Raw genomic sequence first — 72,089 nt, forward strand, 5'->3', positions numbered from 1 at the left:
GATGCATGGGTCAGTGGAAAACAGGATGTATTGACTTCAAAAACTGCCTTTCTAAGCTGTACCTGTATTATGCAACCCATTATTGTTGTCAGCATCTTTGTTTTAATCATTTAGCATTAAACTGGCCACATCCAACCCAGATGCTCTACCAGTTTTATGTTTATACTGGCCAGATCCAGCCCAGATGCTCTACCAGTTTTATGTTTAAACTGGCCAGATCCAGCCCAGATGTTCTACCAGTTTTATGTTTATACTGGCCAGATCCAGCCCAAATGTTCTACCAGTTTTATGTTTAAACTGGCCAGATCCAGCCCAGATGTTCTACCAGTTTTATGTTTAAACTGGCCAGATCTAGTCCAGATGTCCTACCAGTTTTATGCTTAAACTGGCCAGATCCAGCCCAGATGTTCTACCAGTTTTATGTTTAAACTGGCCAGATCCAGCCCAGATGTTTGTTCTACCAGTTTTATGTTTAATCTGGCCAGATCCAGCCCAGATGTTCTACCAGTTTTATGTTTAAACTGGCCAGATCTAGTCCAGATGTCCTACCAGTTTTATGCTTAAACTGGCCAGATCCAGCCCAGATGTTCTACCAGTTTTATGTTTAAACTGGCCAGATCCAGCCCAGATGTTCTACCAGTTTTATGTTTAAACTGGCCAGATCCAGCCCAGATGTTCTACCAGTTTTATGTTTAAACTGGCCAAATCCAGCCCAGATGTTCTACCAGTTTTATGTTTAAACTGGCCAGATCCAGCCCAGATGTTCTCTCAGTTTTATGTTTGAACTGGTGTGATCTGGCATCTCACACCTACCCAACATTGTTATAAAAATATACAATCACATCATCTAAATTTCAAAATTATGAGATAATGCATGATGAATTCAAAACAATGAATAAATACGCATTAAATTTGTGCTAGTAATCTGAAAGCTAAAAGATTGATGTTCATCTTTCAGTGCTGGCATGGGTTAGACAGAATTCATTGGCCATGCCTGTACTTACTCTTTTACTTGTTTCAGTCATTTGACTCTGGCCATGCTGGGGCACCACCTTTAGTCAAGCAAATCGACGCCAGGACTTATCCTTTGTAAGCCAAATACTCATTCTATTGGTCTCTTTTGCCGAACTGCTAAGTTATGGGGATGTAAACACACCAGCATTGTTTGTCAAGTGATGTTGGGGGTACAAACACAGACACATAAACACACACACACATATATACATATACATATATACGACAGGCTTCTTTCAGTTTCCGTCTGCCAAATCCACTCACAAGGCTTTTGGTCGGCCTGAGGCTATAGTAGAAGACACTTGCCCAAGGTGCCATGCAGTGGGGCTGAAACCAGAACCATGTGGTTGGTAAGGAAGCTACTTACTACACAGCCACTCCTGCGCCTATTACCTGTTATTGCTTGTACTTGTTATTATAGAAGAAAGAAAGAATGTAAGGGTCACAGTGAAACTTGGACTACATTAGATTAGAGGAGGTGGAGGTCACAGAGGGACTTCTGTCAGTGTCATCTGAAAGAAAGCAAGCCTAAAGTTGAGAAACATGAAGTGTGTAGGCAAGTAGCTTGGTTAGGAAAATTTCATTCAAATGCACAATTCAAATCTTCGCTGATGATAATAAGTGCAACGATTTTGTTTTTATCAAACTTCCACCAGATGATGGATACTGGGGGGATGATTTAGAACATGTTTCTATTTCGATATGGCTGTACAGAATCCACAATAGGCATAGGAGTGGCTGTGTGGTAAGTAGCTTGTTTACGAACCACATGGCTCCGGGTTCAGTCCCACTGTGTGACACCTTGAGCAATTGTCTTCTACTATAGCCTCGGGCCAACCAAAGCCTTGTGAGTGAATTTGGTAGACAGAAACTGAAAGAAGCCCGTTATATATATGTGTATATATATATATATATATATATATATATATCTGTGTGTGTGTGTGTGTATGTTTGTGTGTCTGTGTTTGTCCCCCCAACATCGCTTGACAACCAATGCTGATGTGTTTACGTCCTCGTAACTTAGCGGTTCAGCAAAAGAGACTGATAGAATAAGTACTAGGCTTACAAAGAATAAGTCCTGGGGGTCGATTTGCTCGACTCAAGGCGGTGCTCCAGCATGGCCACAATCAAATGACTGAAACAAGTAAAAGAGTAAAAGAGTACACCATTGAAATCTTGAAGCTACAAGATAATGTGCGATTAATTCAAAACAATGTGAATTATATAGGCAATGCATTTGACAGAGAAGTTGAAACGCTGAAGGGTTAAAACTGGTGGATCACCAAACATTTAGCTGAAGTACCATAGATTTTGAGAAGCGCGTAGGAGTATTGAGCTGCTTGCAGTTGATTAGGGAATACTGATGCAGTGTATGGATATGTGTGGTGGTGGGGGTTAGTGTGTAGTGGAGTGTGTGAGGGGGTGTTTGTTTAGGCCAGGCAATGCAATAAAAGCAGGGGTGATCATAGTTTGGTAAAAGCAAACGTTTAGACGTGCGGAAAAGATCAGGGATGTTTGGAGATTTCTGTATCGATCAGGGATATGAGCCATAAAAGCCAACTAGCAATAAAATAATAAAAGATCATTTTATTCCATGCTTATATCATGGATAAATAAATGTAAAAGAGATTTTATATGCTCTTTTCATATTTTATAGACTTACCAATATCCCTGTTGCCTTTAATCATTGAAAGGGACGACACTAAACATATTACGGTCTTCTATATGTTGTCTTTCAACTCTTTCATATTAGACTTTAGATCCAGCTTTCAAACTTCCGTAGCAATTTTTTTTTCCATATTTCTAATGGATTCTTTAATTCAAATTTTATCAATCACGTATCCAAAGTTTTCAGATGTATATTACTGTATTACATTGAATTCTGTCAATTCTAACATTAGCTACTTTGACACAAAGTTGGATGTTCAGAAGAGCTCCCTATGAATGGCCCTTTAAGTAAATTTATCAATGTCCATACTCTGTTTCAGAAACTATGTGGATTTTCACTCAATCATTTTATGTCAATTGTTCTCAACCACTTTAACTCAATCATTCTCATGCAATCATTTCACTCAATTATTATCACACAAGCATTATCTTTCAATCGTTTTCACTCAATCATTCTCATGCAATCATTTTCACTCAGTCATTTTACTAAATCATTTTCACTCAATCATTATCACTCAATCATTTTCACTCAATCATTCTCACTCAATTATTCTTATGCAATCATTTTTGCTCAATCACTGTCGCTCAATCATTCTCACTCAATCATTATCACTCAATCATTCTCACTCAATCATTCTCATGCAATCATTTTCACTCAGTCATTTTCACTCAATCATTTTCACTCAATCATTTTCACTCAATCTTTCTCACTCACTCACTCATTCTCATTCACTCATTCTCACTCAGTCTTTTTCACTCAATCATTCCCACTCAATTATTTTCACTCAGTCATTCTCACTCGATTATTTTCACTCAATCATTATTACTCAATCATTTTCAGTCAATCATTCTCATGCAATCATTTTCATTCAATCATTCTTATACAATCATTTTCACTCAGTCATTCTCACTCAATCATTTTCACTCCATCATTCTCACTCAATCATTCTTATACAATCATTTTCGCTCAATCATTCTCACTCAATCATTTTCACTCAATCATTTTCACTCAATCATTCTCACTCAATTATTCTTATGCAATCATTTTCGCTCAATCATTCTCACTCAATCATTTTCACTCAATCATTTTCACTCAATCATTTTCACTCAATCATTCTCACTCAATTATTCTTATGCAATCATTTTTGCTCAATCACTGTCGCTCAATCATTTTAACTCAATCATTCTCACTCGCCCAAACGTAAAGCACAATAAAACTTAAACAAATGCTCTCTGACGTTGACAAATGTAAAATATCTATATCTCTTTTTTTGTAGTTTTAATTCCAGTTATTTCTTTTGTCGGCTGTTCACTTGAAATACTAAACATCAGCAAGTCTGACATCTTTGTGCAGAATGAAACTCATATTGTTAGATTTAATGCTTGTTTTACACCTCTACTTTTGTTTTTGTTGTTCTTGCTGTTATTAACATCATCATCATGATCACCATCATCATTATTATTATTATTATTATTATTATTATTATTATTATTATTATTACCTGGTCCATTACGAATGTTGTAATTCACTTAGCTAACATTACAGTACACATACACACACATATATATATATTATATTCCGCATAACAGTGGAAGTTGAAGCAATGTGAAAAATGTGATAAATAGCTAATGCTATTAGAATTTGCCTTATCTTGTTTGTATTCTATTGTAAATTTTAGTATTAAAACTATTGAAATACCAGGCACTCGTCTGTAAGCAATATTCCAGTAAATGTAATTTTGTATTCTAATTTATGGTGTTATCCTTCTTCTTTCTTGCTTTACTGAAGGACTTCTAATGATGAAGAGTTAAAAATGGTGCCTGTATGTGGTTGTTTGACCTGCTGGAAATAACAACCAAGTCCCTTCAAATCACATCCAAGTGTCTTCTATTACAGCCTGCGGCTGACCAAAGCCTTGTGAGTGGATTTGGTAGACGGAAACTGAAAGAAGCCTTTCATATAAATGCATACATACATAATCATTGCCTGCTTCACAGTTGTTGCCTGTGAGTGTTGGGCCTCACGGAAGCAAAGTGGCTGAGGTCCTTTTGACCATTGGGCCTCACGGAGGCAAAGTGGCTGGGGTCCTTTTGAGCATTGGGCCGATAGAGGCAAAGGGGCTGAGTTCCTTTCGTGTGTTGGGCCTCATGGAGGCAAAGTGGCTGAGTTCCTTTCAAAACTATCCAATCCATGCCAGCATGGTCAATGGAAGTTAAATGATGATGATGATGATGAGGGTGGATGAGTGTATACATATAGACACATGTACGTAGGTGTGCAGGCACACGTGTAGGTATGGATATGCATGCTTACGTGAATACTATGAGCCTTTTTACCCCCTTACTTTTACTCCCTCCCCTCACTTAACGGTCGTTCAAATAGCTCTTTTGTCTTAATAATGGTCAATCACACAGTAATTTCCATTTGTATAACAGTATTTTTCATAGCATTTTTCCGATGGCCAGATAACTGAAGAGATGGCGGCGTGGATTTCCACCCCAACATCCGAAACTCTGAGTTTTATCATGGCTACTGAATAATTGTCACATATTACATTTACAGATAAATATATATATATATATATATATATATAATATATATATATAGGAGGCGCAATGGCCCAGTGGTTAGGGCAGCGGACTCGCGGCTGTAGGATCGTGGTTTTGATTCCCAGACCAGGTGTTGTGAGTGTTTATTGAGCGAAAACACCTAAATCCCCACGAGGCTCCGGCAGGGTGGTGGTGGCGATCCCTGCTGTACTCTTTCGCCACAACTTTCTCTCACTCTTTCTTCTGTTGGCTTGCTCGCTTAGCCAGCGTGGTGGCGTCGTTTGAAGGCTAAAACAATGCAAAGCGCATTGTGACCAGCGATGTGTAACAACATCTGATAGCCTGGTCGGTCACGGTGATCATGGTGATATATATATGTATATATTTATATATATATATATATAAGCTCAGTAAAATTTAGATTCAGGTGAATATGGTACTTAAGTTAAAGGCACCATAATTTAGTATGGTATTATCCATATAATTCAAAATGGGGTGATTATAATCAAAATAAGCAACAAAGATATCCAAAGGTAATGCAGTACGATCATTTCATGCGACTAAGTGGAGTTGCATGAAACGATCATACTGCATTACCTCTGGCTATCCTTGTTGCTTATTTTGATTATATATATATACACATATCTATATGTGTGTGTGTGTGTCTATATAAATATATGCATATATATATATGTGTGTGTCAGTTCTTCCCACCTTCCTGCCTCCACCATTCAACAACTGGTGGCGATGCATTTATTTCCCTGTAACTTAGCAGTTTGGCAAACAAAGACTGATAGAAGAAGTACCAGGCTGGAAAGAATTAGTACTGGGATTGATTCATTTGACTAAAAATCCTTTGAGGTAGTGCTCCAGCATGGCCACACCACAGTCTACTTATTTACTGAAACAAGTAAAAGATAAAGGACAGAAGATACAAAAGGATTGGATGGGTGGTCATAACTGGAGCTCCTTTGATTATAGGTCTGCTCAGCCTGAGCTGACTCGAGGCTAAATAACAGGTAATAATATTCATTTTGTATTGAAAATGGTCCAATTTTGTTTCTTTGTATGGAGGCTTTTGGCAAGTGTTGTCTTGCTCTGCTTACCTGTTCCATTGCTACACTGAAATAGTGTGGTCTGTTTTTTTGTTTTGTTTTTACATGGCTTTAATAGAGCTGTTTCTGTCTTTGTAAATCACCATTGAAACTCCTCAAACAAAAAAAAAAGGATATATCATTATTCAGAAATGTTTTTGCTGAGAACTTCTCTGGTAAAAAAATAAAAAAACAGAAATAAAAAATAAAAAATAAATAAAGAAAAAAAACACAACAGTAGTAGTAGTAGTAGTAGTAGTTGTAGTTGTAGTAGTAGTAGTACAAGAAGGAGAAGAGGAAGAAGAAGAAGAGAAAAAAGAAGAAGAAAAGAAAGAAGTAGAGGAGAAAAAGAAGAGAAAGAAGAGAAGTAGAAGAGAAAGAAGAAGAGGAGGAGGAGGAGGAGAAGAAGAAGAAGAGAAAGAAGAAGAAGAAGAAGAAGAAGAAGAAAAAACAGCAAAAGTATGAAAAATTTCTTGTATGGAACTCTAAGGCTGGAATTGTTTGAGGGAAATAAAATATAAAAAATAAATGGAAATAAAACAAAGGACAAAAAAAGAATAATAATTTGTTCTTTCCTAGTTTATTATTATTATTAAAATTTTTTTTTTTGTTAAAAATTCTAAGGAAAATAAAATATATTTTTAAAGAATATAAAATAAAGTAAATATTTCATCTTGGCACTGATAACATTTCGGCTTTGTGAGAGAAAAAAAAAAATTGAAAACTATTGAAGATTAAAGGCAGTGCTCCAGCATGGCCACAGTCACATGACTGAAACAAGTAAAAGAGTAAAAATTAATAAAATGGGTTTGTCTTTGTGTTTTGCAGCCTTTCTTTTTCTGGCAACAAGTATGTAGCTGTTGCAGACACTGTGTTAATCTTTTATTGTCTTAAGGATATATCATAATGGTTAGCAGAAAAATAGAGAACTTTCTATTAATGCATTATTTACAGAAATTGTATTATTTCAGTTGGATAAGATTTTATTTTGTGAAGAAAGTGAAGAATTATATTTGTCCTTTTTAAAATGTTTCTCTTGCAATGGGGCAGTTTATAGAATTGTTGGTTTGTTTGTTTGTTCCTTCTCGAGCCATGCCAAGCTCATAATCGCCGGTTCCCGGTTTCAATAGCATATAGGTTCCCCACATGGATGGGACCCCGGTCCGTCACAGGTGAGCTGCAAGATGCAGGAGGAAAGAGTGAGAGAAAGTTGTGGCGAAAGAGTCAGCAGAAGTTCGCTATTACCTTCTGCCGGAGCCACGTGGAGCTTAGGTATTTTCGCTCATAAACACACACATCGCCCGGTCTGAGATTCGAACCCGCAATCCCTCAACCGTGAGTCCGCTGCTCTAACCACTAAGCCATGTGCTTCCACAAGAATTGTTGGTTACACTCAGAAAAATTCTTATTGTAATTTGTCTGTCCTTATGTTCTGAGTTCAAATTCTGCTGAGGTCGACTTTCCTTTTCATCCAGGGTTCTCTTTGTGTTTCGGAGCCTTTCTACTGGCAACTCTAGTATGTGGCCATTGCAAGCACTGTGTTAATCTTTTATTGTTTCAAGAATATATAGTAGCAGTCAGCGCAAAAATATGGAGCTTTCTATTTGTTATATTCTTTTCTACTCTAGGAACAAGGCCTGAAATTTGGTGGAGTGGGGTATGGGCTAGTTAATTAGATTGACTCTAGTATGCTATATCTATGATCTAGCATAGTTTGTTTTCTTTCTCAATTAACACTATGTCCGTCTTCCTATTCTCTATCTCATGGTCACACTGAATCATAAGATCCCATAGGATCTTTGCATTTCTAATTTTGACAATGCCTTATTATTATTATTATTCAGTAGTTTTATTTTTATAGCGTGCTTTCACTTCACTACCGAGCACAGCTCTGTGTGCCTTGGGTATGTGCTGTGATTTGTTGTGATGCTCTGATGGTTATTGTATGGAAAGTGTTCTGCGTAGGATGTGTGCAGTGCCTAGTAGTGCAATTTTCTGTATGTTATATGTGTTTGTAAGTCCTGGTGTTTTTGTTATGTATTTGTCTGAATATTTTTTTATCATGCCTAATGCACCTACTATGATTATTATTATTATTATTATTATTATTATTGTTATTATTATTATTATTATTATTATTATTATTATTGTCCTGGTTCTTGTCGTTGTTATGTATCTATGATTTTCCTTTTGAAATACGATAAAGAATGACTATTATAGTGGTAACTAGTAAGTATTCTGCGATGTTTTTTTCTGTAAAGTTTTCTGTTGCTGCAGATTAAGATTTCAAAAACTGCTGGATTCAGTTTTAAAATTTCTTCTTGAATAATGACATTGAAGTTCTTCACTCTATCTGCATTTCTTTCCTGCAGATTAAACTATTATTCTCAAATACTCCCCCCCTCCTCCTCCTCCTTCTTCTTCTTCTCCTTCTCCTTCTTCTTCTTCTTCTTCTTTTTCTCCTCCTCCTCCTCTTTTTCTTCTTCTTCTTCTTCTTCTTCTTCTCCTTCTTCTTCTTCTTCTTTTTCTCCTCCACCTCCTCTTTCTCCTCTTCTTCTTTTTCTCCTCCTCCTCCTCCTCCTCTTCTTTTTCTCCTCTCTTCCCCCTCCTCCTCATCTACTACTACTACTACTATACTACTACTACTACTACTGTTCTTATTACCACCACCACTGCTGCTACTCCACCACCACTTTTACTACTACTACTACTACTACTACTACTGTTCCTATTACCACCACCACTGCTGCTACTCCACCACCACTTTTACTACTACTACTACTACTACTACTACTGTTGCTATTACCACCTCCACTGCTGCTACTCCACTTAATCACTGGTTTGTCTGCAGGTTTTCCACTGAACAGCTTTGATATTTTTCTTTTGCTTTTCTAGTGTAAAAGTTATTAGAATAATTTTCCCTGTAAACTCATGTTAAATAAAACTGGCTGAGTTACTTATTGGTTAATGTCTCGGAAAATAATCCATTAAAATTCTGTTGTCAGCATTGATTTCTCTTTTGTACTTTATTTAGACTGCACAATAGTTAAAGCTGTATCGCATTAGCAAGTATGGCTGCGTGGGTAAGAAGCTTTCTTCATAGTCACATAGTTCAGGGTTCAATCCCTCTGCCTGACATCTTGAGCAAAGGGTGTTTTTATTATAGATCCGGATCAACTTTAGGTCTCACCGAGGCAATGAATAGTGACCGAGACCTTTGGAAGTATGCTGTGCGTGAGAAGACCCTACAATGGAAATTGTAGTTGTGATACCAATGCCGGTGGCAGGTAAAAGAATCATCCGAACGTGGTTGTTGCCAGCGCCGCCTTGACTGGCCTCCATGATGGTGGCATGTAAAAAGTACCAACTGATCATGGCCATTGCCAGCCTCGCCTGGCACCTGTGCTGGTGGCACATAAAAAGCACCCACTACACTCTCGGAGTGGTTGGTGTTAGGAAGGGCATCCAGCTGTAGAAACACTGCCAGATCAGACTGGAGTCTGGTGCAGCCAGACTTCAGTCGAACCGTCCAACCCATGCTAGCATGGAAAGCGGATGTTAAACGATGATGATGATGATGATGATTATCAGTGTATTTTGGTGATTTAAATAAGAGTTTTGACCGTTATTTCCAGCAGGTAGACATCCTTAATATGCCCTTTGATTAATTTTAATCCTTCAGCTATTTAATGCTTTCTTTGAGGGACCTGCAATAGCCTATATTATTCTGTTATTATCATTTTAAAATTGTTACACTTGATAATAATAGAGACAATAATATCTTCATAAATATTTTCTCCTGAATTATTTGCTATGTGTTGAAATTATATGTATATGTATGTATGGGTGAATGAGTGTGTGTGTGTGTGTGTGTGTGCCATCACCATTGTCATCTTTTAACATCTGTTTTCCATGCAGGCATCTGTTGTGTGTAATTAAAAAAAATTAATCTTTGCCTGTGCATGGTTAGTGTGCGTGCATGTGTGTGTGTGTGTGTGTGTATATATATGCATATATATGCATACACTTATATCATACATATATGTGTGTGTGTGTGTGTATCTTCATCATCATCATCATCATCATCATCATTGTTTAATAACTGCCTTCCTTGATGGCATGTGTTGGACTATATATATATATATTATATATATACATAAATGTATATATATATATATATATATACATAAATGTATAATATATATATATACATAAATGTATATATATATATATATATACATAAATGTATATATATATATATATATATATATACATACATATATACATACATATATATGCATATATATATATATATATATACATATATATATATATATATGTAAAAAAAAATATACATATACATATATATATATATATATGTAAAAAAAAATATACATATACATATATATATATATAATGTGTCAAGAACTAAGTATATATGTGTGTGTGTGTGTGTATTTATTCAGTAAGACGTGTAATTAAGTTCCTCTCTCCAATATCAGTTGGTGATGTTTAATCTATCAATACTCTAGATTTAAATAATTGTCAAATATCATTTTTGCATTTCTCACATTCTTTCAATTATTTCATAGATTCTTTCACATGATGAATATTTTACTTCCAATTCTATCGATATCATAGTCACCTTTTTGCAAGTTGAACTTGCAAAATTGTTTTTTGGGTTTTCTTTTTTCCTTCTATTTTTTTCAAATTCTCAATACTCTCTTTTACTCTTTTACTTGTTTCAGTCATTTGACTTCAGCCATGCTGGAGCACTACCTTTAATCGAGCAACTTGACCCCGGGACTTATTCTTTGTAAGCCCAGTACTTATTCTATCGGTCTCTTTTGCCGAACCGCTAAGTGATGGGGACATAAACACACCAGCATCAGTTATACAAACTCTCTCACACACACACACATATATATATATATATATATACATATATACAACGGGCTTCTTTCAGTTTCCATCTACCAAATCCACTCACAAGGCTTTAGTCGGCCCGAGGCTACAGTAGAAGACACTTGCCCAAGGTGCCACGCAGTGGGACTGAACCCGGAACCATGTGGTTGGTAAACAAGCTACTTACCACACAGCCACTCCTGCGCCTATCAATGTTTCAATTACTTTGAAAAGTTATTTACAAATCAGAGCAACAGTACTTAATGTATGTGGTTTCTTGGCTTCTAACCGGAATCTGATCAGTGTTTCGTTATTGACCAGTATGAGGTTTATGCAGTTTGATAACATTTGTGATGCAACCCAAAGCAAAAGCTCGACAAGGTTTATCTCACTGCTCATCATCTGAAACACAATTCCTACATGTCTTTGTAACCTAAAGAATAATGACCCTTACATGCTGAGGATCTTTCACATGCATACATATATATCATCATCATCATCATTTAACATCCGCCTTCCATGCTAGCATGGGTTGGACGATTTGACTGAGGTCTGGCGAACCAGATGGCTGCACCAGACTCCAATCTGATCTGGCAGAGTTTCTACAGCTGGATGCCCTTCCTAACACCAACCACTCCGAGAGGGTAGTGGGTGCTTTTACGTGCCACTGGCACGAGGGCCAGTCAGGCAATGTATTATTTATATTATATGTGTGTATATATATATATATATATATATATAATATAAATAGTACATTTCTAAATCTCTTAGACCAATTTATGCAGTAGAAGCACGATAAAGTGATAGTATGTTGTTAACTTAATGTGAGAGTCCCATGAAAGGGAAGACTGCTACTGTTATTTAGCCCTAGGAAACACTGTTTCCTGTTGGACTTGACACATTTCATATAATATATATATATAACCATGTTTTTCCTTTGCTGCAGTGCACCTGTTTCTGTCTTCATTCCTGATCTCTCTCTCTCTATCTGGCTGGATAACCTTGTACCTCCTCTACAGCAAGACACCTGTTTTTGTCTCTCTGTCTCACTATAACCTTTCATCATCTGACACAAAAATCACCTCCTGCAAGGCTCTCTCCCCTCTCGAAAGGGTTTTTATTTTTGTCTCTTGCAAGTGCTTGGAGACCCTGTCAGTGCAGGTACCGCTTAAAAGCACCCAGTCCACACTGTAAAAGTGGTTGGTGTTCGGAAGGGCATCCAGCTGTAAAAAACTTGCCAAAACAGTCACACAGAAGTCTAGTGCAGGGTCTGGCCGGCGCTTGTCAAACCATCCTACACATGCCAGTATGGAAGGTGGACATTAAACGATGATGATGATATATATATAAATTTCCTCTATTTACATAATATTGAGGTCTCTTTCTTTCTTTTGTTATCTTACCGTTTTATCAATATATATATATATATATATATATATATATATATATATATATATATACATATATATACGATGGGTTTCTTTCAGTTTCTGTTTACCAAATCCACTCACTAGGCTTAGTTGGCCCAAGGCTATAGTAGAAGACACTTGCCCAAGGTGCCAGACAGTGGGACTGAACCCAGAACCATCTGGTTAGGAAGCAAGCTTCTTACCACACAGCCACACACACACACACACACACATTTACAATAAGTATGTTAACTTTTTAAAAAATATTGTGTTTATAAGAAAAAAATACCCTTCTTTGCCTGTATTAAATATTATGTACCTTTCAGGTTCAGAAAACTAGATACGAAGTGACGGGGTGGAGGAAGAGGGGGAGGGGAGGGGGGAAGAAATGGAAGTAAGAAGAACTATATGAACAAACAAGCAAAGAAATGGTGACCTATATCTTCAAAGAATCTATAACCAATTTTGCAGTCAAATCATGCATGCTTACTTTGGTTAACACAGTTCTTTATTTTTCTTGAAGTTATTAGCACATTCCTCAGTTAACACGTTTGAGCTCTTCAAAGTTCTTTTGTTTGTTTGCTTCTTTTTCTTTCTTTTTTTTTTTGTTGTTGTTCCTGTGCTGCTTGTTCCTTGGCTGTAGTGTAATGATTTTTCCATTGGTTACAGCCACCCATTGCTGTAGTATTAAATCTATAACATTAAAAACTTCACTTTTTTCATCTCATTTCACAACTGATAACCCTTCGGGGGGATTAATGCTTTAACAAACGTGTATTCATTTAAAATGTGCATGAATGCATTTTTGTGTGTGCAAGTGTACGTTCGCTGACAGATAGAGAAAATGCATGCAGAAATTGTAGATAAGATGCCTTCTTTGATAAGCTATTTTTTCTAACAAGTCGTAGGTGGATGGCTCAGTGGCTAGAGCGTCGAGATTATGATCGCATGGTTGTGAGTTCGAAACCCGGACCGGGCTGCGTGCTTTGTTCTTGAGCAAAGCACTTCATTTTATTTCACGTTGCTCCAGTTTACTCAGCTGTAGAAATGAGTTGCGGCGTCACAGGTGACAAGCTGTATCGACCTTTGCCTTTCCCTTGGATAACATCGGTGGCATGAAGAGGGGAGGCCGGTATGCGTGGGCGACTGCTGGTCTTCTATAAACAACCTTGCCCAGACTTGTGCCTGCGAGGGTAACTTTCTAGGTGCAATCCCTTGGTCAGTCATGACCGAAGGGGGTCTCAGTAGCAAAGATTGGGAGTTAAATTCTGTTCACAATACCTTGTGGAATTTTGGAGAAAAAAAAGAAACAAAAAAAATCTTAAAAACGGTTGTCTAGTAAGAAGTATGCTTCCCACAACTATGTGGTTTGGGGTTCAAACCCACAATGTGGCACCTTGGGTAAGTTTCTTTTACTATAGACCCAGGTTGACCAAAACATTGTGAGTAGATTTGATTGCCAGAAACTGAAAGAACCCATAATGCATATATATGTGTGTGTGTGTATGTGTGTGTTTGTATATATATATATGCGTGTGTGTGTTTGTATATATATATATATATGCGTGTGTGTGTTTGTATATATATATATATATGCGTGTGTGTGTTTGTATATATATATATATATATATATATATGTGTGTGTGTGTGTGTGTACATATGCTTGTTTATATAAGCATATGTCTGTATATATATATATGTGTGTGTATATGTGCATATCTCAGTCTATCTGTCTTTTTTTCTTATTTTCCCCCTTTTTCTCATTTGCAAAAAGAAAAGCTCTACATTTGTACTTGTCCCCTCTGTGGCCAATAAAGAAAGTTATCTATCTGTCTGTCTGTCTCTATCTATCTATCTATCTATCTATCTATCTGTCTGTCTGTCTGTCTGTCTGTCTGTCTGTCTAGCCATCCATTCATTCATTCATCCAGCCATCCACCCATACACACACACACACACACGCACACACACATTCTACCAGCTTGCTGCCTTGTACAGTGGTTGTTACTTGGAAATAGAATTACTTAGAAATTACTCATTTCAAAGATGCTATCTGCATGGAAATCAATAGATTAAATATAATTAATGTAACGAGCATTAAAAAAATAAAATCTAATTAGAAATAGTTATTTGGTGAGAAAAAAAAAATAAAGCTATTTTAATCAATGACTAAGTCGGGAAGCTGGCAGAACTGTAAGCACATTGGACAAAATGCATAGCGGCATTACTTCTGGTTCTTTACATCCTGAGTTCAAATCCGACTGAGGTCAACTTTACTTTTTATTCCTTCTGGGCTGATGAAATAAAAAGTACAAGTCAAGTAATGAGGGGTCAATGTAATCACCTTGTCTTTTCTCTTCAAAATTGCTGGTCTTGAATCCTGCACCAGACTCTCATCTTCAGGTCAGTCATAATACCAATAATAAATGCACATACTGGTTTCATTTCACTTCTTTTATTATTATTAGTCAACTAGTTAACCTTTTCACTAATTGATTGGTGCCATACTAAAGTCAGCTTTGCCTTTCATCTCTTTGGAGTCGGTAAAATAACGTACAAGTCAAGTAGTGGTGGGGGTCGATGTAATCACCTTGTCCTTTATTTTCGAAATTGCTGGCCTTGACCCCTGCACCGGACTGTCATCTCCTTCAGGTGGCAGGTTGGGATGCTGGTCACCTGAACAACATGAAAACCATGTAACTGGTCTTTGTGAGTCCTGGGGCTAAAAAAAGATCAAAAACAGGAAAAAAAAAATACATGACTTGAACAGAACACAAAAAAGTGTCCTCTGTAAATAATCTGTCTCATTGGTCACCAGACTTCAGAATAGACAGGATACCTTGTTGTCAGAAATATTCTACAGGTAAATTATTACAAAGTAGACTCATATATTATCAAGCATCTCTCTTACCGTTTCTTAGTAGGAAACATTTTAGTGCTTACAAAACTCGGAATAAATTCTGAATTCTGCCTGTCATTTTCCTGATTACCAATAATTGAATATATTCTGATTTTGGGTGTTGACAAATCAGACTGGAAAATTGTCTGTTTAGTGAGATGTGTAATACTTGATATATATAAAGCTGAAGTTGTCTGTGTATGTCAGGTTTGGTAGCCTTCAACTAGCACTATCTCCTCCAAGACCCTGTAGCGCAAGTTGACCAAAATTGAGAGTATGATAGAAGAAGGCTTGCTCTTCCTTCCATAGAAGAAAAAAATTCAAATTGGACCATGTTAACACCAAAAATTATTTACATCAAAAGGTGCTGTTTTTTTCTATGAAAATCCTTATTTTTTATGACTTTTTGACCGCTGTGTTGCCATTTTTCGGTGTATTTCAACCAGAAAAATATTCACTTATACAGAATAACAAGCTACATAATGCAAAATTTTTACTTTTCAAAAATTCCAATTCTAAAGGGTCGAAACAAACCCGAACACACAATGTGTGTGTGTGTGTGTATATATATCACAGCTGTGTCCTCGTTACACGAGAAAAGCCATTGCCAAGAAGACTTACTGAAATTATTCATGATTGTTGCCATGTGATGCCCTTATATGACTTCTAAGCCCAGCCAAGCTTTTACACATTTTATTACATACTAGACAACTGTGCTGGCTGGCAGGAGAAACAGGTGCCACCATATGCACTCTCTTAACATGTCTTTTTAGACCTCCAACTGAGAGGCACACCCTTCCACATTTTACACATGTTCTGTTATGAATTTTAATCGCCACATTATTGTTTATCATGGGTCGATTTCTGTGGGCCTGCATGACTCAAACACCTCCACCCACAAACCACACACATAAAAAGCAACACTCTCTCACTTTCCACAGGTTACCTCCCCCCCTTCTAATCCCCCTCCTAATTCTCTAATACTTCACTCTCTCCCTCTCAAACCTTGAACAACCATCATGCACTCTATATATATATATATATATATATATATATATATATACCTGTTAAAGGTAGTTTTCTCTTGTGTTTAAATGTACACTATTTCATATATATATATACTAGCAGTATCGCCCGGCGTTGCTCAGGTTTGTAAGGGAAATAACTATAAAGCATTTTTAGAGAGTTATAGCCAAAAAATAGCAAAAAAATGGGAAAAAAATGATGGTAAATTTTTTTGAGAGTTAAAAAAGGTGGAGTTGCGTCCCCTAGACGGTCTGTGGTTTGGGTTTCTGATTCTCGACCCCATGTCGAATTTATCGATTTTTTCAGAACTGGGGGAACTTTTCAAAATTTTCGCTGCTTTAGTTTTGAATTATGACATTGGGCTATGTGTGTGTCAAGTTTCATCAGAATCGGTTGAAAGCCGTGGTCAGAGTGAGGGTACGAGAAAACAGACACACAGAAAACGCACAGACAAACTGCCGTTTATATAGAGAGAGATATATATATGTATATATACATATATATATACTAATAAAAAGGGTTCGGCAAAAGAATTGCTTCACCGCATACCGAAGTATATAAAAAAATATAAAAAAAGTATATTTTTTTATATTCTTTACGTAATACCTAATTCAGAAACGCGCATCTATGGATGATCAGATATCGATTGATTTTCGTTTGCTTTACCCTCTGCTTGTGTGTTTAAACTTCAAGTATTTTAGGTTTTCTGGAAGACCCTTTTAAAGTAGAAGAAATGGCTAAGATTTTGGATGCTATTTCTGAACTTCGGTATGCAGTGAAGCAATTCTTTTGCCAAACCCTTTTTATTAGTATTACTAAAATTTACTGTGTTAGCGGTCCTGTTTTCATACCGAAATCCTACTTGGTGAAATTTATTGATTACTTCGTAATTAATTAATTTTACCCTTTGTTATTATACATATATATATATATCTATATATATAAGAGAGAGAGAGAGAGAGAGAGAGAGAGAGAGAGAGAAAGAAAGAGTGAGTTGTTATTCAAGAATTAACATTAAGCATAACCTAGTTTATGATTTGGTTTCAAATCTTAGCTGGAACCATCTTGTTTACATTTTATGCAAATCTGTTAAGGACCGACGACTATTTTCTCCAGCTTGATAATTTTGTTAGTGAATGCAGCCATTAACGAAATTAGGTTATGCGAAGCCATTTGGATTAAATTTGTGCTTCATAATTTGATCTCTGTTTGCTTCTTAAAGCCTTGAAACCGAATATCCATAAGTGTCACTAATTGCAATGCTGTACCTGAATAGAAAACCTACATTGGGAAATAGGCAAAAAATTGAAAAGAGCAAAATTAAAGTCCCCTTGTAATTACATCTAATTGTTAACGGTACACAATGTGAGGATGGACTGCTGAAGGAATTTAAAGGCTGGTGGTTGACCTGTTAGAAGTAACAGCAATATATCTTGCATATCACACTCTATGTTCTTAAAAAACAGAAAGTATAGGGTTGTCCGGAAAGTTTGTGCCGATTTATAGTAGCTTACCTTTCCACTTATTTTAGAACATGGTTGCGTCCATAAAATTGGATTTGACTACACCTCCATTTAGAGCACAGATTATAGGAACATAAACCTTCTTCGTGGAAGAAGGTTTATGTTCCTATAACCTGTGTTAATTCTGTAACCCTTTAAAATGGAAGATAAGAAAGTTCATTTTTGGTACTTGATGCTTTGGGAGCCAGACAACAAAATTGCTGCAGCTTGGCTTGGATGTGTTACCCCACCCTCCATATTCCCCAGATATTGCTCCTTCGGATTTACACTTATTCAGGTATCGTGCAGAATAGTCTTAATGGTAAAAATTACAATTCCTTGGATGACGTAAAAAGATACCTTGATTAATTCTTTGCCATGAAATCACCCTAATTCTGAAAGAGGGTATTTTCAAGTTAAAGGAAAGATGGAGATGCATTGTGCAACAAAATGGTTCATATTTGGTTGATTAAAAATGAAATGGCAAGTATTTAGTGACCTCTTTCTTTCCTTTAAAAATCAGCATGAACTTTCCGGACAACCCAATATTTCATAGGTGCAGGTGTGCCTATAGATTGAAGCATGGGTGTGTGGTTAAGAAGGTTACATTGTAGCCACATAGTTTGGGGTTCAGTCGCACTGCATGGTACCTTGAGCAAGTGTCTTTTACTGTAGCAGTGGGCTGACCAAAGCATTTTGCATGGATTGTGTAGAGCAGAAACTGAAAAAAGCCTTTTGTGTATGTGATTGTGTGTGTGTGTGTGTGTGTGTGTGGTGTGTGTGTGTGTGTGTGTGTACACATGCAGACACACATACTCAATCACACACCCTGAGATTCTTTCAGTTGGTGTGTGTGTGTGTGTGTGTTTGTCATGACATTGTGTAATAGCTGTAAATGAGTGTCACTGTCATACAAGCAGTGTCATTCATTTCTAATCATCTGAATAAACATGTCTGGTCATGGGGAAATATTGATTGCCTTGCTTGGAAATAGATAAGGGTTGGTGGCAGGAAGGGTATCCAACCATGGAAACTTTGCCTCAACAAATTCCATCTGACCCATACTAGCACAGAAAAGTGGATCTTAATGGATGATGGTTATGACGTGAATAGTTTCAAATTGTGGCACAAGGCCAGCAATTCTTGTGGGCAGAGCAATTCAATACCATCAGTCTCAATACACATATACACATATATAATATATATGTGTAGGTATATGTATATATAAATGTATGAATATGATATACGTAAATATATATATATATATATTATATATATCTATATATATATATATGGATATGTGTGTATATATATATATATGGATTATCTTCATCATCATTGTTTAACATCCACTTTTCATGCTAGCATGCGTTGGATGATGTAACTGAGGTCTGGCGTACCAGATGGCTGCACCAAACTCCAATCTGATCTGGCAGAGTTTCTACAGCTAGATGCCCTTCCTAACACCAACCACTCCGAGAGTGTAGTGGGTGCTTTTATGTGCCACCGACACGAGGGCCAGTCAGGTGGTACTGGCAACGGCCATACTCAAATGGTGCTTTTTATGTGCCACTTGCACGGGAGCCAGTCCAGCGGCACTGGCAACGACCTCGCTCGAATGCTTTTGTCACATACCACCAGCACAAGTGCTAGTAAGGTGATGCAGGTAACAATCATGCTCGAATGGTGTTTTCAACGTGCCATCAGCACAAAGGCCAGCTTCTTGCTCTGGCAACGATCATGCTTGTATGGTACACTTAGTGCGCCACTCGCATGGATGCCAGTCATTGAATTTGATTTGGATTTTGATTTCACTTGCCTGAACAGGTCTTTGCAAGCAGAGTTTAGTGTCCAATGAAGGAAAGGCATGCATTAGTGGGCTGGTTACACCCCTGGCATAGGCCATAAGGTTATGGTCTCACTTGTGCTTGCCGACACTATTTATATATAATGGGTAAATTCATTTTATTGATTTTGGAGGGAAGAAGGGCAAAGTTGGCCCTGCTGAAATTTGGACTCAGAGTCTAAAGAGCTAGAAATATTACCTTAAAAAATATATTATTTAACACTCTAACGATTCTACCAACTAACCACCATGGAAAACTATTCCCATCAAAACAAATATATTCCTCAGAATACAGCCATTTTATACTCTAACTCCTGTGTCAGAGTAATCTCTGTATTATCTGATAGTACAAAATGTTCTGTTATTGTGATATTGTTAGTATAACTGTTAAAAACATCAACTGAATTCTTTAACATTTGTTGTCATTGTAAATTTCTTCCAAGTAATTTCTTTTGTCAAGAGTAGACAGTAAGCCTCCGATGCTTTTTGCATCCTGATCCAGTGTAAGTTAATTTTGCGATTCAATTTTTCTCTGACTGGTGAAATTATAGTAGTAACATATATTTATTCAACTCATTTAGATGTAAAAAAAAATAAGGAATTCTATACCTTATTGTGTATGTGTGTGTATATATATATATATATACTCATCTCTCTCTCTCTCTCTCTCTCTATATATATAATATATATATATTATATATATATAATATATACTCATCTCTCTCCTCCATCTCTCTCTCTTCTCTCTTCCTCTCTCTATATATATATATATTATATATATATATATACATATATATATATATGTTATATATATCTATATATGTACGTACATACATACATACATATACATACATACACATACATACATACATACATACATACATACATACATACATACATACATACATATGGGTAATAACAATTGGCTGAAAAAATGTAAGAACTATGATTTAAAAATGATTATTCTGCCTATATTCTGTTTTCTTTAAGCTATGTGTATATATATATATATATATATATATATGTGTATACATAAAACATACATGCATACATACATAGAGCTGTTTTAGAAACAGCTGTAAGGAGCTTTATGCATTCTTAATCCCTTATTTACTCTAACTGCTCAGCAATTGTGTTTGAATTGTAAATTTCATGCTCTAAACTGATGTCACATCTTTTTCTTGTTCAGCCTTTATTCCTACACACACACACACACACACACACATATATATATTGTGTTGCTTGTCCTGTTTTCCATCTGTGTTTTTTGCTGTTTGAAAAAATAGTTCATATTCCATCTACTATCTTTTGTTGTACGCATTTCATGACGTCCTGTGCCCACAAATGCATATATATACATATAGATGTAAGTATGTACATATATGTATGTATTCATATATTTATATATATTATTTATATTATATATTATAGATATATATATATATATATATAATATATATATATATATATATATATATATATAATTATATATATATATTATTTATATTTATTATATGATATATATATATATATATATATATATATATACCAATTAAGGACTGAACACGAAAAGTGGACAGTCAACATGCTAGATATAGACGTCAAATCGCCATTCACCACAAAAGATTATGTTCTCAGATCAAACTGTTGAGTTTGATCTGAGAACATAATCTTTTGTGGTGAATGGCGATTTGACGTCTATATCTAGCATGTTGACTGTCCACTTTCGTGTCAGTCCTTAATGGTATATATAAATATTTTGATCTTCGATTCTTTTTTAATATGCTAGACCACTGGTCTTAATTGATAAATATCAATTTCTATAACTACCCTTATTAATTTATATATATAATATATATATATATAATGAACTGTTCCATGATGGTAAGATCAACAAGAAAAGTACTCCATCTAGTGAGAAATAAATACTATTTAATAGACTATACATGTTTCTATGTGCTACTAATAGTTTCTTGTGCCAAGATCATGCCAAACAAAGTTTCATAACATGTCTAATATATATATATATAAAACTCTTGTTATTTGTAGGATTTGCAGCCAATGTGTTATCGCTGTTCAACCACAAACCCAATATTAAACCCGAAAGGAAACCAGTGTGTAAATTGCCAACAACCCTTTGTTCATTCATTTATCAACTTTGGTAAGTGGTTTTTTTTTTCTTCTTTTTTTTCTCATTTCTGTCATCTCTGAAAAAATATAATCCTCATCATCATCATCATCATCATCATTTAGCTTCCGTGTTTCCATGCTTGAATGAGTCAGATGGAATATGCTGACACAGATTCCCTATAGTTGGCTGACCTGTGTGTTGCTGACCCTGTGTTTCTGAATAAGTTTGTTCCATGTCTTCTTGAGTCTATCCCTTCCACATGTACCCTCCACAATTAGAGCTTGGCACTTCTTTATGCAGCTGTCCTCATATATGTTGGTTTTCGTGCCAATGGCATGTAAGCAACACCATCCGATTGTGGTCGATGCTAGCTCCTCTGACCTCTTGTGCCGGTGGCACACAAAAAGCACCCATTATACTCTCAGAGTGGTTGGCATTAGGAAGGGCATCCAGCTGCGGAAACACTGCCAGATCAGATTGGGGCCTGCTGCAGCCTCCTGGCTTCCTAGACCCCAGTCAAACCGTCCATCCCATGCCTGCATGGAAAACGAACTTTAAACCATGATGATGATGACGATGATGAAGTGGAGACAAACTTTAATTCAATTCAAATCCAAGTTGGTACAGAACCAATATACATTCTACAAATTGTTTCTGAGTCTAATTCATTCCAAAGACAAAGACGAAAAACCCTCCGTGAAATACAAATTAGATTCCTCATCAGGAATTACAATTTGTTATGAATGATTACAATCAAGAAAAATATACAAAGACCTTTTGTAGCCCAGACGTGAACAAATAAAATATATACATACACACACACACTTACATAAAGGAGTGTGTGCTTTTGTGTCTGTGTTTGTCCCCTACCACTGCTTGGCAACGAGCGTTGGTTTGTTCATGTCCCTGTGACTTAGCTATTCAGCATATGTAACAGCATATGTAACATAAATATATGAATACATACATATATGTACATACTTACATCTATATGTATATATATGCATTTGTGGGCACAGGACGTCATGAAATGCGTACAACAAAAAATAGTAGATGGAATATGAACTATTTTTTCAAACAGCAAAAAACACAAATGGAAAACAGGACAAGCAACACAATATATTTATATATATATGGTAGAATATATATATGGTAGAATATGGTAGAATATTAAATACCTGGTTTTAAATAATTTTACTGGAGTCACTTCATTCGACTGTAAATCTTTTCTTTGTTTCTCATGACTGAAACAGATAAAAGATAAAATAATATTAGTTGTTTTTCATCACTGGTCAGGTTGATGTACTTAGCATTACGTGGGGAATATCCATTTGGCTGCTCTAAAATGCAATAAATTCACATATACAAAAAATATCAATTGATATCAGAAAAAATACACATATATATTTAATAAGGTGTCTACATTTCTTTTTATATTAGTCTTAATTTTTATGCTATTTCATGTTTTTATCCAAAGTCCATGTTTACAATCAATATAGAGAAACATATTCTTTGAACAATCCTAGTTTCACTATAGATTAATTAATTAATATTGTGGTTTCATCTTCTGAACATTAGTACCATAATTACTTTTCCTAAAATTATGGTTCAATTAATTCCTGTCAAAGTTTCAGAGCTGACTGTCTTGTTTAGTTTTAATAAATCTGTTTAAACTGGCCAGTTCACATATTTATGTTATATTATAAATACATGAAATGAATTTACACACACGCACACACACACACACACACACACACACACACACACACACACACACACACCACACACACATACACACACACACTATATATATATATATATATATAATGTGTATATATATTCCAAATTTTGGAAGTTCAGAACAAGAGGTAAGTTGATTACATCGACCCCAGTGTTCAACTGGTACTTATTTTATCGACCCTGAAAGGGATGAAAGGCAAAGCAGTCCTGGGCAGAATTTGAACTCAGGACATAGCGGCAGACGAAATACCTATTTCTTTACTACCCACAAGGGGCTAAACACAGAGGGGACAAACAAGGACAGACAAACGGATTAAGCCGAATATATCGACCGCAGTGCGTAACTGGTACTTAATTTATTGACCCCGAAAGGATGAAAGGTGAAGTCAACCATGCCGGAATTTGAACTCAGAACGTAACGGCAGATGAAATACTATTAAGCATTTTGCCTGGCATGCTAATGATTCTGCCAGCTTGTCACCTTATATATATATATATACATAATGTATTAATATATATACTTACCTATATATATATATATATATAATGTATTAATATATACTTACCTTTATATATATACCTATATACCTTTTAATTTAAAACTTTTACTAATAACTTACCTTCCTGAATACCTTCAGTGCCAAAATCTTCTTTCAACCACATTAGAGATTCGTTAATGCCACTATTATTACTTCCGCTTTCCGAGGTCATTAAGAAGCTCACGCTGGAAACTCATAAATTAATCTTTAACCGACTGATAATTTTTTTTCTCCATATTTTGATCATAATAGCAAATATTAAAACTTCACCTCCCATGTTTCAAAAAAGAAAAACCAATATATATATATATATATATATATATCAAATGAAAAATAAAAGAATATAATAATAATAATAATAATAATAATAATAATAATAGTAATAGTAATAATAATAATAATAATAATAATAATAATAATGATAATAATAATAATAATTATAATAATAAATTCTTAGTAAGATCTATAATAATATGAGAATCTATTACACTTGATTATCAAGTTCCATCTGCCTGATTTCCTCCAGAGAATGTTCAGTCCAGCCAAATTTGGTCTATTTGATCTTCAAATACTCCAGAGATGCTGATAAAATGCTGTAATTTCAATAGTCCAGTAAGCTTTTAAAGTCACTCTCTTATTATTATTATTATTATTATTATTATTATTATTATTATTATTATTATTATTGTTGTTGTTGTTGTTGTTGTTGTTGTTATACTACTACTACTACCATTATTATCATTATTATTATTATTATTTATTATTATTATTATTATCATTATTATTTCTACTACTACCATTATTATTATTATTATTATCATTATTATTTCTACTACTACCATTATTATTATTATCATTATTATTATTATTATTATTATTATTATTATTATTATTATTATTATCATTATTATTTCTACTACTACCATTATTATTATTATTATTATCATTATTATTATTATTATTATTATTATTATTATTATTATCATTATTATTTCTACTACTACCATTATTATTATTATTATCATTATTATTATTATTATTATTATTATTATCATTATTATTTCTACTACTACCATTATTATTATTATTATTATCATTATCATTATTATTATTATTATTATTATTATTATTATTATTATTATCATTATTATTTCTACTACTACCATTATTATTATTATTATTATCATTATTATTATTATTATTATTATATTATTATTATTATTATTATTATTATTATTATTATTATGCATAGTCTCCAAATCTTTTCAAACAGTTTTGGGTTCAAAGTACGTTGTTATTTGTATTATTATTATTATTTTTCTGCCATGCAATGATTTAATCAACAGTTGATTATTAATTTCTGCCTTTTTTTTTCTCTTTTTCTTTCTTCTTTTTTCCCCACTTTTTCTTTTTTTTTCTTTGCTTTCTTTCTAAGCTTTTAACATCAAACAAATTGTTTGTTCTTTTTTTGTTTTGTTTCTTTTCTGCCTCATTTTATTTTTTATTTTTTTCGATAATATATATATATATTTTTTCTCCTCTTTTTCCATTTCTCTATTTCTACTGCAGAAGTTTTGCCTTTGGTCGAATTCATGATTGAAGAGGATATTTCTGATGAAGAGGCTGTACAGATTTTGAATCATGCAATCCCCTTAAAGAAGTCTGAACCTGTAGATAAATGGAAAGCTTCTCTTGAAGGCAGTATCCTTTTAGTCTGCTCTCATTTTAACACTGAGTGTTGATTTACAATATTGAAAACATATTAATTACCTCCCTTCTTTCTTTTTATATTGGCATTAAGCATGAATGAAAGAAGATGGCCTAGTGGTTAGGGTGTTGCATTTGTGATTGCAAGACAGTGGTTTCAATTCCTGGACCAGGTAGTGCATAGTGTTTTTGCACCAAACTCTTCATTTCATGTTGCATCAGTCCACCCAGTCCTAGATGAGTAACTCTGTGACAGTTTGCCGTTTTGTTCAGGGAGGAATGTTGGGATCTCAGTCATTAATACATCAGGGAGACCATGTAACTGCCCCTATGAGTCCTAAGACCCGAGACAGTAGTGTCCAAAGGTTGATGATGATTATGCAGAAAAAACGTGTAGTCTATTGAATTTACCAACATCGCCTTACTGGCACCTCTGCTGGTGGCATGTGTAAAAAGATTTGAGCGCGGTCATTGCCAGTACTGCTTGACTGGCCCTCGTGCCGGTGGCATGTAAAAAGCACCCACTACACTCTCAGAGTGGCTGGCGTTAGGAAGGGCATCCAGCTGTAAAAACTCTGCTAGATCAAAATTGGAGCCTGGTGCAGCCATCTGGTTCGCCAGCCCTCAGTGAAAATCGTCCAACCCATGCTAGGATGGAAAGCGGACGTTAAACGATGATGATGATCATGATGATGATGTTACAAACCCCTATTTTTCTTTATCCAACTATTTTAAAAATAAAGTCAAGGAGTGGCTGTGTGGTAAGTAACTTGCTTACCAACCACATGGTTCTGGGTTCATTCCCACTGCGTAGGACCTTGGGCAAGTGTCTTCTACTATAGCCTCGGGCCGATCAAAGTCTTGCGAGTGGATTTGGTAGATGGAAACTGAAAGAAGATCGACGTATATATGTATATATATATGTATGTGTGTGTATATGTTTGTGTGTCAAACAAACATATACACACACACATACATATATATATATATGGCATGTAAAAAGCACCATCCGACCGTGGCTGTTGCCAGCTTCGTCTGGTCCCCGTGCCGGTGGCACGTAAAAAGCACCATCCGATCATGGCCGTTTGCCAGCCTCGTCTGGCACCTGTGCCAGTGGCACGTAAAAAGCACCCACTACACTCACGGAGTGGTTGGCGTTAGGAAGGGCATCCAGCTGTAGAAACACTGCAAGATCAGGCTGGGCCTGGTGCAGACTTCTGGCTTCCCAGACCCCAGTTGAACCGTCCAACCCATGCTAGCATGGAAAGCGGACGTTAAACGATGATGATGATGATGATGATGATGATATATATATACATATATACAACAGGCTTCTTTCATCTACCAAATCCACTCACAAGGCTTTGGTTGGCCTGAGGCTGTACTAGAAGACACTTGCCCAAGGTGCCACACAGTGGGACTGAGCCTGGAACCATGTGGCTCATATGCAAGCTGGTGGTGCTGAAAAGTTCCTGGCTTTAACCCTTTATTGTTCAAACCAACCTTATCCGGCTCAAATATTTCAGTTATTTTATGTTCAAACTGGCAAGATTCAGCTTTTTACACCTACCCTAGAATGCCATTCAATAAAACTAAACAAACACACTGTTGAAATCTCAAAACTATAAGATCATCATCATCGTTTAACGTCCGTTCTCCATGCTAGCATGGGTTAGACGGTTCGACCGGGGATCTGGGAAGCTAGAAGGCTGCACCAGGCTCCAGTCTTATCTGGCAATGTTTCTACAGCTGGATGCCCTTCCTAACGCCCACCACTCCGTGAGTGTTTGTGCATTATTTACATTATTTACATTTGACGAATATTTGTCCTAATCTTGTTTGTTGTTAACACAACGTTTCCTCTTCTCTTAAATATAGAACTGTATAAGATAATGTTTGATTAATTAAAAATGATCAGAATAAATAAGCATTACATTTTGCAGAGTAAGCTGAATGCTAAAGGGTTAAGAGTATCATGAATTACCTGGCTAGAAGCCCAACCTTCCAAGCTCCTTCACAAGACTTAGAAAACCTGAAGGACCACTGCAGTGTGTTAATCTGAGAGGGGAATTTGTTGTTTGTTCCTTTCCGAGCCATGCCTGGCTCATAAGGGCTGGTTTCCTGGTTTCCTTGGCGTAAAGGTTCCCCACCTGGACAGGACACCGGTCTGTTGCAGGTGAGCTGCAAGATGCAGGAGGAAAGAGTGAGAGAAAGTAGTGGTGCAAGAGTTAGCAGAAGTTCACCATTACCTTCTGCTGGAGCCGCGTGGACCTTAGGTGTTTCGCTCATAAACACACACATCGCCTGTTCTGAGATTCGAACCCGCGATCCCTTGCTCTAACCACTAGGCTGCGTGCCTCCATAAATATATTGAATAAAATCATAATCAACTGATTCTCCTTTTACTCAAAGTGAGGAACTTCTCAGTCACCCCCTCATATTTATTTTTGGGATGTCTGTGTATATATGACAGGCTTCTTTCATTTTCTGTCTCCACATCCACCCACAAAACTTTGATCAGCCTAGTGAATCATAAAAAAATACCTTTCTGAGGTGCTTTGCAGTGGGACTGAACCTGGAAATATGTAGTGGAAGCAAACGTCTCACCTCACAGCCACATCTATGCTCTATTGTTTATTGAATTTTGTTTCATTGGAAACAGTCAGAGAATTCTTTTCTTTACTGCAGAATAATTTCTCCACGAAACACACACTGACTTCATTATCTGTGTTTGACATATAACAATAAGCAATGAGCCGAAAGTACCCCTTATCTTGGCCATTAAGCATTTAGAGGACAGCAAGTTGTTTTCTCCTTAACTACTTGCTTGCATCTAACAACAATCGTACCAGATATATAAGTGGATCCTGGCAGATGGATATCATTTCTGATAGAATACAATAACATTCTAATTGAGTTATCACATTCATTGAAGCAGCTCTTTACCATTCTCGTTTCTTTGTTGGATTTTTAGAAAAAATCTCTTTCATTATGTTGTATTGTTCTTACTTTTGTTTCGAAAGGATATAAGCTTGCGTATACATCAGCGTGGTGGGTTTTGTTTCCTGTATTATGATTTTTTTTCTTCTTGTTTCTCTCTAAATATTTGTATCCTACCAATTAATAATGATGTACTTAAGGAGTTTGATGCAATGTTCTTGAAGGAACTGTTAACAGCACTTGATGTAGATTCAAGCTAATGGGAAGTCTTATATTCGGATTTCATTCCTAATTTGCAAAGTGCCTTAATGCATCGCTGTCCTGTTGTGTGCACTCCTAATATGTACGTACACACAAAGCATGCACACATGTATACCCACAGATGTTCACACATGCATATATGTATTGCACACACTGCACACAGTCAAACATATTTGCATTCACATATGCATTGCACACAGATACATACATGCACATACAAACATGAGCACACACAAATACATCTATACATACTCACACACTTGCACTCACATATGCATTGCACTGCATACATATATGCACACTCAGAGATAGACATGCATACACATACATACACACCTGCACACACAAATACACATATGCACTGCACATACATATGAACACATGACGCACACACAGACATATACACATACATACATAAACACATGCACATAGATACACATGCATCACTGCACTGTGCACACATATATGCACACACGGAGATAGACATGCACACACATACATACACAAGTGCACACACACAAATACACACACACATATATATACACATACATACACAAACACATGCACATAGATACACATGCATCACAAATATACTCACACACACACACACATGTGCACACACGTATCTAAGTATGCTCCTGGGTTGTTTTAATGAAGTCTTTTATAAGAGAAACTGTTCTTTCATACTTAGAAATTTCAGCTTTAATTTGTTTACATTACCATTATCATTATCATTATTATTATTATTATTATCATTATCATTATTATTATTATTATTATTATTATTATCATTATTATTACCATTATCTAAACTCTAGTAAACTTTCATTTAAAATGCAGTGAAATTACACAAAACACAAAAAAATCATTGGTCGACTTCAGTATTTGTCTTCTTTTCAAAAATCTTTTCAGTAAAATTGTCATAGGGTGTAAAGCCCTGAAACTACTGAGCATCTTCATGGATTTTCTTACCATTTTTTTTTCTGTTCAACTACATTGTCTTAGTATCAGTAAATTTTGAAAATAATGGAGAATCTAGTAGAATAACTCTGCCATTATTAAAGTTGGTGTTCTGGAGCAGAAATTAGCATGAAATTTTGATAATGGATGCAGGTGTGACTGTGTGGTAAGAAGCTTGCTTCTCAACCATATGGTTCTGGGTTCAGTCCCACTGCATGGTACCTTCGGCAAGTGACTTCTACTATAACTTTGGATAAAACCAAAGCCTTGTGAGTGGATTTGGTAGATGGAAATTGAAAGGAGCTCATCACATATATATATATATATACTAGCAGTATCGCCCGGCGTTGCTTGGGTTTGTTTCGACCCTTTAGGATTGGAATTTTTGAAAAGTAAAAACTTTGCATTATGTAGCTTGTTATTCTCTTTAAGTGATCATTTTTCTGGTTGAAATACACCGAAAAATGGTGAACAGCAGTCAAAAAATCGTAAAAAATAGGGATTTTCATAGAAAAAAAATCACCTTTTTGATTAAAATAATTTTTGGTGTTAACATGGTCTGATTTGGATTTTTTTCTTCTGCTGAAGGAAGAGCAAGCCTTCTTCTATCATACTCTCAATTTTTGTCAACTTGTGCTGCAGGGTCTCGGAGGAAGATAGTGTTAGTTGAAGGTTATCAAACCTGCCATACACAGACAACTTCAGCTTTATATCATCATCATCGTCTAATGTCCGCTTTCCATGCTAGCATGGGTTGGATGGTTTAACTGGGGTCTAGGAAGCCCGAAGGCTGTACCAGGCCAGTCAGATCTGGCAGTGTTTCTACAGCTGGATGCCCTTCTTAACGCCAACCACTCCGTGAGTGTAGTGGGTGCTTTTTATGTGCCACCAACACAGGTGCCAGACGAGGCTGGCGAATGGTCACGCTCGGATGGTGTTTTTTACATGCCACCAGCACGGAGGCCAGTCGATGCGGTGATGGCTACGGCCACGTTTGTATGTTTCTCTTATGTGCCACCGGCACTGGTACCACAAACTACAAATTCCATTGATGTGGATCGATTTCGATTTGATTTGATTCTTCGATTTTGATATATATATGTGTGTGTGTGTGTGTGTGTGTGTGTGTGTGTGTGTGTGTGTATGTATGTATGTATTTTGAAAATAATGTCCATTACCAACTCTATCACTACCAGCATTATAATTGTCATTAGCAACACTATCACTATCATAACCAACATTATCACCACTATAACCAGACTATCACTACCATTACCAACACTATTACAGTCATTATCTATATTACCACCAACACTACCTCCAAAACTATCACCCCCTCCCACCACCACTATAATCCCCACCACTGCCACCATGTTATTGCATTTGATGTCAAACATGTATTATTGATAATGAAGTTTTTCTGCGAAATTAACCGCTGTTAGCACAAAATTGAATAAAAAGGGGGAAGTTAAAGCCAGCTGCTGTAATTTATGTTCTTAGAAGTTAGGGATGTCATAGAGTTAGAAGCTGAAATAAACCACATTGTTTTACCTGACTCTTAACTGGCAGCCAACAAACATTATTTGATTAATAATGTGATGCTTCAACTTTGCATTTTCCCCCTATAATCATTGCATGGCTTGCTTGCTGGCTTTCTCTGTGTTTGCCTCAATACATGGCTGTTTTGTGTGCATGTATTTATGCTTGTGTAAATGTTTATGGGCAAGCAGCAGTGTGCTTCACTCTGTTGATGTGTTTCTTAGTAGAAATGGCTGAACACTGGAAGAAATGGCTAAGAAGAATATTTCGTTTCAGTACTCACAAATAGATGAAGTTTTCAAGTTCAAATTCTGCCTAGGTTTACAGCAGTGTTTCCCAAACATTTTTAGGCTGCCGACCCCTTGATATCCTGACCACATTCCTAGCACTCCTACCCCAACTAACCATCACAAACATAGACCCCTTTCTGAAGCAAATTCAAAGCAACTGTATTTCACAAATAAAACTTAACCTAATGGACACATTATTTTATTGTTTTTACATGAATCACTACCCCTTTAGCACTCCACTTTTTACATGAATCGCTACCCCAACATCACCCCACTTTTCCTCAACACCCCCTTGAAACTTTGGGAACCACTGGTTTACAGCATAAGTGGTTATTTGACTGGAAACTATGGCTGCTGTTTATAGTTCCTTACAGAGTAAGACAGAGAGAGAGAGAGAGAGAGAGAGAGGCATTGAGATGACAGAGAGGGTGAATATTCTCTTTAAGGGGAAAGAACCACATCAGGATTTATATTTTATTTTTGTTTTTGTTCCTTTTTTTCCTTATCTTAAGAGGTCTTTTCCCTATTATTGAAAGAATATGTTTCCACATTTCAATAAAATCCACTTATTGCATATGGCACTATTTTACAATATTTTACAATATTTTACAATATTTTAAATCATTTTTGGTGTCTCATATTTGCCAGTGTAAGAAACTCTGTCTTTTCCGGTTAATCACAATGCCACAAGAATTTGAACCTCATTGTTTTAAGGTCCACTTTTTCATGCATGGCTTGAATTCTGATATTCTTCTAAAACATGTTAGGTCGTAGTGGTGGTGGGGGAATTGCCTTGCTTGAAAGCAGGTGATGTTTGGTGACAGGAAGGCCGTCTGACCATGGAAAGTCTGCTTCAATAAACTCTGTCTGACACATACAAGCATGGAAAAGTAGACGTTAAAACACTGATGATGATGATGATGATGATGATGATGATGATGATGATGATGGGGATGAGGATGGTGGTGGTGGCGATGACTGTCATCATTACGGTGGGGGTGGGGGGTGATCTTTAGATTATCCTCTTGAGATGACGGGATGCTAAAATGACCACCGGTTGTGTATTGGCTTGAATTAATTCTACTGCATCATGTTATGTATGTGACGTCGTGCCATACTGGCATCATCATCATCGTTATCCTCCTCCTCATCATCATCTTCATCATCATCATCCTCATCATCATCATCTTCATCATCATCATTATCATCATCATCATCATCATTATCCTTCTGCTCTTCCTCCCCCTCCTCATCATCATAATCATCATCTTCATCATCATCATCTTCATCCTCCTCATCCTCCTCCTCCTCATCATCATCTTCATCATCATCATCCTCCTCCTCCTCCTCCTCCTCCTCCTCCTCCTCCTCATCTTGATTGTCTCTAACCACACTGCTATTTATCAGAATTCCTCGTCACAGCTGTTGCTGTCAGCTTAAATTCTGTGCTGAGTTCAATCCAGATTCTTCCTTATCAGTCGTACCAGATTCAGAAAGATTAGTTTTCAATGACACGGATGAAGAAGGCCAAGATCCATTTATTGGAAGATTACTAAGCATTGAGGTAAATTGATTTCATAGCTTTTATCCTGTTTATTTTTTTGTCTCCTTCATCCTGTTTTAGTTAATTTTTTTAATTTGTTTGTTAAACCTCCCCCTCTCCCTCTTTGGATGTGTATGTATTTCTGCCATGTTTTCTCAGCGTCAACCTACTTTACCCTGTTTTTTGTTCTTTTACTTCATCTTTGTGTGTGTGTGTTTTTTTTTTTATTTTTAAATTATATATGAAGTGTTCCATATTTTTCTAATGGCGGTGCCCCAGCATGGCCACAGCTAATTAGCTGAAACTGGAAAAATCAAAATCAAAATCATATATATATATATATATATATATTTATAAATGAGGGTGAAAAATTGATATTAGTTTAATTTAACACCGAGTGGTTTAGCACAAAAAACTACGGAGAAAATACAAATTTATACATAAATTATTAGAGAGTTACAACTATGTGGATAACTCTAGTGCTAAAAATAGCTCCGATAGTATAGCCACAGAAAAAGATGTTTCCAATTAGAAATAACATACATTTAACGGAAGGAAAGTGAAATATAACAAATAAATATACTATCTGTGGCTATACTATCGGAGCTATTTTTAGCACTAGAGTTATCCACATAGTTATATATATATATATATGTGTGTGTGTGTATGTTGATATCAATTTATCTATCTATCTGTCAGTGTATCTATCTATCTATCTAGATAGATAGATACATAGATAGATAGATAGATCCAAGATATATGTATACATATATGTGTATTTATCTAATTGAAGAAACATACACACATGTGGAACGCAAAAGGGAACAAAAATGTAAGCCTAAAGACTTAACGAACTTTTCCTTTTTTTCCTTTTTCTTTTCATTTCCCTTTTTCTCCTATATATTCCTCTGATCAACTCTAAATCATTCTGACGATGTTTGTTAAATAGAACGAGAAAATGCAAATTTACTTCGAAATAATAAACTGAAACAGCTGTAAATGTTCTTGAACTACAATTAAACTATGACATTTTAATGCCAATAATCAACTCCTAACTGTTAATTCTTGCTCCATTTCTTTTCTTATCTGAATATATTAAACCACGTTTTTACCATATAGATTACCAACAACTGTTAGCCTTATAGCAAGGTCTATACATAGTGAGGTAATACACCAGTAGTACCTATGGATACATTTATCCCTTACATGCTTGCATAGCCTCTGACTCATAATTTTTTATATGTGAATATATAAGTTTATATACGTGTGTGTGTGTATACTATTTTATCAAAGGTGAGTAAATTTTCACAAACTGTTACTCAGAGTTTCACAAGATTTTTTTCAGCTTTAATAAAACAGTATATTACTCTGCCTTCAGTATTTGAGTACTACTTTTTCCATCTTGTTTTGCACTTATGTGCTTACTTGTGCATGTATATGTATGTGTGTGTATATGTATGTGTGTGTGTGTGTATTTAGAGAAAGAGAGAGATAGTAAGATAGATCTAGATGTAGGTATGTGCATGTGTATATATGTTTGATTACATACATGTATGTATATATATACTTGTATATATATACATAAGTGTGTATATATATATATATATATATATATATACTGTAATTATTGTCTGACACCGCTTCGCGTCGGGTTCGTTCGATTCTTCGCTTCGTTCCGTTTCTTATCCTCCCAGTATTGTTTTATTATATATATATATATGTGTGTGTGTGTGTGTGTGTATGTATATACATATCTATATATCTTTATACACACACACAGACACACACATACACACACATATATGTACGACAAGAAATAATTTTTGCTTCTTTTTATGGAGACAAAAGAAGTTTATAAGACTGCAAAAAAAAAAGTGGTCAAATGAGATTGAGACATGTTATATATATATATGTATATATATATATATATATATATGTATATAACACCTCTCTTCGTGATAGTATTTGTTTCCTTTGTCTCAATTATGTTATAGTTTAATAACTTTACTAATCTTCTTCACAATAACCACAGAATCATTAAGTAGGAAGGCCATCAACAAGAGCTTTTCTCTTTTTTCTCTTCTTCACTTCTGTCCAGCACAGAATTTTATAATTGAAAAAAAAACAAAAAAAAAACACATTCCTGTTAAAAGCATCATTACAATATTTGCTATTGAATAATTCAATAAGAATTATTGAAATCAGTCCTATGTCTAATTTTTTTTCGTATTTTTTCCAATTATTCAATTTTTTTTCCATTTTTTTTTGTCTTTTTTTTTGTTTTTATTAAGCAACAAATTAATTTCCTTGTTTTGGTCTCTGAATCTGGACATTATCATAAGGTTCTCAACCAGAGTAAACCAATGTGTGATTGTGTGTTTCCATTACTTTTCCTGAATAGCCATGGAGTATAAAACTTTTTTTTTATAAGTTGTGACGCTCATGCTTTTATGAGGAGCTGTAGTGGCACAAGTCAAGTGGAAATGGTTTCTGCTGAAAATCAGTCGGAGTTTACCGATACTTCATGGCGCTTAGGTTTACTTTTAGAGATGTGTTGCCTTTTATCTTTTACTTGATTCAGTTATTAGACCACAGCCATGCTGGAGCACCACCTTGATGTATTTTTAGTTCAATGAATCGGCCCCGGTAGTTTCTTTTAGCTGTCTGATACTTATTATATCTGTCCCTTTTGCCAAACTGCTAAGTCATGGGGATGTAAACAAACTAACACCATTTGTCAAGCAGTGGTGGGATACAAACACAGGCACAAAGACACACACACATGATGGGCTTCTTTCAGTTTTGTCTGCCAAATCCACTCACAAGGCTTTGTTTGGCCCGAGACTATAGCAGAAGACGGTTGTCCAAGGTGCCAAGCAGAGGGATTGAACCCAAATAACTTCTCTAATAGAGGCCAAAAACTTAGATTGACCCCAGTGCATAACTGGTACTTAATTTATAGCCCTTGAAAGGATGAAAGACAAAGTGAACCTTAGTAGAATTGGAACTCAGAACATAATGACCTACAAAATGCCACTATGCATTTTACTCAGCATGCTAACAGTTCTACCAGCTTACCACTTTACCTTAAGTTATTAATTAATAATTAATTCTTTTATTAGCCACAAGGGCTTTAGTTGTTAATTAATAATAAATTACAGTTATATAATCTTTAAATAAATTGTTTCCATTATTGCTGTTTCCATATTAACACATGTTTTTTCAAGACCTTTATGTCCCTCTAATGCAGCGTTTCTCAACTGGGGTTCCCTGGAACCCTAGAGTTCCACAAAACGTTCCTATGGGTACCACGAGAAAGAGAGAGATAAGCTAATGCTAATTTCATGATTGTAATATTACTACACATGAGCAACATATTATTGGTTATTGTAATATTGTAATATGGACATCATCCTATCTAACCTATTATGTTATCAAAAAAATATAACAACCATATATGGGGGGGCTCCGAAAGAGGTCTCAGGGAATTGCATCCCTGCCTTCCTGAGCTAGTTTTCCCACCACATTTCTTAAAAATCATGGTAGAGGCCTTAGTCTTGGGACCACTCATGACTAGAAACTGAGGTTGGGGGTAAGCAAGGGCATGCTCCCTGTAGAAAAGCCTCATGATAGCAAAGAAGAATGGGCACCAGCCAGCCCAAAGGTTGGGGTGGGCTGCACTTGCCAATTTCGGTTGCTATGGCATTGAGGTAGATCCGTCTACTCTCATAATGGGGGGCAAAATCTGGATTTAAAACATTAGATGATGATGATTACCATGTGAACTACGATGCAAAAAATGAGAAAGATATAGTATATATATTTTTTTTGTGCAGGGGTTCCTTTGTGAGGCATGTAATTTATTTTAAGGGTTACGCAAGGGTAAAAATGTTGAGAAACACTGCTCTAATATATGTAAAGCCTAACAAATTAAATATTTTCATTCTTGCTTTTTGGGGCCTCTTCTTCCTTTCCATCCCAACAAATTACAAAAATTTCTCTTTCTCAATGGATACTCTTTTACTTGTTTCAGTCATTTGACTGCGGCCATGCTGGAGCACTGTCTTTAGTCGAGCAAATCAACCCCAGGACTTTTTGGAAGCCTAGTACTTATTCTATTGGTCTCTTTTGCCGAACCGCTAAGTTATGGGGACGTAAACACACCAGCATCGGTTGTCAAGTAATGTTGGGGGGGACAAACACAGACACACACACACACACACACATAAATATACATAAGTTAAGTTAAGTTGATATTTTGGCTCAAAAAGCAAACGCAAGGCCATGTAGGGGGACATGGAGTTATATATAGGGAGGGTGTTCATTCAAAAAGTTCAGGCCATTTCTGGTCAAGAGAGTCTTTGAACCGAGCGGTCGTTGGTATCTTCACTATCTCGTCTGGCAGCTTATTCCACGGATCCGCAACCCGGACCGAGAAAGCCCCTCTCCTTCGATATATATATGATGGGCTTTTTTCAGTTTCCGTCTACCAAATTCACTCACATGGCTTTGGTTGGCCCGAGGCTATAGTAGAGGACACTTGCCCAAGGTGTCACGCAGTGGGACTGAACCCGGAACCATGTGGTTGGTAAGCAAGCTACTTACCACACAGCCACTCCGCCTATATATATATATATATTTCCATTGCATCTCCACACAATTGTCACCCTAGGCTGTCAGAGCCAACGAATTTAATGGTTTGTTTTTCAGTTCCTTTTTGTTCTTCCAGCCTCCACAGATAATCTTTCTCACCAGTGTTTCACTAATGATGAGAAAATCCTTTCATCAGTCATAGTGTAAACAGTTCTCCGTATTCATTACCCCCACCCCACCCCCGCTTTCTTATCTTTCACACTTAACTATAATGAGATTACCTTGCAGAAATACTTTAAGCTATTTTTTTACTCATTTCTTATTATCTTGAATTAACAAAGGAACTTCTAACGACCTAGAAATAGCGGACAAATTTTTTTCATCTTAAAACAAGACACGTTGTGGTTTGAGTTAAGATCATCATCATCATCATTATTTAATGTACATTTTCCCATTCTTGCTGGGGTCAAACAGAATTAGTTGGGGGTAAGCAAGGGTATGCTCCCTGTAGAAAATCCAGCTCCAAGAAAGCCTCATGATAGCAAAGGAGAATGGGCACCAACCAGCCCAAAGGTCGGGGTGGGCTGCACCTGCCTACCTAGGTTGCTATGGCATTGAGGTAGATCCGGTTATCCCCGTTAACAGGTACAAAACATGGATTTAAGACATTGGATGAAGATGATGATGATGAAGATGAGGATGCTGATTACCATGTGAACCACAATGAAAAAATTGAGAAAGATATAGCATATAATTTATTTTTTTGTGCAGGGGTTCCTTGAGGCATGTACTTTATTTTCTATAGCCAGATGCCTTCCCAAATAGGGTGATATTTCCCATGGCCAGACATGTTTTCGTGGATGAATGGAAAGAAATGACATGGTGTTGGTTGCTTGCTACCATCATGCAACATCCAAGACAAGGACACACACACACATACACACACACACACAAGCTTCTTTCAGTTGCTTCCATCCACCATATCCACTCAAGGCTTGCCCCAGGTGCAGCACTGTGGGATTGAATCCCAGACCACCTGGTTCAGAACAAGCTTTTTAACCACACACACACACAGCCACATCTGTGCCCATCACACTTGTTAAAATTCAACAATTAATTCAAAATTAAACACATATCCCCTGTTGAATTCCTTAATGGAAAACCTATATGGTGAAACTGTACACAATGAAAATGTGATGCGAAAACAATCGCTCTCTCTTGGGAAAAAGGAAGGAACTGGGTATAATTGAAATCCTGATATTAATTGCAGACCTAAGTGGTCTTCAATAGAGCTCCATTTTATAATCTGGAGAATTATAAAATTTCCAAGCAATATATCATTGGGAATAATGGATAATGAATGTAATTCTAATCAGCATTTTTTTTTTTCTTGTACCATTAAAGGTAAAATTGCTGTGGTATGCTACTTAAGCAGCAATTATTCTAATGATGCTGGTACTCTATTAAGCATAGCGGATTATGTTACTCCTTCATTTAACTGTGGACTGCTGCATTGCATTTTACAGGAGTGTAATTCATCATCATCATCATCATCATCATCGTTTAACATCTGCTTTCCTTGCTAGCATGGGTTGGACGATTTTCACTGAGGGCTGGCGAACCAGATGGCTGCACCAGGCTCCAATCTTGATCTGGCAGAGTTTCTACAGCTGGATGCCCTTCCTAACACCAACCACTCCGAGAGTGTAGTCGGTGCTTTTTACGTGCCAAACGAGGCTGGCAACGGTCACGATCAGTTGGTGCTTTTTATGTGCCAATGGCATGGGGGCCAGTCAGGCGGTACTGGCAGCGGCCACGCTCGAATCCTTTAACACGTGCCACCAGCACAGGTGCCAGTGAAGTTACGTTGGTAACGATCACGCTCAAATGGTGCCCTTTTACATGCCACGGGTATGGAAGCCAGTTGGCTGCTCTGGCAACGATCACACTCGGATTAGCACCATACTAGCACATGCACAAGTGCCAGCAAGGTGACTCTGGTAACGATCATACTCGAATGGTGCCCTTTTTGAAAAGTCATAAAAATGTTTTTAAAAAATTACACAGCAATACATTTGATTGTTATGAGGTATTTGATATTACGTTAGGGAAAAACTGCTCATAACTAGCCTTTCATATTTTATTCTTAATTTTCCCATCTCGCCAGCACCACCACCACCACATACATACATCAAAGAATTTTAATTTTAGAAACATTTCTGTAGAGTGCAACAAAATCCTCAAATAAATGGATACCTAGTTGTGGAAATCCGTAGTCAAATATCCACATTTTTGTATGTGACTAAACTACAGAACAGTGATGTACCTTATCATTCTTAATATGTTTTGTTCCTTCTCGAGCCATGCCTGGCTCATAGGGCCGGTTTCCCAGTTTCCTTGGCGTATAGGTTCTACCTGGACGGGACACTGGTCTGTCACAGGTGAGCTGCAAGATGCAGGAGGAAAGAGTGAGAGAAAGTTGTGGTGAAAGAGTCAGCAGAAGTTCGCCATTACCTTCTGCCAGAGCGTCATGGAGCTTAGGTGTTTCGCTCATAAACACACACATCGCCCTGTCTGAGATTCAAACTCATGATCCCTCGACTGCAAGTCTGCTGCTCTAACCACTAGGCCATGTGCCTCCACATTCTTAATATGAGCAGACCCAAATGAGAATATGATAATTACTGTTGTATTTTGTCTTCAGAGAATGCTGCCTTCCTTTAAATAATGTATCTCTTGTTTCAGTCATTAAACTGCAACCATTCTGGGGCATCACTGAAGAATTTGCAGTCAAATGAATTGACCCCAATATTTTTATTCAGTACTAGCAGTATCGCCCGGCATTGCTCGGGTTTGTTTCAACCCTTTAGAATTGGAATTTTTGAAAAGTAAAAATTTTGCATTATGTAGCTTGTTATTCTCTTTAAGTGAACATTTTTCCGGTTGAAATACACCGAAAAATGGCGACACAGCAGTAAAAAAATCGTAAAAAATAGGGATTTTCATAGACAAAAAGCACCTTTTTGATATAAATGATTTTTGGTGTTAACATGGTCCGATTTGAATTTTATCTTCTACAGAATGAAGAGCAAGTCTTCTTCTATCATACTCTCAATTTTGGTCAACTTGCGCGCTGCAGGGTCTTGGAGGAGATAGTGTTAGTTGAAGGCTACCAAACCTGCCACACACAGACAACTTCAGCTTTATATAGAGAGATAGATATTGAATAACATAATTAACTGATCGTCCTATATTTTCTTTTACTCAAAGCCATGAACTTTTCAGTGCCTTCTCATGTATGTATGTGTGTGTGTATGTATAAAGATATATGTATATGATGATGATATATATATATATATATATATAATATATATATTCTTCATCTCTGCCAAGAATAGACTATGACTTTGAACCCACAAGAGTAAACAAGAGAGACAGAGACAGGCAGTAACAAGAAAAATGCCCCTTGTATTTGAATACTATACAAATATTCTTTTAACCTTTTTGTTACCAACCCGGCTGAAACCGTCTCTGGCTCTAAGTACAAATGTCTTGTTTTCATAAGTTTTGAATTAAAATTTTCCACCAAACCTTAGTCACAATTTATGTTCCTAATACTAGCTTAATGATAACTAAGTTGTTTTATTAAATTCTTTGTTATATTTAAAATAATTGAAAGAAATACAGAGCATCTCAAAATAAATACAGTAACAAAAGGGTTAAAACACTTTTCATTTAATTTTTCCAAAATTTAATTGTTTTCCATACTTAGAGTAGAAAAAGTCTCAATGACTGAAACCAGTACTAACACGTCTTTTATGATAAAATTATTTTAGCATTTTCTACGTTGACTTATTTTCCTTATACATATCAACTCGTGTGTTCCTTTTGAACCTTCTACATATATATATATATATATATATATATGTATGTATGTATGTATGTATATATATATTATAGTGGGGCAGACCTGTGGGCCAGTAGTGTTTGGGGTGTGAAGATATGCCATAAGGCTAAATTGCTTATGAGAGAGAAACCCAGGGAACCCCATAAACTGGCCTACCCCACTATAATATTAACTGTTCTGCATCTTAGAGTGTGCTTTTCCTCTGGTTTATGTATTTTAACAAATGATATATATATATATATATATATACTTTATTTAAAAGCAGCAGAAATTTAACAAAAGCTGTTACTCGGAGTTTCACGTTCCCGTTTGTCGGACAAACAGGAACATAAAACTCCGAGTAACAGCTTTTGTTAAATTTCTGCTGCTTTTAAATAAAGCATATTACTCTAGCTCTGGTATTTGAGTACTCATCTTTCCACCTTGTTTCACATTTATGTGTTTACTCCGGTATATATATATTGATATATCTTCTTCTTTGTTCTCTCTCTATCATATACACACACATACACATATGTATAGGAGAAAAAAAAGAAAATGGAGATTGGGTAGTTAATAATTGTTTATTGTTAGCAGCAAATTAATCTTCTTTCCTTACAGCTGTTTCAATTAATACTCAGTAAATATTAAGTAAACGTTAGACTTATATGACCTGAGCATAATATCTTCAGAAGGAAAAAATATACCCTTGAATGTTTTATATGTGTTTATGGATTCATTATAGCTATCTAAAATTCAATCTGCTATAATGTTAAAATTAGTTAATATTTACTAAATATTAATTGAAACAGCTGTAAAGGATGATGAATAATTTGCTGTTAATATTAAACAATTATTATCTTCTCAATCTCTGTTTTCTTTTGTTTTCTACTTTTATATGAATATAGACTATATGCTTTTATATATTACGAAGATGTACTTGCATAGCAAGTGATTTGATCTGAGATCGTGTGCTGGAACGAAAACAATTGCAGCGTGGAAGGTATTTGTAAGCCGTTTAAGAAACAGCACGATTTTTGTCAGTGAACAGGTCGCGGCCTTATAGCGAAGAAAATATTTTGACAATTTAACTTAAATGTTGAAGTGAATCGAATGGCTTTTGTGTGTTTCTTAAATGGCTTACAAACACCTTCCACACTGCAATTGCTTTTATATATATATACACCCATGATTCTAAGGAAATTAATTCCCCCCAAATACTAGGTATTGAACTAGTATTTACTTGGATGAAACCATCCCTTCATGAGGTTAACACAACCTCTAATCGAACTGCAAAATCTACAAGTATTTTTTGTTCTCTCTCCGTTTATTTTCTCTTATTCCATTCTGTTGAAAGAGCGTAGGCTTAAAACAAAAAAGACTTTCTCACTTTCCCAAGCGTCAAACTAATACACCTGCTTGTTGTTCATACACCTGTCTTTGTATTTTGCTTTTCTGTAAATTTCAACTATACACACACACACATATATATATATACATGTATCTATCGTTTTTGTTCTCTCTTTGTCATATAAATGACTTCTGTGTACTGAGCTTTGAGAGAAATCAAAAAATGTATTTTATATTTTATTAAAGAAAACTAAATGTACTCTCTCAATACCAATGCACTAAAACAGCAAATACCAACAAAGGCAAAACGAACAAAGGGCAATGCAACAAAAAATTCAGAATAAATGATAAAATAATAAATAATTTAAAATCAATTAAAATATATAACAAAAACCCCTAATGATTGGTTTTCAAAGCAACTGTAAAAGATGATTTGGTTCACATTTTTCAATACAGTACAGTAACACAATGATATTTGTAGCAGTTTAATGCTGTGGTGTCTGGGGTTTGTTTGTCCTTAAAAATGTCGCAGAATAAAATCAATGGGAAAAAAATATATCGTTTAGAATTTCTGAATGTTTACATAAAAATAAAGAAAAGCATATTTTGCTATCTTAGAAGAAAATCTGGAAACTTCTTGTAAACTAAATAAAATATCTGTCAATTGTAAAAAAGAAAAAAGAAACAGTAAAGGTGGAAAACAAATAATTAGAGAGAGAGAGAGAGCACGCCAAAAGGGAAAGGTAGAAAGTTATATATATATATGTATAGTGTGTGTATATATATATATATATATATATATATATATATATATGTATGTATTATGTATGTATGTATGTTTGTATATATTTATATATAATATATTTGTGTGTATGTGTATATATATTATATATTATATATATATATATATAATATATATATATATATATGACACACACCACGCACATACATATATATGTGTGTGTGTATGTTTTCATATATATATATATCCATACATATACACACATACATATACATACATATATACATACATATGTACATATATATATATATACATATACATACACATATGTATATATACACATACATGCACATATATATATGTATATATATATACATATATTCATTTATATATATATATACAGAGAGAGAGAGAGAGAGTGAGTGAGTGAGTGAGTGAGTGAGAGAGAGAGAGAGATACATGAAGAAATAAATATAATAAAAAGAGAGGAGAGCAAGGTGGCAATATTGAATTAGGAAACGTATCGAGCTTCACTTGGCAAATAACTTGATTATGTTGCACATCTGATAAGGCTTTTCAATGTTGTTAGATTTTCTGAAGGAAACAATAATTGACAGCATGAAATGACTAGGTTCTACCTGGCTATAACTTAGAAAGAATGCTATGTCAAATGGCATTTAGGAACATAGCACACACATACTCGCTGTGTTCATGCAGTATAAATTATCTGTAAATGTTGCAGCATTTTACATACAGCAGCTTATGTTAAAACTGCTGGCTGTTTAAGCCACAAACAGTCTTTATTCACTGTGAGCCGGCTTTTATTTCCTCTACAGCTGGATGCCTTTCCTAACAGCAGTTGCTTTGAAGTATCCAGTACACACTGTGAAGTGGTTGGTGTTAGGAAGGACATCCAGTCCTGGAAACCTTGCCAAAGCTGACTTCAAGGCTCAATGCAACCTTTGTGGCTCACCGGATGTTGCCAGGCTGTGTGGCCTATGTCACCATGGAAAACAGATTTTAAATGTTGATGATGATGATGATGACAATGACATTTGTTTTGTACCCATAGATCACTTTTAGTATACCATATACAAGGTCTGATCAAAAGGTAATACATTATATATATGCTACTGACCATGGGATTACACCTAGAAAGTTACCCTCTCAGGCACAAGTCCGAGCAAGGTTGTTTATAGAAGACCAGCAGTCACCCATGCATACTGGCCTCCCCTCTCCACACCACTGATATTATCCAAGGGAAAGGCAACAGTGCGTGGCTCAGTGGTTAGAGCGTCGAGCTTATAATTGTGAGGTTGTGAGTTTGAATCCTGGACCAGGCTGCATGTTGTGTTCTTGAGCAAGACACTTTATTTCATGTTGCTCCAGTTCACTCAGCTGTAGAAATGAGTTGCAATTATATATTTTATATATATATATGTGTGTGTGTGCATGTATGTACAAATATTTTATAATTATAAACATAATTATAATTAGGGTTCAGCTAATTGCTTCACCACATACTGAATTTAGAAATAGGAGTTAAAAAATTCCTTTTCTACAAGGTAACAATCTCCACGACAGTAACATACTTTTTTACGAAGGCAAAGAGAAAAACAATGAATCAACACGACCAGGATTAACTACATATGCGTTTTGAGATTAAAGTGTTTAAATATTTACTTACTTATCTCTTCAGCGTAGTATTTCCAATTATAAGATTTGAAAGTGCTAGAGTTAAATATGCACACAATCAAGAAACATCATGTAACAGATATCCAACCAACACTTCCAAAATTTACATAGCTGAATGTGAATACACTATTCATTCCCTATATGTATGTATGTATATATAAAGAACGTTAAGAAAATGGAGATACAACATTAATATAATTTTTGATTTGCAAAAATCCAACATATTCTCTTACAGCTGTTTCAATTAAGCCTAAAAGATTAAATAGCAATAATTAAATCATTATATTAGGCAAAATCTCAGCAGAGAGGTAGAAAAGTTATACCATTAGGTCCTTAGATATTGTGTTTTTGACTCAACACAGCAGGCCGAATATTATTTTATGTCTAAATATATATATATATATATATAATAATATATATAATGTGTGTGTTGTGTGTGTGTGTGTGTGTGTGTGTGTGTAGATCTATTCCTGCTAAGCTGATTTAGCCTCTTTCATCTTCCCTTGGTGTACCTCTTCTAACATACACACACACATATATTGTTTGTTGTTGTGTTATAATAAAAGCAATTTTGGTTTATATTGAAGGAATTATGAATACATTTGGCAGAACACAAATTTATTATGCTTTAGCAAGAATTTTATTGACAGTTACGTTGAAGATTTGACCAGCTAAGACAATAATGATTTATCTGGTTCATACTTCAAAGTCACTGTCAATATAACATAATATATATACCTGTATATATGTATGTATGTATGTGTATATATATATGTACATGTGTATGTGTATGTGTATATATATATATATATATATTGTAAAATACATATACTAATGTATATGCTTTGTATATTTTACGGTGGTTGCAATGGCATATCGGAGTATATAACTCTCATGTCACTGGTGTTAAAACGCCTCAGAGCCATGGACAGGTGAGATAACTCACCCTCAATCCCATTTGGGGGTAATGGACATCGAGGTTTCATCATTTTTGTAGCTTATCAACACCACCAACTCACTTGTCCAACTGGCTTAGGTAGGCAGTTTCTGGGTATATCAGCTCATGATTTTACAAGCCATGAGGATATATATATATATATTTTAAAAAATGAGATAACAAACCCAAGACTGTGAGTAGTTTTCAGGACATTTATAAGGAAAAAGTATAGATATAGTCTTACAGCTGTTTCTGGGATATTATGGATATCCCTTCGTCCAAGACAATGTGAGATGGTTTTTAAATAGAGGTCCAAGGCTGTGATGTGTCTGTGTATGTGTGTGTGTGTTGTGTGTGTGTATGTAGAAATAGAGAGACGAAGAGAGAGCACGAGAGAAAGAAAGAATTATAGATAGGTAGATAGATAGATAGATAGACAGATAGATAGATAGATAGATAGATAGATAGATAGATAGATAGATAGATAGATAGATAGATAGGTAGATAGATAGATAGATAGATAGATAGATAGACAGACAGATAGACAGATATACTGAAACTGTAGCAATTAATGGGCAGATGCTGTTGTGTTATGCATATATAGTTAGCTGATGATACATTTTCTTAGCTGATTCTTATAGTTGCTTGTATACAAAACCATTTGATACAAAGCCACATTGATGAAGCAGCTGTAGTAGTAGCAGTAGTATTAGTAGTAGTAGTAGTAGTAGTAGTAGTAGCAGCAGTAGTAGTAGTAGTAGTAGTTGTAGTAGTAGTAGTAGTGGCTGTGAGGTATAATATTATTACTGTGTAGAATAGAACTGCCAGAGTTATGGATGCTACAAATGATATAAACTTTCCTACATATTTTATGTACTTCAAAATATCTATTAGAGCTCACAAGTTATCAATTACTTCCCCTCTGTCCTTCCACACTTCTCATTCTATATGTTTCTATATCAAGTTTATATCTGTCTGTATAAATCTATATATACACTTATACACGTACACATATACATGTGTGTGTATATATATTCCCTTTGCTCTTTTTTTTTTTTAACAAAATTGTCCGACAAACAGGAACGTGAAACTCTGAGTAACAGGTTTTGTTATATTTCTGCTGCTTTTAAATAAAGCATATTACTCTACCTCTGGTATTTGAGTACTCTTTTTTCCACCTTGTTTCACATTTATGTGCTTACTCCGGTATATTACTCTTTTCTCTTTTACTCTCTTACTTGTTTCGGTCATTTGACTGTGGCCATGCTGGAGCACCACCTTTAATTGAGCAACTCGGCCCCGGGGCTTATTCTTTTGTAAGCCCAGTACTTATTCTATTGGTCTCTTTTGCCGAACCGCTAAGTAACGGGGACATAAATACACCAGCATCAGTTGTCAAGCAATGCTAGGGGTACAAACACAGACACACAAACACATACCCACACATACATATATATACATATATACGACGGGCTTCTTTCAGTTTCCGTCTACCAAATCCACTCACAAGGCTTTGGTCGGCCCGAGGGTATAGTAGAAGACACTTGCCCAAGGTACCACATAGTGGGACTGAACCCTGAACCATGTGGTCGGTAAGCAGGCTACTTACCACACAGCCACTCCTACGCCTATATATATATATATATATATATATATATATATAGAGAGAGAGGAGAGAGAGAGAGAGAGAGAGAGGGAGGGAGGGAGAGAGATACATATATGTAGATACATATATACACACACACACATACACACACACACACGCACACACACATACATATGTAATGTACACACGCACAAATAAGGAGTGAATGTGTTTGCGTATCGGCCCCTGTGTATCTTCCGCTGTGTCTGTGTCTCTACATCAACAAGGGTGTGTCGATGAATATATAATTAGCTGATTTATAGATTAAACCCATTTTTTTTTTTTTTTTTTTTTTTTTTGTTTTTTACTTTCCTTGTTGATTTTATTATTTTTTTGCTTTCGTTTTCACAGCTCAACAACTTTATTTCAGTCAGAAAGTTGGAACATATATTTGCTAAATGGCAGTGCTATTTTTTTTCTTTCCTTTTTTTTTTTTCTTGTTGTTTATTTATGTTTTTCTTTTTGTTTTTTTTATTTTATTTTTCCCACTCACCTCCACCACCACCACCACACCATCACCACCACCACTCCACGACCACCACCACTTTGTCCATCAACTCAGCACTAATTTTGTTCTCCATAAAGTTCCATAAAAGGCTCGAGTTTCTTTTTTTTCTTTCCTTTTTTTTTTGCACCTGTATCCCATATTAATGAAATTTTGTTGGCTGCAAAAAATTCTGGTCCGGCCACTGGTGGTACCATGACCACCACCACCAACGACAACATCATCACCTCTACCACTATTACATTCACTACCATTATCATCATCACCACCACCACCTTCACTACTACTATTACTACTATCACCAACACTACTATTACTACCACCACCACCACCACTATTACTACTACTACCACCACCACCACTACTACACACACTACAGCCACCACCATTACTACTACAACCACCACCATCACTGCTACTACTACTACAACCACCACCATCACTGCTACTACTACTACTACCACCACCACCACCACTATTACTACTACTACCACCACCACCACTACTACACACACTACAGCCACCACCATTACTACTACAACAACCACCATCACTGCTACTACTACTACTACCACCACCACCACCACCACCACTATTATTACTACTACCACCATCACTACTACAGCCACCACTATTACTACTACCACCACCACCATCATCACCACCACACCTCTACTACTATTGCTACCACCACCACCAATACTACCACCACCACCACCACCACCACCACTACCACTACTACACCATTATTATCACTTCACTTCAACTACCAACATCACCACTAACATCATCCCCTTCACCACCACTACCACCACCACCACCACCAATAACAACAACATCACCACCACCATCACAATCATGACGCTCAAGGCTACGAACGCCAATAACTGTACCACCGTTGCTACTACTACCATCGTCACTGCCACCACCACTACCACCACAACCACCAGCGCTGCCTTCACTGCCATCATCACCCGCACACTCCCCCCCCCCCCCAATTGAGAGCTTCTTTAGTGAGACGTGTATCCTTCAGCATCTGTCCCCCTGCCAGGCTCCATTTTCATCAGTTAAGTGACTGGTCCAATATATTTCGGAAACCTCCTGAAATACCATTTTCAGACTCTGCACGTGTGTGCAAACACACACACACACACACACACACACACATGTGCACATATATGCACACACACACACTTACATGCACACATACACACTTACACACACACCACACACACACACTCACACACACGTACACACTTACATACACATACACATGCATACACACTTTCACACACACACACACACTTACACACTTACACACACATGCATACACACAACTCACACACATACTTACACACACACATACACACTTACACACACTTACACACTTACATACACATACACACTTACACACACTTTCAAACACACACACACTTACACACACACACATGCATACACACAACTCACACACACACTTACACACACTCATACACACTTACACACACACACACACACACACTTACATACGCATACACATGCATACACACTTTCACACACTTACACACACACATGCATACACACTTTCTCACACACACACACACATGCATACACACAACTCACACACATACTTACACACACATACACACTTACACACACTTACACACTTACATACACATACACACTTACACACACTTTCAAACACACACACACACACATGCATACACACAACTCACACACACACTTACACACACATATACACACTTACACACACACACACACACACTTACATATGCATACACATGCATACACACTTTCACACACTTACACACACACACACACATGCATACACACTTTCACACACACACACACACATGCATACACCCAACACACACACACACTTACACATTTACACACACACACACTTACACACACACACACATACACACACAACACACTTACACACACACACACACACAGTGTGGTTGTTTCTCTCCTCCACCAGTTCTTATTTATGTAATGTATACATATTTTATTCATGGTCTGGGAATCTCTGTAGTCATGTGCTATCTTGGTCCGTATTACACATACATTCATGCATGTGTGTGTGTGTGTGTGTGTGTCCTTATACACCCACACACACACTCACACACACACACACAAATATATTTAGTTATTTATGTATATACCTTGCATAATCATGTGATTGACCAGACTATAGGATGTTGTTATACATCACTGATCACAATGCGTTTTGCATTGGTTTAGCTTTCGAATGATGGTACCCCGTCGGCTAGGTGAGCAGGCCAACATTCTCCCCCAATCAGAAGGCCATTTTGTCGCAGGGTTGTCCATTTACAGCTGAGTGGACTGGTGCAACGTTGAATGGAGCGTGTTGCACAAAAACACAATGTGTTGTGGGGTCTGGAAATTGAACCCAAGATATAGCGATTGCGAGTGCGACACCCTAACCTCCAGGACACACACCTTCATCATATATATCTATTTTTTATTCTCCACATGGATATAAACATAGAGGGGACAAACAAAGACAGACAAAGGGATTAAGTCGATTACATTGTCCCCAGTGTGTAACTGGTACTTATTTAATCGATCCCGAAAGGATGAAAGGCAAAGTTGACATCAGCAGAATTAGAACTCAAAACGTAATAGCAGATGAAATACCTATTTCTTTACTACCCATAAGGGGCTAAACACAAAGGAGACAAACAAGGACAGACAAGCGGATTAAGTCGATTATATCGTCCCCAGTGCGTAACTGGTACTTATTTAATCGACCCCTAAAGGATGAAAGGCAGAGTTGACCTCAGCGGAATTTGAACTCAGAACGTAACGGCAGATGAAATACCACTAAGCATTTTACCCAGCATGCTAACGATTCTGCTAGCTCGCTGCTGTTCACCATATACATCATCATCATCATCATCATCATCATCATCATCATCATCATCACCAACCACCACCACCACCACCACCACCACCACCACCACCACCACCACCACCACCATCATCATCATCATCATCATCATCATCATCATCATTATTATTATTACTTTGTTGTCCACTTTCCTATGGTTTGGTGGCTCCCACGCAAACATGGAATGAATTCGGCCCCATGTTTGTAAGACATGGAATTTATTGAGACAAATTTACTACTTTGAAACATTTAATTGTAGCCTTAAAGTCAGAGAGATTGTCTTATTCCTGGCAAGGTTAAAAAATCCTTTTTTTCCCTTCCTGCATTGTCTGAGTTCATTCCTTAACCCTTTCGTTACTGTATTTATTCTGAGATGCTCTGTGTTTCTTTCAATTTTTTAAAATATAACAAAGAATTTAGTAAAATAAGTGTTAAGAACATAAATTGTGACTAAGGTTTGGTTGAAGATTTTAATTCAAAACTTATGAAGACAAGACATTTGTACTATAGGGCCAGAGGTGGTTTCAGCTGGGTTGGTATCAAAAGGGTTAAAATTATCATGGTGGCTTTAACCCTTTCGTTACCATATTTCCTTTCAGATGCTCTGTGTTTCTTTCAATTATTTTAAATATAACAAAGAATTTAGTAAAATGAGTTATCATTAAGCTAGTGTTAAGAACATAAATTGTGACTAGAGTTTGGTGGAAGAACATCTGAAAATAAATACAGTAACGAAAGGATTAAGGAATGAATGCAAACAATGCAGGAAGGGAAAAAAAGAGGATTTTTTAACCTTGCCTGGAACAAGACAATCTCTCTGACTTTAAGGGCTACAATTAAACATTCCAAAGCAGTAAATTTGTCTCAATAAATTCAGAATGTTTGAAAACCAGACATTTGTACTACAGAGCCAGAGGTGGTTTCGGCCGGGTTGGTATCAAAAAGGTTTATCTGATCTCCAGTAAAGATCAGACAAATAGAGAAATGTGAGTCAAACAGTACTAGCCCTCTTGAGCATTTGATACTACAAAAACCTGCATTCCATTGCTCCTTTCACTTCTAATTGTGGGCCTTTGTGCCTGTAATATAGCAAGCTTATTAAACTGTTTTCTTTCTAAATTCTATGAAGCTTTCTAACTTCATTATTTTGTTATTTCACTTCTTTATTTTTGTGATTCATGTAAGCTACAATCTTCGTAAGTAGAATAATAAATGAAATATAAAATGAGGGAAGTTTCTAACAATACTCTTTTACTTGTTTTAGTCATTTGACTGTGGCCATGATGGAGCACGACCTTTAGTTGAGCAAATCGACCCCAGGACTTATTCTTTGTAAGCCTAGTACTTATTCTATCGGTCTCTTTTGTCGAACTGCTAAGTTACGGGGACGTAAACACACCAGTATCGGTTGTCAAGCGATGTTGGGGGTGGGGGTGGGGAACACAGACACACAAACACACACACATATACATATATATATACGACAGGCTTCTTTCAGTTTCCATCTACCAAATCCACTCACAAGACTTTGGTTGGCCCGAAGATATAGACACTTGCCCAAGGTGCCATGCAGTGGGACTGAACACAGAACCATGTGGTTGGTAAGCAAGCTACTTACCACACAGCCACTCCATGTTTAAAAAAAAAGCCTTCATATTTTGGGTGCATAGGCCTATTTCCAGAAGGATTCTATCAAAGAAATAAATATTTACACAGATCCTGCCATTTTGGGTAACTGGATGGGTAGTGACCCTGTTTTAGACAGAGAAGGGTAGCGATCAGCTGTCCACAAGTGTGCGAACACATGCGAGACCAATAGGATCGCTGCTTCAGAAGACCGCAGACAAGCCAGGAAGAACTGAGCTAACAACCCTGTACCGGACGCTACCATTCCCTGTCCACACTGTCAAAGACTCTTTCGGGTGGAGATTGGCCTCACTAGCCATCTGCGGACTCGCAAAACAAGCCCACCCCCACCCCCACCCCAGGATGATTAGATGGTCTTCATCGCATCGATGGACAAACTACATGTGTTAATAGCAGCAATTCCCTAGTTTCTGGTGTTGTAGGTCACATTGGGAACGGTGATGGAAGATTGGTTGTAGTTTCACAGCAATGGTGATAAAGGTGTTTGTCCATGGTGGTGACTGTATTCCTCTGAAAATAGGCCTTTGTGCCCAAAATATAAAGGTCTTTTAAACATTATGTATTGTGAAATCTCTCCATATTTTCCATTTCATTTGTTACTCTACCTCTATTCTACAATGCTTCAAGACAACTACAATGTACTTTTCACACTGTTATTTTATTTCATTTCATTTTTTCATCTTACAGCAAGATGGAAACGATTTCAAGCCTATTGTTGTTAGTCGTTCGATTCTGAAGAATATGACAAGAAGTGAAGTGTATGTCTTAGAGTGGCCCAAACCACTCCGTTTCCAATTCTTTAAGACATTGCTTCCAGATGATGTTTCTATAATAAAATGTCTTTTTTGCCAAAAGGTAAGGTGTTCTAGTTTAAAATGCCTCTTACTACATTGTTTCTGCAATTCTGTATCTAAGAGATGAGGAATTATGTACATTATTTACATTTGACGGATATTTGTCCTCATCTTGTTTGTTGTTAGCACAACGTTTCAGTTGATATATCCTCCAGCCTTGATCGGGCATATGGCGTAGTAGTTAAGAGCGCAGGCTACTAACCCCAAGATTCCAAGTTCGAGTCCAGGCAGTGATCTGAATAATAATAATAATAATAATAATAATAATAATAATAATAATAATAATTAATAAATAATAATAATAAATAATAATAATTAATAATAATAAATAATAATAATAATAATAAATAATAATAATAATAAGAAGAAGAAGAATGATAATAATACAAGGTCATGTGCTGTTTATCTTGATATGAGATCACCATGTCACGCACATATGGTTGTGATGCATGTACCTGGTGTACCCTTATTAGACGGGTAATCATGACGGGTATGTTGGGCTTTGTATATTTTATCTCAGTGTCACTTTGATGGCATGCACTGCTCTCTCACTCAATAATAATAATAATAATAATAACAATGATGATAATAATGATAATAATAATAATAATAATGATGATGATGATAATAATGATAATGATAATAATAATAATAATAATAACAATGATGATAATAATGATAATAATAATAATAATAATAGTGATGATGATAATAATGATAATGATAATAATAATAATAATAAAAATAATAATAATAATAACAATATTGAAAAATACGTTGGGAATGAGAACCCATGTTCGAAATTTCCCCAAGACACCTGATAAAAGCTGGAGGGTATATCAGCCGAAACATTGTGTTAACAACAAAGAAGATGAGGACAAATATCCGTCAAATGTAAATAATGTACGTTGTATCTTTCAAATACAAAACAAAATATAGACCATGTTTTTTATTTTTACTTTTTAATTTTTTTTTTGTTATTCATGTAAGAATAATTTCAGTGTCATTTAGCTAGAATTCTGCACTGATTTGTGAACATACCATTGTATTGTATAATGCATAGCATGCACTTTAATGCACACATGGTAAGCATAGTTCCTTCCACATTGAAATTATTCTGTGAAGAAGGCTGTGAAATGGCTCTAATCCTAAGGATGTTGACTGCTTAAATAAAAATATTCACCTCTCATTATCACCTGACATTTTATGCTTTAGAGATCCAACAGAGGTAGAATCAACAAAATGTACTCCATCCAGGGAGAGATAAATTGCGGCGAAAGAGTACAGCAGGGATCACCACCACCCCCTGCCGGAGCCTCGTGGAGCTCAATAAACACACACAACGCCCGGTCTGGGAATCAAAACCACGATCCTACGACCGCAAGTCCGCTGCCCTAACCACTGGGCCATTGCACCTCCACAATATACACACACACACACACATACACAGACATGCATTTATCAATTCATTTTGCAAGATTCCTGAGGTGAAATCACGTTGAAACCGATATTGCTGTATTTTAGGATGGTCATTTTCTTAATTATTAGTCTTATTTACTCATTTATTCATTTATTGCCAAATAAACACACACACTATTTTGTTTTTTTTTTACTTGTTTATTACTGCTATTTTATTATTGCAACGTCTGTCCATTGTCTAGAAATTACATGCATGCATACATACAGACAGACATACATACATACACACACATACACACACACACACACACACACACACACACACATACATACATACATACATACATATGGAGGCACATGGCTTAGTGGTTAGTGTGTCAGCATCATGATCGTAAGATTGTGGTTTCGATTCCTGGACCGGGCAATGCGTTGTGTTCTTGAGCAAAACCCTTCATTTCACGTTGCTCCAGTCCACTCAGATAGCAAAAATGAGTAACGGTGTGATGGACTGGCATCCCGTCCAGCTGGGGAACACATATGCCATAGAAACCGGGAAACCAGGTCCATGAGCATGGCTAGGCTTTAAAAGGGCGCATTTATTTATTTATTTATTATTATATATATATATATATATATGTACGTATATCATCATTTAACATCCGCTTTCCATGCTGGCATGGATTGGACGATTTGACTGACGACTGGCAAAACAGATGGCTGCACCAGGCTCCAATCTAATCTGGCAAGGTTTCTACAGCTGGATACCCTTTCTAATGCCAACCACTCCAAGAGTGTAGTGGGTGCTTTTTACACATACTCTTTTACTTGTTTCAGTCATTTGACTGTGGCCATGCTGGAGCACCGCCTTTAGTCGAGCAAATCGACCCCGGGACTTATTCTTTGTAAGCCCAGTACTTATTCTATCGGTCTCTTTTGCCGAACCGCTAAGTGACGGGGACATAAACACACCAGCATCGGTTGTCAAACAATGCTAGGGGGACAAACAGACACACAATAATATACACTCACACTTATATATATATATACATATATACGACAGGCTTCTTTCAGTTTCCGTCTACCAAATCCACTCACAAGGCATTGGTCGGCCTGGGACTATAGCAGAAGACACTTGCCCAAGATGCCACGCAGTGGGACTGAACCCGGAACCATGTGGTTGGTTAGCAAGCTACTTACCACACAGCCACTCCTGCGCCTATATGCGCCTTTATCATTATGTTTTATATTTATTATTTGAATGCATTCTTCTTAAATATTTGCCTGTCTGTAACATCCATGATATTTGTAATTTCATCCGAATTCCCATTCCAGCTGTTCCACACTGATGATTTTGAGCTGAAATATCTTCAATTCGGCTACTGTCCTTTTTGCCGAGAAAAGCACCGAGAAGGATGAAACAAATGAAGTCTGCAGACTTTAACAGAACACTTGTATTTAGTAAATGATATTTATTCAATATATTCAAAATAAAAAAGAAACAAATTATTATCAGGAGAATCGTTTTGCTTATTTATTTTTGTGCGTTTGTCAAAAGCGAGAAAAAAAAAAAATAATGAATAAAATGAATAAAAGACTTCTTCGTATCATTTGTCTTATCATTTCATTCACCATTATTATTATTATTATTATTATTATTTATATTTTATTGCCATAATTTTTTTGTTTTTTTTTTGTTTATCTTCATGATGTAATCATTTTACTTTTTTTTTTTTTTTCATTTTTCTTATGGTTAAAGCTCCTCCTGTTTCAAACGGATGCTGACTGAAAATGATGATAAGATGCTGATGTGATCAATCTTTTCTTTGTCTTCTCTATCATCAACACCATCATTATCATCATCATCATCATCATCATAATCGTTGTTAGCTTCGTTATCATCATCACCACCACCACCATCATCATCATCATCATCATAATCGTTAGCTTCGTTATCATCATCACCACCACCACCACCACCATCATCATCATCATCATAATCGTTATTAGCTTCGTCATCATCATCATCACCACCATCATTACATCCTTGTCATCTCCACCACCAATGTCATCATCATCATCAATACCATCATCATCATCATTACCACCACCACCACCATCATCAGTATCATCATCGTCATAATCGTTGTTAGCTTCGTTATCATCATCACCACCACCACCACCATCATCATCATCATCATCATCGTTAGCTTCGTTATCATCATCACCACCACCACCATCATCATCATCATCATCATCGTTATTAACTTCGTCATCATCATCATCACCACCATCATTACATCCTTGTCATCTCCACCACCAATGTCATCATCATCATCAATACCATCATCATCATCATTACCACCACCACCACCATCATCAGTATCATCATCGTCATCATCATCATCATAATCGTTGTTAGCTTCATTATCACCACCACCACCACCATCATCATCATCATCGTCATCATCATCATCACGACCATCATCGTCATTACCACCACCACCGCCGCCACCCCCACCCCCATCACCACCATCATCATCATTATCATCATCTGTTCACTTTCCATGCTGACGTGAGTTGGATGTATCTTGTTTTTTACTTATGGAAATGACCATCATCATCATCATCATCATCGTTTAACGTCTGTTTTTCATGCTGGCATGGGTTGGACGGCTTGACAGGAGCTGCTAAGCTGAAGAGTTGCACCAGGATTCAACTGTCTGTTTTTGGCATGGTTCCTATGGCTGGGAGCCCTCCCTAATGCCAACCACTTTACAGAGTGTATTGAGTGCTTTATACATGGCATTGGTTTGGGTGCTTTCCTAAGTGGCTCTGGCATGGGTGCTTTTTATGTGGCATTGAACAGAAAGTCAGTTATGCACTGTTGTTTACAGCACTGAAATTTCGGTAGTTTTCTGTATAAAGTTTCAGCAGAGAAAAGAGAAAATGAAAAGTTGTAAGAAAACAATGATAGGACCATTAACAGCAGTTATTAGACATGAGTGACAGATATTTGGTGAGCCTTACATTAACCCTCATTGAGCCAACCTTACATATTTATGTATGTATATACAAAAATATACACACACACACATATGTGTATTTATGGAGATGTACTTGCATAGCAAGTGACCTGATCTGAGATTGTGTGCTGGAAAGAAAACAATTCCAGCTTGGAAGGTGTTTATAAGCCATTTAAGAAACACACAAAACCCATTAGATTCACTTCAACATTTAAATTTAATTTGTCAAAATATTTTCGTCACTTTGAGATCGCGACCTGTTCACTGACAAAATTCCGTGCTGCATCTCTTGTTTATATATATGTATATATAAGGCGGCGAGCTGGCAGAAACATTAGCATGCTGGGCGAAATGCTTAGCAGTATTTCGTCTGTCTTTACATCCTGAGTTCAAATTCCACCAAGGTTGACTTTGCCTTTCATCCTTTCGGGGTCGATAAATTAAGTACTAGTTGCATACTGGGGTTGATCAAATCGACTGGCCCCCTCCCCCAAAATGTCAGGCCTTGTGCCTAGAGTAGAAAAGTATGTATATATATATACATACATATATATATATATATCTTTCTATATATATATATATATATATATATAGTGATCACTAAGAAAAATAGTCTAATAATGTAGGGTTTCTTGTATGTGTATGGGAAAGCCTACTTTTTTCTGTCAAGGGCTTATACGCACCATTATTAGACTATTTTCATTAGTCATTTGCAAGGTGATCACTATGAGCTTTAAGCTTATAACAAAATACCATTATTATTATTTACAGAATTGTGAAACTGAACACCTCTTAACAAAACCATTCATATATATATATATATATGTATGTATATATATATATGTGTGTGTGTATTTAGGGATAACCAATATGCTAGAAGGAGATCACATACAATCTAACTACAAAGAAAAGAATGTTCTAGTTAGATTGTATGTGATCTTCTTCTAGCATATTGGTTATCCACCTAGTGGTTATCCCTAAATATACACATATATTGCAATTTTTTCTGATTTTTCAGATTTTTCTATATGCTAAGCTGCTGGTTTTAAATTGATATTAATTAAATTAAAATTCAATGTATCACCCTCGTTATTTAAATTATATATATATATATACTTTATTCAAAAGCAGCAGAAAATTCAACAAAACCTGTTACTCTGAGTTTCACGGGAACTTGAAACTCAGAGTAACAGGTTTTGTTGAATTTTCTGCTGCTTTTGAATAAAGCATATTACTCTACCACTGCTTTTGAGTACTATTTTTCCACCTTGTTTCACATTTATGTGTTTTCTCCGGTGTATATATATATATATATATATATATATATATATATATATTCACACACACATATATATTTGACCCATGCCAACATAGAAGGCGGACATTAAGCAATGATGATGATAATATACAACAGGCTTCTTTCTGTTTCCATCTACCAAATCAACTCACAAGGCTTTGGTTGACTCAAGACCACAGTAGAAGACACTAGGTGCCATGCAGTGGGACGGAACATGAATCCATGTAGTTGGACATCAAGCTTCTTATCACACAACCACACTTGCACCCACAAGCCATGCCCCACACCTACAAGCCAAGCCTGTGCCTATTGCACACTTCAAATAACAAACCTCATATCTCAATATATAAATACTATGAATGAATGACAGAATCATTTTTATTTTATTTCATCCGTTCACTTGTCAATGAATGTCTGTATTCTTGGATATATATCAATAAAGTGATGTGTGTGTGTGTATGTGTGTTAAATCTGATTTAAGTTTGATTCTATGACAGTCTAGAAAGAGGTGCATTAAAATATCAATGCAGCTTAATATGATGGGATTGCATTACCGTTATAAGTTGGACCAAGTTTGTGCATTATATTCTGGTTTGCCACAGATAATCCATAGCTGAACTCTGTTATTATCATCGTACTTGTATATAGCTCAAGTAAAACCCACCCAAAATGTTATTATCCGCTTAGGAGATAAAGCTTTATCCCTGGCACATTTTAAAGGATTAGGTGTTTTTCTACGGAGCAGAGAACTGGAAAGATGGCATTTAGAAGTAAACAACTTAAAACAACTCCCAGCCAGAAAGTGATGGACAAAGTACTTTGGTTTAATAATATAAACTGAGGATTGTCAAGTTACCAAGTAAATTAATTAAGAATTAGAAAACCATAATATCTTACCTTTTACTTGTATTAGTTATGAGACCGTGGCCAGGCTGGGGCACCACCTTGAGGAATTTTTAGACAAATGAATCAATCCCAGGAATTATTATTTTTTTTTTTTAAGCATAGTATTTATTCTGCATCATTTATATTACTCTTTTACTTGTTTCAGTCATTTGACTGTGGCCATGCTGGATCACCACCTTTAGTTGAGAAAATTAACTCCAGGACTTATTCTTTGGAAGCCTAGTACTTATTCTATCGGTCTTATTTGCTGAACTGCTAGGTTATGGGGACATAAACACACCAGCATCGGTTGTCAAGCGATGTTGGGGGAACAAACACAGACACACAAACATATACACACATACATATATATATACATATATACGACAGGCTTCTTTCAGTTTCCATCTACCAAATCAACTCACAAGGCTGTGGTCAGCACAAGGCTGTAGTAGAAGACACTTGCCCAAAGTGCCACTTGGTGGGAATGGACCTGGAACCATGTGGTTGGTAAGCAAGCTACTTACCACACAGCCACTCCTGCGCCTATATATAGCTCAAGTAAATTATTGTTTCCATAGGACGGTTATGTCCTCCTCATCTTGTTTGTTGTTACCACAGTGTTTCAGCTGATTTACTCTCCAGCCTTCATCAGGTGTCCTGGTAGCATTTTGAACCCAATCCTGGGTTCTCATTCCTAAGAATGTTGTTATTATTATTATTTATTCAAGGCACTGAAACAAACATTTCACCTGGCGTGCTAGCGATTCTGCCAGCTCGCCTTCTTCACAATCATGATAATAATAATAATACTATAGAAACGATTGAGGTAACTCCTCCTGAAGATATAGAGTCAAAATTAAAAGAAGAGTGCCATTATTATCTAGTGTTATCTTTTAATTTTGACTCTATACCTTCAGGAGGAGTTACCTCAATCCTTTCTATATTAACCAAAATTCAAGTACATATTTTTTGAACCAGTTGAAGACACACAAGATGTCGAAATATCGTTCACTAGATGACAATGGCACTCTTCTTTTAATTTTAACTTAATAATAATAATAAAAATAATAATAACAACCATCCTTTCTACTGTAGGCACAAAACCTGAAATTTTGTGGGAGGAGATAAGTTGATCGCATCAACCCCCAGTACTTGATTGGTACTTAATTTATCGACCCCGAAAGGATGAAAGGCAAAGTCGACCTCAGCGGAATCTGAATTAAGAACACAAAGATGGACGGAATGCTGCCAAGCATTTTGCCCGGTGTGCTAGCGATTTTTCACAATAATAATAATAACACTACTACTACTACTAATAATAATTTTTACTCTAGGCAAAAGGCCGGAAACTTTTGGGGAGAGGGCCAGTTGATTAGATCGATCCCAGTACGCAACTAGTACTTCATTTATATCAACCCCGAAAGCATGAAGGACAAAGTTGACCTCGGCGGGATTTGAACTCAGAACGTAACGGCAGACGAAATACCTATTTCTTTACTACCCACAAGGGGTTAAACACAGAGAGGACAAGCGGATTAAGTCGATTATATCGACCCCAGTGCGTAACTGGTACTTATTTAATCGACCCCGAAAGGATGAAGGCAAAGTCGACCTCGGCGGAATTTGAACTCAGAACGTAAAGGCAGACGAAATACAACAAAGCATTTCGCCCGGCGTGCTAACGTTTCTGCCAGCTCGCTGCCTTAATAATAATAATAATAATAATAATAATAATAATAATAATAATAATAATATAATAATAATAACAACAACAACAACAAAGAAGATGATGATGACGACGACGACGACGATGATATAGGAAATTTATAGAAATTGCTACAGTACGTAATCAGAATATTTTCAAGAGAAGTAAAAATATGAATTTATGCAATATGTTTTATTATTATTTTTTTCTTCTTTAATTTGATCAGCTATTGTTGCCATTGCTTTATATGGACATGTGATATTATTGCCGAGTTTAGGTCTTAATTGGTCTCGTGGCAACAGTGTTCGAGAAACTTCTTTTTGGTTTCTCTGCTGCTGCAGGCAATACACATTAGTTTATTTCATCGGAATGTGGCCGTCTGTACGACTAACGAAAGAATATAACAACCATTGCTATACACAGTTTATGGTAAGAACGTATAAAACAACGAGTGTGTGTATTTTTGATCAATAAATATACGGACTGTTGCCATAGTAACAAAGCTAAAGCACGCAGAGTGAAGCCGCTCGGCAAAGATTGGCCTTGATCTCTGCTGTGCATGCGCACTAAGTTTTAAGGCTATAGCTCACTTCCGCGAGCGAGCTGGCAGAGACGTTAGCACGCCGGGCGAAATGCTTTGTGGTATTTCGTCCGCCGCTACGTTGAGTTCAAATTCCGACGAGGTCGACTTTGCCTTTCATCCTTTCGGGATCAATTAAATAAGTCCCAGTTATAATGCCTAATTTCAGATATCATTTTAATATGTTCAGTCCTATCTATATTTATAAACTACGGTTATAATTTTTAAGTGACATCAACTCCCATTAATACATCACTTAAGTTTAAGAAATAGATACTTGTTTATATGTTTGTATGAAAAAACTTTTTCATTTCTCAAATTAATACGGTTTCCTTTTCTTTTCATTATTTTATAATTTTCTTCTAAGCATAACCTGCAGAATTTATTATTCATTTTGTAACTAGGTCCATGTGCAAAAATCTTACATTTAATTGAGTAGTTAACTTTATTTCTTTTTAGTTGCCATATTCTTCTTGATAATCCTGTACTATTCATTTTATTTTGGTCCCTAAATGTCGATTCATGATTCGCTATTCTGAATTTAACCCAGTTCTCTGTCGACCCAATATAGAAAAACTTACTCATGTCTTGTGTAGTTATTGTCGCCTAGTATACGACGCTTTTTCTTCTGCAATCACCGTTTAACTTACATCTTCCAGGGTCTCTACAATTAAAGTTTTTATTTTGCAAGGAATTTGTAATATTATTCTCTTTTATAGATTCTTAATTTCTTATGACTGTATAGGTGTTTTTATATTTAACCATATTATTCTTATTATTTTTTCTGCCTTTTTGTTATAAGTTTTATTATCCATTATATTATTTTCATAGAATTTATCCTGTTTTCTGTTATTTATTGATGATATTATCCTAAATAGGTTTGGAGAAATAGAGAATCCAAATCTTATATATTTACCATTAAATATTCTTTATAAATACATAAGAATTACCGATCTAGTAATATAATGATGACAAAGAAAAAACTCAAGGTAATAAATTCAAAAAATCTTATTGTTTTGATTTTTAATTTTTAATTATAACCCATTCATGAGTAAAAAAATACTTTATATGATAATAATATGCATTTTTAAAATTATATCATGGTCTTTTTGACAGAAACGACTGTCTAGGTTAACTGAATAAAAGAAATATCCACCATTATCATCAAAATTTGCTTAATTTCATTTTATTTGATGACATTTATTGAACTCGGTTTCATGAATTAATTCTTATAATGAACATTTGCATATATATATATATATAGCAATTAAGGGTAAAACTAATTAATTACGAAGTAAATTCGGTATGAAAACAGGACCGTTATACGGTAAATTCTAGTAATACTAATATTGAGGGGTCAGCAAAAGAAATGCATCACCACATACCGAAGTTCAGAAATAGCAGCCAAAATCTAAGCCATTTCTTCTACTTAAAAAAAAAGGGATATTCTTTACTTAAATCCTGATTCCGAAACGCGCGTCTATGGATAATCGGATATTGATTGATTTTCGTTACGTTACCCTCTGCCTGGATGAATAAGATTCAAGTATTATGGTTTCTCTGGTAGACCCCTTTTTTTAAGTAGAAGAAATGGCTTAGATTTTGGCTGCTATTTCTGAACTTCGGTATGTGGTGATGCATTTCTTTTGCTGACCCCTCAATATTAGTATATATATATATATATATAAGCACGTATAGTGAAGCTGCTTGGAACAGATTGATCTTGAGTTCTGGTGTGAAAGCACGCTAAGTTTTAACATTCTAGCTCCTATCTGCTGTCTACAGCAGTACTTCGAAAGAAGGTATGTAGTGTATGATCGTCGCATTGACAGAGAAAGTTGAGCAGACAATCTGCACTGAGGCCTACGCAAAGCTATTCAAAAAATTCTCACCATTCTCGACACAATCAAAGAGATCTTGTGCAACTGAAACCCAAGTGTCTTTTTGGTCAGCTGAAAGCAGTTTTGGAACAAACTTGGCAGACACGCGTCTCATACCCAAATCTTGATTGATAATGGACAGAACTGAACTGTAACTAATCTGCACATCTTCTGATAACTCACGGATGGTAATTCAACGATTTCCTCTCACAGCTGCACGTACATTTGCGATGCTATTCACAGTTCTGCTGGTTCCGGGTCTCCCAGAACGTTCGTCAATCTCAACATTTTTTCAACCATCGTGGAAACATCTGAATCCCTCGTACACTTGTTTGCGGCTCATACACTCCTTTCCATACACTTTCTGAAACTTTGCGTAGGCCTCTGAGCAGGTATCACCATGATAACTTTCTCTGTCATAGTCAATGCGAAGATCCCACGCTACACACGTTCCTTCTAAGCACTGCTGTAAACAGCGGAAGTAAGCTTAACCTTTCTTTACTACCGACAAACAAGGGGCTAAACACAGAGGACAAACAAGGACAGACAAACAGATTAAGTCGATTATATCAACCCCAGTGCATAAATGGTACTTATTTAATCGACCCCGAGAGGATGAAAGGCAAAGTCGACCTCGGCGGAATTTGAACTCAGAATGTAGCGGCAGACGAAATACCGGTAAGCATTTCGCTCGGCGTGCTAACAATTCTGCCAGAAAAAATAGAAATACTATAACAGCTAAATAGCCTGAAAAAGGTAATTTGATTTTAGCCAACCAAAATTGATTATAAATATATTCATTTATAAGAACATATTGGATATGAGAAAGTATATGTATGTGTTTATGTTTAAAATGCCTATATATGATATAATATGTATACAGCCAGATAAACATATGAGCATATATGGATTTGGGTGTATATGTCTGTGTGGATGTGAACATTGTGCTGTGCTTATATATGTATATTTCTTTGATATATATGTAATTTGTTAATATCTGTATAAAAATTGTTTTGTATACATGAATAAGTAGGAATATTGGTATTCACAATAAGTAAAAATTGTATTTTATATAGATAATATATTGTGTGTGTGTGTGTGTTATTTGCATATATGTATATGATTCTATTTTTTAGGGGTTATTTATTCACCCAATTATATAGAGAGAGGTAAAAGGGAAGGTAAGTATATGTATAAAGATATGTATTATGTATGGATACGTACGAGAAAAAATATATACGTATGTATATTGAAATATGATAATAGTAAAAATATTAATATATATGTATGTATGTACTTATGTATGTGGAGGTGTATATGTTTGTATGTATCTATATACATATGTATATATTAATTAAACTATTATCTTGTAGATTTTTATAAATATTTAAGAGTCATAGTTAGAACTACGAAGTAAAATATTTTTTAAGAATTTAGATATTAAATGTTATCTCCCCTACATTAAAATATGAAAATAGAATATAACGGATTATATATTCCTTCACATATTTTTTTATAAATACATGAGAATTACTGGCTTATTAATATAACTAAAATACATCGATGAAATATTTATCCTATTTAATTTGAACTTTATTTAAGTATGTAGAATAACGAAAACATAAATACGTATATTTGTTTTGTGTCAATTACGAAAGTAATATGATATCGTGTGATATGTGATACGCTTAGAATCAATAAAAATACATTAATATATATTTATATTTCCACACTATATTGCATAGTGCCAAGGACTGCATGGTGCCAAGGACTCCAAATTTTCCGTCAAGATGTAGGACAAGATACTGCAATGGCCTGGACTTCAGAGGTCCACAGATCCTCAGTATCCTCCCGAAGGACCTGAGAGACCTGCATGGGGTGGATGTAGGTGTCTTCAAAATAAAGCTGGATCTCTTCCTGTCAGGTGTCCCAGGTGAACCAACTTCGCGGCAGGAGGTGCAGATGAGGGCAGCTGCATCGAACTCTCTCATGCACCAAATGGCAGTTGCTAAAAAGCATTCGTGAAGTAAAATCATGTAGCAACAACAAATGGCGGTGCCCCAGCATGGCCACAGCTCTCGTGAGCTGAAACTAGATGAAATTAAAAAAATATTGTCCACATTTCAGTATAAATTTATCATGCTGCAAATTTGAAGATAATTATTGCAATTTTATAAGAGTAATGCGGATCATTAATTACATGTAAAGAACTGAAACAACTATAGTTTTTTTTAATATTATTTTGTTGTTTTCTAACTAAAAAATGACTTACAAATGTAGATGCGTTATAACACATGACTGTTAGAAAATTTAAATGTGAGTTTGAAATAACATATAGCTCCTTATTTGGCATTTCCTGATGTACATACGCATGTCCTTTGTTGACTAGTAAGTTAGGGATAAACGAGGGGGATATTTATTTAGATATGATAGGGAGGGAGTTCATAGTAAATAACCGCACAGATTAGAAATATAAAAGTTACGCATTTTAAGTCTTAGTTTTCATTTGCACTTCGTGAGTGTAAAGAACTAAAATAATGAAAGCAAAGAAAAAAAAATGCTTAAGGTAATAAATTCAAAACGTCTTATTGTTTTAATTTTTAATCTTTAATTATAACCCACTGATGAGTGCAATAACACTTTATATGACAATAATATGCATTTTTAAAAATTATACCATGGTCTTTTATGACAGAAACAGCTGTCTGAGATAATTGAATAAATAAAAAAATCATCGTTAACATCAAAATTTACTTCATTACATTTTATTTGATGATATTTATTGAATTCCGTTTAATGAATAAATTATTATAATGATCACTTGCTAATATATATATATATATATATACTAGCAGTATCGCCCGGCGTTGCTCGGGTTTGTAAGGGAAATAACTATATAAGCATTTTTAGAGAGTTACTTCCCTTATAGATGCCAATTTGGGCTTTCTTAGCCATTTCTGTTTTGGTGTCTTCAAGCCATGAAGTCGTTGTTCTAAAAGAACGCTGGTCTCCTTGACAACGCTTTACGACGTTGATTTCCTTACACTCCCTTCCCCACAGCTTCACGAGGGAGGGGAGAAGCAAACAGGTGCAGGTGTGACCATGGACGCCAACTCCGCCGCCATCGACACACGAAAAATTATGCATTAAAATGGAATAAAAAATGATGTTAAATTACTTTTAAAATCGTAGACTCATCGTAGACGCGCGCTAATACTCAGACGGGCTCGATTTGAATTACGACTATAAGATACCCGAATTTGGTTAAACTGCACCGCAAAATGTGGGAGTAGTTAGGAATCTAAATCGAAGGGGACAGACACTCACACAACTACAGTTTTATATATATAGATATATATATAAATTAGAGAAGAACCACCTTTTATCAATTCAATAATGAAATAACAAAGATATAATTAAATTATACCATATACAAAAAAATTAGATATACGATAAAACATACACCAATAATTAAGTAACGTACAGAATGATAAATAATAAGTATATTATATATATATGATATCTATATATATAAAACTCTAGTTGTGTGAGTGTCTGTCCCCTTCGATTTAGATTCCTAACTCCTCCCACATTTTGCGGTGCAGTTTAACCAAATTCGGGTATCTTATAGTCGTGATTCATATCGAGCCCGTCTGACTATTAGCGCGCGTCAACGCTGAGTCTACGATTTTAAAAATAATTTAACATCATTTTTTATTCCATTTTAATGCATAAAATGCATCGTATGTCGATGGCGGCGGAGTTGGCATCCACGCTCACACCTGCACCTGTTTGCTTCTCCCCCTTCCCTCCCTCGTGAAGCTGTGGGGAAGGGAGTGTAAAGAAATCAACGTCGTAATGCGTTGTGAAGGAGACCAGCGTTCTTTTAGAACAACGACTTCATGGCTTGAAGACACCAAAACAAAAATGGCTAAGAAAGCCCGAATTTATAAGGGAAGTAACTCTCTAAAAATGCTTATATAGTTATTTCCCTTACAAACCCGAGCAACGCCGGGCGATACTGCTAGTCTTTATATATAAAAGTCAAGTTGTCTGTCTCCTACGATTTAGATTCCTAACTACTCCCACAATTTGCGGTGCAGTTTAACCAAAACCGGGTATCTTATAGTCGTGATTCATATCGAGCCCTTCTGGGTATTAGCGCGCGTCTACGATTTAAAAGTCTACGATTTAAAAAATAATTTACCATCACTTTTTTCCATTTTAATGCATTTTTTCGCTATTATATAAGGGAAGTAACTCTCTAAAAATGTCTTCGATGAGTCAACGATTTAAAAAAAATTTACCATAATTTTTTTTTCCATTTTTAATGCATTGTTTTTGCTACTTTTTGGCTATAACTCTCTAAAAATGCTTATATAGTTATTTCCCTTACAAACCCGAGCAACGCCGGGCGATACTGCTAGTATATATATAAAGATGTACCTCTGAGGGTTTCTGTTATTGAGATGATCGTCTGTTCAGTACATAACGTGAAGTTAAATCATTTACGCAAACAGATTTTACACTGTCGTTGTTTCGAAATTCCTGTTACCACTTTTTGCTACGAAAATAACTGCTTAAATGCAATAAATACTAAAATAAATGACCGGATTATCTTTTTAACATTTGCATAGTCGAGACGACAAGCAAAGGAAATAAATATAGCACATTTCCAATGTTGGTAGAATTTAAGAAAGAAAAAAATAACATTCAGTTATGCCTCTGGATATCTTCAGAGCAGAAAATATTAATTTAAGGTAAGTGTTCATTTACTCTGGAATATATACAAGAAAATTTCGAAAGCATAGGAATTTAGTTTGTAACTAATACAAAATATGGTTTCTGAATAGACAAAACGTGTGACAGTGAATATATAATCCTGATATATATATATATATATATATATATATGTGTGTGTGTGTGTGTGTGTGTGTGTGTGTGTATCTATCTATCTATATATATATATATATATGTGTGTGTGTGTGTATCAATATATATATATATATATATATATATATATATATATATATATATATATATGTATATATATGAATATATAAAGTATATATGTAAATATATATGTATATATATCAATATATACAGTATATATCATAATATATATATATATATAATGGATATATATGCGTTTGTATGTGTGTATGTAAATATATATGTGTATATATGTATATAGACATATATATGTATATGTATGTATATATATATATATATATATATATATATATATATATATAATATATATATATATACACACACAAACACGCACACACGTAGTGGGGAGAACGTAACACAATATATTATGGTTCAGTAAAAAATTGCTTTACGAAACAAACGCAAATTAATAAAAATATGACCATACCTCCCACATGTGTAGAAGAAATTGCCATCTGGGTGATATCGAAAGATATTGTGATTCCGTCTTTCAGCAAATCAGCTTTTCTAAGAATCGCCCGATCGGTCTTCATCTTAGTCGCGGCATGAAAGTTCTCACATCCTCCGAATCACAGTTCTTCACTTGTCGATCGAACCCTAACTTGGTATTTATCAATGAACTATCTTCATGCAACACTTGGTACTCATCCTCCACCTCCTTTTCTATTCACACAGTAATTGATCGGTGCTCTTTTAAAACCAGCATCAGATTAGTCAGGCTGAAGTTTTTCATTTCCAAATTTCTTCCTGACTCCTGTGTTTTTCTATTCTTTTTCTTTCAGGGATAGGCCATCACCCCTCTACGTTCCTTATTGTTTCTGAGAGTTTATTATCCTTATCAAGTATACATCGCCTCATCATCGCTACAAGTTGGTGTTGAGATTCAGATACCCGTTGCCTTTTCCAAGTCTTGTGTTGAAGGAAAAAAAATCACCTTTTTTGGATTCTCTGTTGTTGCCGGCTCCTGGTGCTTGTGGTACCGAGGAAGATATATTTTCCTTTACTCTCTTTTCTACTCTAGGCAGAAGGCCCGAAATTTTGGGGGAGGGGGCAGTCGATTAGATCGACCCCATTACGCAACTGGTGCTTAATTTATCGACCCCGAAAGGATGAAAGCAAAGTCGACCTCGACGGAATTTGACCTCAGAATGTAAAGACAGACGAAATACCTATTTCTTTATTGCCCACAAGGGGCTAAACACAGAGAGGACAAACAAGGACAGACAAACGGATTAAGTCGATTACATCGACATCAGTGCGCAGCTGGTACTTAATTTATCGACCCTGAAAGGATGAAAGCAAAGTCGACCTCGACGGAATTTGAACTCAGAACATAAAGACAGACGAAATACCTATTTCTTTACTACCCACAAGGGGCTAAACACAGAGGGGACAAACAAGGACAGACAAACGGATTAAGTCGATTACATCGACATCAGTGCGCAGCTGGTACTTAATTTATCGACCCCGAAAGGATGAAAGGCAAAGTCGACCTCGGCGGAACTTGAGCTCAGAACGTAACGGCAGACAAAATACGGCTACGCATTTCACCTGGCGTGCTAACGTTTCTGCCACCCGAAAATAATACCAGATATAAAGGCGAGGTATTGTAGCTGACTGACTTACCCTCAAAGTATAACTCGTGTTATACAATGTTTTGAACGGCATTGTCTGAAATACTGAAATACAAAGTATAACAATGTTTCAAAGGGCGTTGTCTGAAATACTGGGTCAGCTCTTTTTTCAGATAACTATTTTTCTTACGGACTCTAACTACTGAATAGAAATTTCACCGTTGAACATGAAATAATTTGTGAATTTAGAATTTTATGGAATCAATGAAAATTGAATATTATAAAATGTTAATGTCTCTTTTTTCCGTTTGTTTGTAGATGCATTTATCAATCTGTCTGTCGCTATAGCTAAAGGCGGAGGAACTTCAATTGATTAAACTCTTCAATGAAAAAATAATTAATAAAAATAGTAAAGAAA

General features: G+C 35.8%; 1 protein-coding gene across 1 annotated transcript; it reads left to right on the top strand.

Annotated features, from left to right (window-relative positions):
* Positions 1-21,952: 21,952 nt before the first annotated feature.
* On the top strand, positions 21,953-57,280 carry LOC115209115 (intraflagellar transport protein 122 homolog). The gene is made up of 5 exons (XM_029777244.2): positions 21,953-22,074; positions 25,893-26,024; positions 33,508-33,584; positions 54,186-54,353; positions 57,104-57,280. Exons 1-5 carry the CDS (start codon positions 21,975-21,977, stop codon positions 57,185-57,187), a joined length of 561 nt encoding a protein of 186 aa, XP_029633104.1. The 5' UTR covers positions 21,953-21,974; the 3' UTR covers positions 57,188-57,280.
* The last annotated feature ends 14,809 nt before the right edge of the window (positions 57,281-72,089 follow it).

Source organism: Octopus sinensis, linkage group LG3, assembly GCF_006345805.1.
Source record: "Octopus sinensis linkage group LG3, ASM634580v1, whole genome shotgun sequence".
Taxonomy (NCBI): Eukaryota; Metazoa; Mollusca; class Cephalopoda; order Octopoda; family Octopodidae; genus Octopus; species Octopus sinensis.

What these genes read in the sequence shown, in the direction of transcription:
- LOC115209115 (XM_029777244.2), top strand. Translation starts at nt 21,975, where the DNA reads ATGTGTTATCGCTGTTCAACCACAAACCCAATATTAAACCCGAAAGGA. An exon ending in GAAAGCTTCTCTTGAAGGCA is followed by an intron (nt 26,025 to 33,507) that starts GTATCCTTTTAG and finishes CAGTCGTACCAG; the next exon opens with ATTCAGAAAGATTAGTTTTC. An exon ending in GAAGATTACTAAGCATTGAG is followed by an intron (nt 33,585 to 54,185) that starts GTAAATTGATTT and finishes TTCATCTTACAG; the next exon opens with CAAGATGGAAACGATTTCAA.